Source organism: Gymnodraco acuticeps, unplaced genomic scaffold (assembly GCF_902827175.1).
Source record: "Gymnodraco acuticeps unplaced genomic scaffold, fGymAcu1.1, whole genome shotgun sequence".
In the NCBI taxonomy this organism is placed as follows: Eukaryota; Metazoa; Chordata; class Actinopteri; order Perciformes; family Bathydraconidae; genus Gymnodraco; species Gymnodraco acuticeps.
In genome coordinates this window covers 463320-535408 of record NW_022990484.1, presented here as the reverse complement: position 1 = coordinate 535408, position 72089 = coordinate 463320, and the positions used below count along the sequence as shown (strand labels likewise).

The window sequence follows — 72089 nt, the reverse complement described above, 5'->3', positions numbered from 1 at the left end:
GATAACATGAATGATATCCAATTCTCCACAGTTTCAAACAAAGATCTACCTTCAGGGAGAGTGAGCATCAGGGCTAGCTGTTACAGGTCCATGAGAAAGCATGAAAAGCCTCACGATCTCAGAGTCGGGAGGAAAATAAAAAGTGTTAATCGGTTCAAAGCCTCAATCAGGTTCATGTTCTGGGGTTTTGATGTGGCAAGAGTAGGTAACCTGTGATTTAGGATTCAAATAAGCCCAGCTAGCTGACGTGTTGCAACTATGGTTGCAACAGATTACATAGTGACAATACATGTGCTCACATCAACTGGTAGCTAGCTATGTGTGTGTAGCATGAAGGGGCTACAGATTTATTTTCGTTTTGTAACCCTCTCGTGTAAAATGATAAATACATTAGCTAAACCCAAACTTGGCTTTCATCAAAGATTCTTAATGAGAGGTTGAAAACCGTCTCTGCTTTCATGGAAACCCCAGAAACTGGTTGTGACGTCTGCTGTTCTTTACTGAATGGTTAGTATAATCCATGTAGGGTCCAATTATTTGTATTGGCCAGTGTTAGGTAAGTTCTGGTTTTGTACCCTACATCTATGTTAAGCTGTTCAATGTTCTACTAACACTATTTTATGTAGTTATAATATAAGATAATACATTGAGAGAGCTGAGAAAGGCTATACAAGCGTATCTGTTTGAATGTCCTTAAATTACAGTATTCCAAACAGCAGAACTTCTGTGTATGTGATGTGACACAGAAGATGTGTTTTTCTTACCACTGCTACGCTGACGACACCCAATTAATTCTGTCCTTTCCCCGCTCAGAGACCCAGGTCGTCGCACGCATCTCTGCTTGTCTAGCTGACATCTCTCAGTGGATGTCTGCTCACCACCTCAAGCTCAACCTTGACAAGACTGAGCTGCTCTTCCTCCCGGGAAAAGATTGTCCAACTCTTGACCTGACAATCAACATCGGCACCTCAGTTGTTTCCCCGACTCAGACTGCAAGGAATCTGGGTGTGACCCTAGATAACAACCTGTCCTTCACTGCAAACATCGCTGCTACAACCCGTTGCTGCAGATACACGCTTTACAACATCAGGAAGATACGTCCCCAGCTGTTTCAGAAAGCGACTCAGGTTCTGGTCCAGGCTCTCGTCATCTCACGCCTAGACTACTGCAACTCCCTCCTGGCTGGTCTACCTGCATGTGCCATCCGACCTCTGCAGCTCATCCAGAATGCAGCGGCTCGTCTGGTTTTCAACCTTCCTAAATTCTCCCACACCACTCCGCTCCTCCGCTCCCTTCACTGGCTTCCGGTAACTGCTAGAATCCACTTCAAGACACTGGTACTTGCTTACCGTGCTGCGAATGGATCTGGCCCTTCCTACATCCAGGACATGGTTAAAACCGTACACCCCAGCGCGTGCACTACGCTCTGCATCAGCCAAACGACTCGTTGCGCCCTCGCTGCGAGGGGGACCCAAGTTCCCATCGGCGAAAACACGTGGGTTTGCTGTCCTGGCTCCAAGATGGTGGAATGAGCTCCCCATTGACATCAGGACGGCAGATAGCTTGCACATCTTCCGGCGCAAACTGAAAACTCATCTCTTTCGACTCCACTTCGAGCGTTAGAACGATTAACGAAGCACTTTTATACTAATAAAGGACTGGATTACCTAAAGCCAGTTGAGTAGCACTTGAAATGTTTGGCTCTATGAAACCTGATATACTTATATGATTCTGTTTTCTTCAAGGTTGTGTCTTCCTGGTCGAATGTACTTATTGTAAGTCGCTTTGGATAAAAGCGTCAGCTAAATGCAATGTAATGTAATGTAATGTAATGTAATGACTGACAACCTGACATGGTTTAGCCTTTTCCCACACCTATTACTTGCCTGATCAGCCTGCTCTCAGCTTTCTCATTTGTCTGTGTTGTATTGAAGCAGTGTCCTAAATGTAAAATGACTGACATTTTGTTGTAAGAACTGTTCACCTGTGGAGATTGCAGTGGCAAAGTGTTCCTGTGTAGCTGGAACAGCACTCTGTAACCACAATGTTGCACTGCTGTTCCAGACCACACACTACTCCACACTCAACCTGGCTGCTATATCCCCTGTCCTCAGCTGCACTGAAACAGAGCAGCGATGGCACAAGCCACGAACCATGGTAAGTACAGTATGTGTTCACAACCGATCCACGGTTTAATGAGTATTTCCTTTGTGCCAAGAGCTGATTTAGTATGTTGCATCAACGACCTTTTCAATTATTTTGACAATTCTTTTGTGTAATTAATAGGGTGTGAAACCAGGCAGAGTGAGTGACATGGTGTTCACTTCCACTAAGCCAAAGCAGTTTACAGTTGCTGACGGTGTAAGGTAATATCTATTGTCCTAAGTAATTGTATGTAGCCTGCTACAACTTTGTGATTGTTGTCTGAGTGTAAAATTGTTCTTAAAGTCCTAATTATCATATAAACATGTTCAAAGGAGTACACGTTACAAGGCCGTGCGGGGGGAGCTGCCAGACCCAGATGTCCTCAAAGTCAGCGAGGCATACAAGGACTTCTCAGCAGACATCGCACCACGAAAAAAAAAAACGAATAGCTCACTACTCAACTCAACGACTAACACTCTTTCAGAGGATATGTTGGAAATGCACACATTATATATATTTTTTGCATCTACTTTCTGGATATTGTACATCTGTTCATCTGTTATATAAACTAGCATTACTTAAATATGCAGAGACTCATTGAAATGTTTAAATATGTATTTTCCCCCCCGATATAACATCAACCTATGTTTTGTAAAAGTTTATTAAATTAATCTGTAAAATGTTATCATATTGTGGATTTATTAAATTATGTATTTTCCTTTGTTATTTATGTGTGCGTTTGTTTTGAGGATATAATTCATTAGTACCTAAACATAGTATGGTATAACTGCTTTTTGTAATGAAATACACAATTGGTTTGGGAGCAAGAAATCTTTTAATCGTTGTTGCCCAGGCTTGCCGAAATGAATGGAAACTTATCTCCCGATTACAACATTGTGTAACTTGCTGCTGTTAAATACCGTCAAACTATGTGCTTTAGGTGCAATATATACTTTATATACATATGCCATCTTTAATAACTGTAATATATATACCGGGCTGCTAAAGCCTAAGAACTGCTACAGGATTTGATTTGTAGATTTGATTTGTTTTTATCTGTATTTTTGAAAATTATGTAACTTTTTATCTTTTTTTTAGCATATTGTTTATTATATTATAACTTAGTACTTTTTTTTAGCATATTGTTTATTATATTATAACTTAGTACTTTTTAACGCATGTAAGATATTCAACACTAAGCTGTCTGTGTCTCTTTCCTGCTGCCTGTAACGCTGCACATTTCCCCTCTGTGGGACTAAAGGTATTCTGATTCTGATAACGGGACGAATTTGTACAAAGGGGCACACAGCAATGTAGTGCCGACTTTCTTACACGCTGGAAGGCCAATCGCTTTTCTTTACCCCGAAATCCGCTCATTCTTGCTCTCGGTGTGACATAACAAACTGTCAAGCTGTCAAAAAACTCTGTACTCAAACCGGAAGTACTCAGCCGTCGGAAGTTGATAGACGCCATCTTGTGCACAGATTTTTTTTTATTGAGAAGCAAACGAAGCATATCTGAAAGTACAAGCCTGGACGGCAAAACTTTATACCCAGTATATTGCCATACATATGATGATGGATTATCAGTAACAATTTATACGTTACACAAAGACATTGGATTAACCTTGAGCGGCGTTTTTATTCCGTTGAACACAACTTTTGATCACAAATCAAAAAAGGTAAAACTTAATTATTGTAATATTTTTTAAACCGGATGTTGTTTACTTTCTCTTTTCTGGCTGATAGCTCCAGGAATTCGGGGTCGTACAGTGATGACATTACATGTGTGGAATCTGTGGAGTCTCAGCTTTAATTGGATATCTTGTATGTGCAGTTACGATATGTAATAAGGGCATTTCTACCGTGAGTGCTGTGCAAAAGTCCGTTAGCATTAGTTAGCATTTTTTCGCTCCATGCTAATTCAAAGGCTTGGTATTACTCTTGTGTGTCTTTTAGCTAAAAATGGTTCACATTGTCAGTTAGCTGAGTTTCTTACCGTTAAAAGGGTATGGAACATTAATAGTTTCATAAATGTTAAGAAGCCCTGAGACCTGGGGCCCTTCTCACTTCTCTTATTTTTCATTTCCTCGCTCCTCGGTCTCGGTCTCACCGGAAGTTGATTTGTCTGCGCCATCTTGAGTAGCGTCGCAATGGCCTTATTTTTGCCGGAGGAGCGAGGAGGAGCTATAACCGAGGAACCACCAGACCATCCTTCGATGAAATCCTCAGACACTCGCCCCGCCCCCTTACTGTGTATCGCTCACTGATTGGACGAGGCAGTGCATGCACTGATTTAATTTCAAACCTTTATTTAGACAGATAAATCCCATTGAGATCATTGATCTCTTTTTCAAGGGAGACCTGCTCAAGTAGTTCCACATGAAACATAACATAAATAGAACAACAAAAGGACATCATACAGCATCATTTACATAATTATCCACATAAACAGGTACCAATAGAGGCTTTGCATATGACGTCACGGTCAGCGCAACGGCCATTCTGGAGTACCAAAACAGACACCGTAATAAGTCATACCTGTTCAATGTTTGTTTTTTACCGGACATACAATGGTTAACTTCTGTGCCATTGTTGGCTGCGGCAACAGAGGTGATCGAAACAGGGGGCCGAAGTCATTTTACAGGCTGCCGGCGGTTATTATAACACACCAGGGTGAAGCAACACATGAACTTTCGGGAGGATCTCAAACCATCCAACCACAACTATACTCGCGTTTGTGGGGATCATTTCACATCAGGTAAGTGTCTGGTTTTACATACAAACATTCAAAATGAACATATAACCCACGTACTAAGACATGGATCTTAACAAGGAAATAGGAATCCTGGAGTCTGTCATCGATCGACATATCAGATTGTGGAGTATCTACAAAGTAAAGTCATCCCTTGGTCATCTTCACACCAGTCTGTCAATCCCCTGCAGTGCTTCGTTTAACTGTAATTTAAAGTAATTCCTCCCCCTACTGGCCATTTGATTATATGTAAACAGTAAAGGCTGTACAGTCCCTGGCACCTTTTCAGAGGCTTTTGGTTCCCTCAATTATTTGTCATAATCCAATGTCTTGACACCAGCATTTTAAATATATCTAAAGTCTGACTTGTGCTGTCAAAAGAGGTCACATTTGTATTAATTAACAGTTCACCCAGGATATAACTGACCTACAAGTGGCACTTTTTGACAAAAATCATCCTGACTGGGCACCGTCTGTCAAATTGGGCCACGAGAAAATTACAGCAACTTCCCCTGCTACACATGCCAGTTATAAACGCGCCAGAAAAAGGTCATCCATTGCACTACTTGATCTCTACAGCATGGTATCTGACACACCAGTCCTAATTACTTCTTCATCCATTTTTGGATCTCTGTTGGGTTTTCTTTTAAAACCTTAAACCCCCCCTTGGGCTTGGTCCCTCCCCTCTCCCTCTGCGGATCTAAGGTCCGGTAGAGGGGGATGGGGCACAGAGTCGCTCATCCAGGCGGGGGAGTGCATCTGACGAAGAGATAGGTTGTTGTGCTCTCTATCTCTGTTTTCTTATCCTACATTTTTCACCCTGGACTAGAGGGAAAGCATTCTTGGACGCCTTTTCAGCTCTGTTTCTTACTATATTCTTCCTACCTCGTTTACCTTGAACTATTCTAGGAGAGTGTGTTGACGTTGACTCGTTGGGCCTTTCCTTCTGTACTTGTTTGTTCCCCAGTTCTTTCCTTTAACTGAATCTAGGAGAGGGCATTTAGGGCTCTCTACTTCCTTCTTTTGATTAGTTTAGTTTTTCACCCCCTTTCCCTTGAACTAATTTACACGGGAGAGTGCATTTACGTAGTCACGTTGTGCCTCTCGGCGTATAATTTGACTTTCTGTCTCTTTGGAGAGTGCTAGTACGTTGGATACGTTGGGCTTTTTCACTGTTGTCCCTCTTCACTAGTATCCCATGTCCCCTCTTTATAATTTGGGTCTTCATAATTTCCACCCTATTCTAAGGGGAAGCATGATGGTGCCTTTTCTTTTCAATTTCTTGCTTTGTGTTTCTTCACCTCTTACTCATTTAATATTTAGGAGAGTGCATTTACGTAGTCACGTTCTGCCTCTCTTCCTCTGTTTCTGGCTGTTCTTTTCATACCCTTGTTTCTCAGAGAAGAGAATAAATACTATTCTAAAAGGAGCTGACACATGGTGTCTCTTCACTTGTACACTTGAGGGGTCAGAGTTCATATGGTGAGGGATTCCATGAGCGATATGCGCCGGCCTGTGCCTTTACCTTGGACTTCTAATAGAACTGCTCGGGTCTTGATAGATTGAGTGGGGAAGTTCATGAGATCTTTCTAGAGGGTTATCAAGAATAACTTTTATCCAATGACCTTTTCCCTCTCTGTCTGTGTCTGTGTATTCTCTTGTTCCGATTAACCCAGCCAAATCTTTTTTCTTGTTTTGTATCTATATCTACGCCGGGATCCGGAGTCGAGGCTGATCCTCTTGCTGTAGTCCTGTGTCTTGGATCCTCTATCCCGAGTTCTGGATTAAGTCGTGGACGTTTCGGGTCTTGGCTGAACCTGTCTCTGCGGTCCTGCCTTGGGTCTCGCCATGCTGCTTCCCTGATGGCTTCCTCAGGATTGTAGCTGACATCCTCGTGGATTCATCTTCTTATTACAGACACATGCATTTCCTAACATTCGGTCTATATGCTGTAAAATGTATTATCTCTTCAATTTACACACGGCATCTATTGCACGTCTGTCTGTCCTGGGAGAGGGATCCCTTCTCTGTTGCTCTCCCTGAGGTTTCTCCCATTTTTTCCCCTTAAACTGTGGGTTTTCTGTGGAAGTGTTTCCTTGTACGATGTGAGGGTCTAAGGACAGAGGGTGTCGTTTTTCTCATACTGATATTCTGAACAATCTGTGTTGTTGTATTTGCTGTAAAGTGTCTCTACTGTAGACTAATTTTATTATATGTACAGCACTTTGGCTCGACCAAAAATCGTTTATAAATGTGCTATATAAATAAAACTTGATTTGATTTGAGTCCTGGGAGCCACTGGGGAAGAAGAAGGACTGATTAAACCAGAGACTGGCACTGCAACTCAGACTGATTAAGCTTGGGTAAATACATTTTGGAGGGGGCCTGGGAATACGCTTATCCGGTCTACATGTGTTTTGTAGACTTGGAGAAGGCGTATGACCGAGTTCCCAGGGAGTTACTGTGGGAGGTGCTGCGGGAGTATGGGGTGAGGGGGTCTCTACTCAGGGCCATCCAATCTCTGTACTCCCAAAGCGAGAGCTGTGTCCGGGTCCTCGGCAGTAAGTCGGACCCATTTCCGGTGAGGGTTGGCCTCCGCCAGGGCTGCGCTTTGTCACCAATCCTGTTTGTAATATACATGGATCGGATTTCGAGGCGTAGTCATGGGGGAGGGGGTCTGCAGTTCGGTGGACTAAGGATTGCACCACTGCTTTTTGCAGATGATGTGGTTCTAATGGCTTCATCGGTCTGCGACCTTCAGCACTCACTGGATCGGTTCGCAACCGAGTGTGAAGCGGCTGGGATGAGGATCAGCACCTCCAAATCTGAGGCCATGGTTCTCAGCAGGAAACCGATGGACTGTCCACTTCAAGTAGGGAATGAGTCCTTACCCCAAGTGAAGGAGTTCAAGTATCTCGGGGTCTTGTTCTCGAGTGAGGGAACAATGGAGCGTGAGATGGGCCGGAGAATCGGAGCAGCGGGAGCGGTACTGCAGTCGCTTTACCGCACCGTTGTGACGAAAAGGGAGCTGAGCCAGAAGGCAAAGCTCTCTGTCTACCGGGCCATTTTCGTTCCTACCCTCACCTATGGTCATGAAGGATGGGTCATGACCGAAAGAACGAGATCGCGGATACAAGCGGCCGAGATGGGTTTTCTCCGCAGGGTGGCTGGTGTCTCCCTTAGGGATAAGGTGAGAAGTTCGGTCATCAGGGAGGGACTCGGAGTTGAGCCGCTCCTCCTTCGCGTCGAAAGGAGCCAGTTGAGGTGGTTCGGGCACCTAGTTAGGATGCCACCTGGGCGCCTCCCTAGGGAGGTGTTCCAGGCACGTCCAGCTGGGAAGAGACCAAGGGGTAGACCTAGGACCAGGTGGAGGGATTATATCTCTTCGCTGGCCTGGGAGCGCCTTGGGATCCCCCAGTCAGAGCTGGTTGATGTCGCCAGGGAAAAGAAAGTTTGGGGCTCTCTGCTGGAACTGCTACCCCCGCGACCCGACCACGGATAAGCGGAAGAAGATGGATGGATGGATGGATAAATACATTTTGAAAAAAACAATTGAAAGGGCAAAGTATTATATTTATTACAGGTTTCCAATGTACCCAGTGAAAAACAAGTACATGCTTCTTTAACTGTAAGCTGCAGAGATCACCTCACATAACAGAGATAGATTAACATTGTGTTCATATTACAGTTTTTTTCAATGCTAAAACACATTTTTTGAAAGCAGGGCTTATTTTCTCAAAACACTAAACACAATTCACAAAACCATACACACAAAGTGCAACACACCTCATATATACTGCAGACTTAAGCACTGCACCCAGAACTACAGAAACACTTACCAAAACCAAACTTTTGCACCAAATGGCACACACTTCATTCATAGTACAAGACATTTTGTAAAACCAACTACACACCATCGTGCTCAAGCACACTGTTTTATGGCGTTTGATATAGAGAATTCTGCAAATAAAGATTGTTCAAGTCTCCAAAATATGTGCAGAAACACAAATATACCGTTGTTATACTTTTACTTTTCAAAAAGTGGAAAGTTGAATTGCAAATTGGGTACAGAGCTGAACATGTGTTTAGAGTTTTGGATATTTGAGCTGAGGTTTTGCTCTTTGAGTGTCAGTTTAAATAATGATGATTTTTGTGTCATTTTAGTGTGCACAACTTGTTTTGATTGTTATACTTACATTACATTGCATTTAGCTGACGCTTTTATCCAAAGCGACTTACAATAAGTGCGTTCGACCAACAAAATACAACCTTGAAGAAAACAGAATCATATAAGTACATCAGGTTTCATAGAGCCAAACATTTCAAGTGCTACTCAACTGGCTTTAGATAAGCCAGTCCTTTATTAGTATATAAGTGCTTTGTTAATAGTTATATCGCTCGAAGTGGAGTCGAAAGAGATGAGTTTTCAGTCTGCGCCGGAAGGTGTGTAAGCTATCTGCTGTCCTGATGTCAATGGGGAGCTCATTCCACCATTTTGGAGCCAGGATAGCAAACCCACGTGTTTTTGCTGATGGGAACTTGGGTCCCCCTCGCAGTGCCGGTGCAGCGAGCTGTTTGGCTGATGCAGAGCGGAGTGCACGTGCTGGGGTGTACAGTTTAACCATGTCCTGGATGTAGGAAGGGCCAGATCCATTCGCAGTATGGTACGCAAGTACCAGTGTCTTGAAGTGGATTCTAGCAGATACCGGAAGCCAGTGACGGGAGCGGAGGAGCGGTGTGGTGTGGGAGAATTTAGGAAGGTTGAAGACCAAACGAGCCGCTGCATTCTGGATGAGCTGCAGAGGTCGGATGGCACATGCAGGTAGACCAGCCAGGAGGGAGTTGCAGTAGTCTAGGCGTGAGATGACAAGAGCCTGGACCAGAACCTGCATCGCTTTCTGTGTCAGCTGGGGACGTATCCTGATGTTGTAAAGCGTGTATCTGCAGCAACGGGTTGTAGCAGCGATATTTGCAGTGAAGGACAGTTTGTTATCTAGGGTCACACCCAGATTCCTTACAGTCTGAGTCGGGGAAACAACAGAGGTGCCGTGTACTTACATGTTCTTTATATAGATTTGATGTAAAAGAAACAAGTTCAATCAAATAAATATATACACTGTCATTCAGATTGATTAGTACTTCTGTTTCTTTTGAGAGGGGACGCCTTTTCCTGGGTAACTGTCTTGGCATCACGTATCCGTATAGATGTTTCTATGTAGAAAAGGAGAGATGCAACATGGGTACATGTTGATCCCAAACCAGCCTTGCAGTTGCAGTTAGCTGTGATGACTGCACCATCCTTCTTCATCAATACCCATGGACATGTTGGTGGCAGCCCAATACTGAGAATGTAATACCGGAAAAATAAAATACAAAAATATTATTGGATTGTTGACTATTTAGAACCACCTTGTCATATGTTAGGTAGCACATAACAGAAGCTGACAACCAAGAATAGGTTCACAACTTTTGGAATGTAAATATATTGCAATATATAATAAAGCTTTATTTATAAAGCCCTTTTCATAAAGCATGTGTAGCTCAAAGTGCTTTACAATCACAAGTTAAAGATAAACCACGAGAAATTCCCCTCAGATCAGATGTTAAGACCTTTACAGGTACATAGCAACAACATGGATGTGAACTCTTGATGTGCCTAGAGTCCTTTGTACGCCTTCATTTCCTCCATGGTGTACAATGGAATAGGCGAAAAAACCAGGTAGTTCACGATATCACAGTAGGAAAGTGAAGGCCATGAATTTATATCAGTGCTGTAATCCTTAACGGGAATCAAATAAGGGTCCACCGAACCAATCGACGCACATGTTTCTCTGTAAACGGTCTTATCCTCCGGGTTTAGTGATTCGTAGTAGCCTTTCATTTTCGCCATTTTTTAACGCTGCCGCCAGTAGAGTGGTACTCCAAGATGTCTGACGCGAAATCCCGTGACGTCATTAGGAAGCCTCTATAGCTTCCGATTGAGTAGCATCCAACCGAGCTTTAAAAACATTTAGTGGCACCAGATTATTCAGTTTCCATTTAATTTGCAGACTATTCCAAGACAGAGGAGCTGCGCATCTAAAAGCTTTCTTCCCTAAGACAGTCCTAGCAGTTGGCACATTTAATAAAACCACAGCATTCGATCTCAGGCAGTAGCCACTTACAATTTTCCGTGAGATCAGGGAGCAGATATAAGATGGAAGTTTCCCTAACATGGCTTTGTATATAAAAATGTACCAGTGACTGAGCCTCCGTACAGTTAGTGAAAGCAAACCAGCCCTTGCATACAGGGTACAGTGATGGGTTAATGCTTTACAGTTTGTCACAAATCTCAGTGCACTGTGATACGCAGCATCTAACTTGACCAGGCAATTGGCAGGTGCATTCATATACATCAAATCACCATAGTCCAGCACAGGTAAAAAGGCCACAGTGACTATCCTTTTCCTGGCCTCAAGCGAGAAACAGGACTTGTTCCTGTAGAAGAAACCTAGCCTAACCCTCAGCTTTTTAAGCAGGTTATTGACATGAAGTTTAAAAGTGAGACAATCATCAAGCCAGATACCAAGGTATTTGTAACAGGTAGGTAACCACTTCAAGTTTTATTCCTTGCGTAGTTACAACATCTAAAACAGGCTCTGGTGTCTTTTTAGCTTTAGAAAAGAGCATTACCTTGGTTTTCTCAACATTTAAAAGAAGCTTTAGTTCAGAGAGCTGAGTCTGAATAATGTTAAAAACATCCTGTAATTTAACACCAGCCTCCTTAATGGAGGGACCTGCACAGTACATCACGGTATCATCCGCATACAAATGTAAAGTAGCTTCATCCACATTTTCACCTAAACGTCATCACAAACGGACGTCACTTCACGTGACGCTCCGGAGGAAAGGACGTCCTGGGCTGCTTCTCAGGTCGACTATTTTCATTTCCTCGCTCCTCGGTCCTCGGTCTCACCGGAAGTTGATTTGCCTGCGCCATCTTGAGTACCGTCCCATGGCTCTTATTTCTGCCGGAGGACCGAGGATCGAGGAGCGAGGAGCGATAATGGAGGAGCGATAACCGAGGAACCACCAGACCATCCTCCGATGAAATCATCAGATACTCACCCCGCCCCCTTACTGTGCATCGCTCACTGATTGGACGAGGCAGTGCATGCACTGATCTGATGCTTCTTGACATGAGAGCAATACCCCAGCGGAGTGAAGAAAATACATGAACCTCACGGGACTCACTCCTCAGTTTATACCGTGTTTTGTTTCAATTAATGTATCATTTAGTTACAAATATGTGATCTGAACAAAAGTGGTCAAAAATCATTATTGGAAACATTTTCAGGATCGCTTTTTTCGTTTTACAGTTTAATTTATTGTCATTTCCATTCAGTCAGTCATTAAGTGCTATTACAATGTTAATGTGCTACATATCCACACAAACACACAAAGAGTGCAATCCAATGAATGTTAATCTAACTGGGTTTTGATAGATAACATATCTCTTTTTCTTCTCTCAATTATTTTATTTCTATTGTGCACTCTAATCAATATTAATCTAACTATTGTTCGTTTATACATTTTAAGAATGGCGTTTATCTTTTTTGAGAATGACTTCTTATTTTATTTCATGTATGTGGATCTACAACAGATGATACTAATGTGTGTGTCAGTAAATGTGTACTAACAGAGGCGGGGGTGTTTGTGGAAATAACGGGTACAGAGCTGGCTGCTGCCAGACGAACAGCTGTGCAGCGTCATCACAAACGGACGTCGCTTCACGTGACGCTCCGGAGGAAAGGACGTCCCATTGCTCTTAAAACTCATTTCCCTGCTTCTCGTGGTTTCCTTGCGTCTCTCCATGCTTCCCTGGTGGGAGGGACTAGTCACAGGGAAACGACGCAGGTGAGGGACGCAAGGAATCCATTTAACCGAAGTGAGAAGGGCCCCTAGTCTCGTAAAAAACGGTGGGTTTAAGAGGTTAAACCAACTCTGTGTCAAAGGTTTACATCAATCCAAAATGTGCTTTCACAGCAAACGTATCAGTGCAATTAGCAAACAGACATTAATTAAAAAAGCACTGAACCTATCGGGAGAACATGTCTGCAACTCTAGCGACACTGAGTTGTTTGGTGCCTGTGATGTGTTCACGGGATACGATATTCTTACGCAAGGCGACGTAACTTTGAAGAGAAGAAATGGCACACCCATTCTTCGACAATGCAAACAAATGCAACTTTTTCGAATCAATACACTTTGGTTTCTGTTGCTATAGTCTGGTTAGGTAGCAAACAGATTGTGCTCTATAAATCAATGTTTTAGCATTTACATTGATCTTGTATTGTAATGTAACACACAATTTAGACTTAAATAAACATGATTTAATAAACCTCACATAAAAAGAAGCAGTATAAAGTTCTGATATCTCTTTGAACCTTAGAAAAACGTTTAATGCAAATTTGTGCACATAAAACACACACATACAGTACAGCGCATACATAAAGTATCATAAAGTATAAATGCTTTTAATGTTGGCCTACATCAGTATGTCAACACACCGTTGTACATCCCGTTCATCGTACCTCATAATAAACCGGTCCATAACAGACCGAATGCAAACTGACAGCCGCGTTGGCCAAAGCTGAATCCACAACAACAGATAGTCTTCTGCACCTGCTCATTGCAAAAACCGAATATGACTAAATCAACTGATAAGCACATTTTGTAGAGTGATAAGAGCATTTGAGGCTGGTGTGTGTCCTACACAAAAATACAGCAGATACAAGCTTTCCGGTTCATTTTGATGATATAAGTAGAAAGCTCTGTGCAAGTCTGAGCTCAAGCATGACGTCCAATCCTAGCTTTTTGGGTATTTACTCCTCCTGCGGGGAAGGATTTAATCCATAGTAGCTTTTCCTCCTCCTTAACATTAACGTAGATACAAGAAGACATAGAAAGCTTTTAAATGCACCCATGCTCTCAGGGCAGAACACTTAAGGAATGTCAGTTTGTGAACATATCAAATACAAAATACTGATTTTTATTTTAAAGAAACGGGGGGACTGGTATATGGCATATAAAGTGTCAGGCAAACTCTGGTACACCAGCAGTTAATCTTATCTAACGCCACACCCAAAAAACAATGCAAAGAAAACACGGCATATAAAACAAAATGTCAAATTAAAATATAAAAAACATGATAGAATGGAAACCATATCATATAATATATCAAGTATTCATAATATACAACAATACAAATCAAAGCTAAAAAGGAATGTAGTTCTGGAAAAATACCACTAGAGGTCAGCAAATAGTCATGCTCAGATATCCAGTTATACACTTGAAATATTTATCTTCTGCTTGTGGACGAACACTTGAAACACGCACAGACCTCCACTTCTTTCCCCCAGTTTCCCCTGCTTTCAGTTCCACGTAGCAGCAGCAGTAGTGGTGGTAAACACGTCGTCGTTACATTCTTGAAATGAAGTCTCACCGTATAAATGACAGCTTTTTTTAATCTAACACTGACTGACTGTATGTGCACAGTGGCCTCCAATGTCTCACTGAATCTGCGGTGATGACACCAATACTGCATCTGGAGAAAAAAAACCCACATATTGAAACTGACTCATGCAGTCATAAGAGGAATTTGATCCAATTCAAAAAGAGTTTTTGAAGTTGTTATCCATCTCTGGTGGTTAAAGTGTCTCTGTGTTATCAGATTTGGAAAATAGTTCATCTGTCCAGCTGTGGATCCTTTCCCAGCATCGTTTGTTTGACCTTCAGCATCTTGAATGTCTGGGCTCAGTCTCTGGACAGGCACTCCTCCTCCGTGATGCCCTGGGCCTTGAGCTCCTCCAGAACGTTGTCCAGGTGTCCGGGGTCGGGGTAGCCGTGGCCCGTTAGGTTGGAGCCGAACTCCGTCTTGTGGTGCACCTCGTTCCAGATGACTGTGTCTGACTCGCCCGTGGTGCTCGATGTACCCACAGAGAAAATGAGCCGGCGGTCCCACGCTACCAGGAGAAGCCTCAACACCTGGACGAAGAGATAAAGAAAGGCAGTGTTACGGTTTGAAAGGCATGTTTTTCTTTGGAAAATTGCCAAAAGTACACAATTCTCTTATTCCTAAAAAGTGCATTTTACTTGCACCATTGAGTCACTTTCACTATTTTACTGTACTGTATTACTTCCTTACTATTGTAGATATTGTGCATGTGACAATAAAGCCTATGAATCATTTGAATCTCAAAATGTGTAACAGTCGGAAATTGTTAAAAAAATTATAATTGTGGTCCAATTTTCAAATGTACGATGGTCTCGATGAATTATGTACGAAAAATGCTTCCTGTCATAAAAAATAAACAAACAGCCTTAAAATAGTGAATAGAGAGGTTGTATTAGAGATTTTAAATGTGAATAGTTCAATATTGGAAAACCTTATGGCACCTGGTAAAGTGGAATAAATATAGATTACATTATTCACAATTTGTTAAATAAATTGACAAGTATATTCAACTTGTGTGTTATAGTTTATAACTTTGTCATACTGAACATCAGACATCTTTGAGTTCTCACTACTTCTAGCCACAAGTGTGCTGTTTCCACGAATAGAGGAGTTCTCATTTACCCTGCGTCCCTTCTCGCTGTCAGGGAGGTAGCAGTGTCTGGGGAACCCGCGGGCAGTGAAGGGTTTGCCTGGATTCGGGTGCTCGGGGCCCTAAAAAGCAAAAGCGAAGTTCATCACATGTTCCTGAACCAATACCAAGTCACCATTCAGAAGCTAATGTCATGTTAGCATGAGTAATTCTCTACCTGGATGCCAGGAGGGATGTTGTAAATTATCCGGATGGTTTTGCAGTCCGGGTGGCCGGGTAGCGAGTGGGGGATGACGTGGTACTCCATCTTGCCCGGGGGCTGGTTGCCGGTCTTGACTCCGTAGATGGTCTTACATGTGGGACACTGCAAGCTGCCGTCCTTGTTGCCATTGTTGTACATCGCAACGAGGCATTGGAGGTGGTACTGGTGACCGCACTGAGCCAGGCGGCCCACCGACTCGGCCCGGGAGATGCCCCCCACCCCGGGGCCTTTGTAGCCCGAGGGTCCGGCCAGGGCCTCCATGCAGATGGTACAGTCCTGAGGGGGGGGAAGACGAGTACGATAAATGACTTGTCAAATCTGATATAGACAGATTTATACATGTGTTTTAATGTTTAGTCAATGAAAATACAACTGCAATAAGGAGAACTCACTTCCTCTGGGGGATTGCGGACTTTCTGAAGGTACCTCTTCACCACCTCCTCAGGGGTCTTTCCTATGATATGGAAACACAGAGTGTGATGATGTATTCATTGCCAAAATGCACACGATGGATATGAAACATGTAAAAAAAAGCGATAGCACAAGCAGTCTATATCATCAAACCCACCTTTTCGAGCCTGCTTCTTGGTGGTCTTGCGGCAGCAGTGGCCCAGGCCTGGGATGGGCTTGATGTCACTCTTGCTGACGGGTGGAGGATGAAGCACTAGCTTGGGAGGGCGGGTCAGGCAGACAGGAAGTCCTGCAGCGCTCATAAGGATGCCTGTAATGCCTGGGTACAGCCAGCAGAGGGGGCATGTTAGACACTGGATTCAAGATCCAAGATTTAAAGGCTGTATGTACAAAAGCTACAGCACAGGAACAGAAAAGCTAAAGTCCCAGGCTCATCCAACAGTGCAACACAAATTGTGCTTTTTCCAGTGCATGATGAGCTCTTTATGTAGATATTTATGTGTCAACCATACATGTGACATATTCTTAGTGGATTTACTAGTTACATTTGGGGCTTAATATCATTAGCTGTGGCAGTACATCACAAGTTAAAAAACATACAAACATTTCTTTAAAGAGCTGAGAAGTCCAAAACCTTTAACTTTAAAATGCCTTAGCTTAATTTTAGACCGATTTAAATATAATGAGGAAAAATAAATGATATGTACCTGCTAGTGCAGGGTGTACCGGGCTTGATCCGTTCAGGTTCTTTACAGGAACAGTTGGCACTCTGAAACACAAGAAAACAAACGTATATTATTTTACAGGTCATACTGAAAGCAGACATGCAACTGGTCCAGTAACCTCAGCCCTGATTTAAGACTGTACAATCTGATGAGTCATGTAAACAGGTGGAAGGACACACAGCATATGCTAGCTTCTAGTCCACCCCATATCATCAGTCTAAGGATCTTTTGCTGAGTCATGTAAAGAAACCAACAGACAATGGTCATCACATCTTTACATAGGGTACTTTAACTTCCATTTAGGACTTCCTGCTACGAAAGACACACAGCAGTGGTCAAATGAGTTATTTTGCTATTTGCTATCGTTGGGTACAACTGATCAAGAACCCTGGAGCAGCAATAGAATACAAACGAGGATGCTCTTTTTATCAAGACGAATGAAGGCACTCTGATTTTAAAATGGTAAGGCAAAACTAATTGAAGCAGCTTTGATTTCATAAAGAAATTGGCTTGCTTTAAAGAAAAAGCAGAAGGATAAACTCCTAATAGGGACCTGTAAGTGACACTTCCTCAAGTATAGTACTTAAATGCTATTTTGACACTTCTTCTTTACGTGAGTATTTAGAATTTATGCTAACCTACTACATTTTAGAGGCGAATTGTACTAATTAAAAGGTTATGACATGTTATTGTGGATAATAAAACGTCACTACTTCTTCTCAAGTGACATTTTTGATTCAAGATTTGTAATGGAGTATCTTAAGAACATAGTTAGTAGCCAATTTCTAATTTTACTTTATTTTTATTTATTTATTTATAGAAGGACCATGCATACAAAAACATTAATCTCAGCAAAGAGAAGAGATGCAATATGCCAGATTATAGATAATAGCTAATTTCCATCTGTGGTCCTCAGACAGGTTCATAACAATCAATAAACAAATAATAACATTGCATGATCTCTATCAGTCAAACAATTTTAAAACCTGATTTAAGTACAGCTCAATAAATTAATACATAGTACACTTGAAATACACTTGCATGATCTCGGTCACTCAAATAATTACAAAGCCTGATTTAAATTCAGGTTACGAACATAACACTTAGTACACTTCAAATACACTTAAATAAAATATCTACGATATAGTATGACAATACAGTTCAAAAAAATAAAAATATAAAAATAACTCAGATTACAGTGTAATTAATGACTGGTTGCTTAATATCTTTTTTTTTGCACCATAGGAAAACGAGTTAAAATCAGATGATCTGAGTATTTCTGCCACAACTGCTTACTCAGAACGCCCACAGTTTTGAGTGGCTTACCGAATAACGTATTTTATGCAACTGAAAAAAAATCGCTATCAGTGTATGTGTACTATACTAAGAATATTTTAACCGCTTTACCTAGCTGTCAGACCGCTCTTTCTTACTATAGCCGTAATATACTTATTTGCTCTCTACAAACCCACAAATGATCATTAATAAAAACAGTAATGTCAAAGGTTTACCTTTGTCTCAATTGGTAAGTGTTGTTGTGTGACTTGGGTGAAACCGAAACACCAAAGTAGATAATACACTGCCTGTGATAAAGTATGAGAGTGACTCAAACAACCCCAACTAATATTATCTCTAAATAAAATGTTGAATACATGTTTTTCAGAAAGCCTTAAACATCACCTGGTTTCAATCAAATAATCCCTCTCAAGCCCTGCTGTGCTCCATCCCTGCTCATTAACGAGAAAACACATGTGTAAAAAAACATGACGCAGCTACAATTATTATGTATCAGTCAGAAGTGTGTACTCACGGTCTGACAATTTTGATAATAGTCATTTTTCCAGCTTGAACGCCCCAACTCAAGATTACCACTTGTTGCAGTATTTGACTCGCTCAGGCACTCTCTTTTAAATCTCCTGTTCGAATGGTGAGTACGCCTGTTTCTGTCTCTCACTCTTCCTCTGCTTGTGTGACGGAGTCAGGATTCCCTCCTGCCTTTATAGGGCTAATCCCTCTATTCCTGTTGACTAAACTCCAGGCTCTGTCACAGGAGGGATTACCTGTCGGCCACCATGTCACACTGCCAGGCTTTCAGACACGGCACATACAACTCGTTCATGGGACAGCCCACAATCTATTCTTAATCTACTTTACGTCATTACTGTTACTTTATTTTGGGCATTTCATCTTTCTTCTTGATTTATGAAATAGGTAGAATAAATGATGAGCATGCATTTCAAACAAGAATAAAAAAATGCCTCATCCTTTTTTCCTCCCCGTCCTTTTATCCTATCCTAGAAGAGTAAAATAAGATGATACACTGGAAACAAATTGAAATGTTGACTTAAATAAATGTATTATGTAAAGAAAATACACATAACTGTATTAGGTTAGTTGAATGCAATAATATTAAGTTTAAATTCAGAATTTTAGGTTCAACTTATTGCTTTCAACTACCTGTTGACATTATACATTTGAATAAAGTCAATATTTAATTTCTTCAGTGTACGATGCACACCTGTTGGTGGTAAATTAATTCAACAAAACAGTTCTGATTAAAACGTAAAAAAACAATAGACAAAAAAGTATTCAGAGTTTTTTAAGGAAGCATATTTCAAAATTCACGCTTTGACATATTATTTGGCATTTGATCAATAGTCATAGGTTCAGGTTATTTATGGTGACCCGAAGGTAGATTTAGGTGGCAGATAAAAAATGATCATAATCTAATATAAGATATCCTAACCATAACCCTAACCTTGGTCAAACATAAGGACATATAGGCTTAGAAGTTAAAGTTTAGCCTTTAAGGTGACACCTTTTGTTCTGGTATAAACAAACACAGACACAGCGCCCAGTGTTTTCACTGGCCGGAAGATGTCCTTAAAGATGATGCAACAATGACGTAGCAAAAAGTACAGTCAGGACTCATTGAACTGTACACTTCCTGTTCCTGGCAACCTGCTTACATTGTACTAATAACAGCTGTAGTATTAGCTTCCTGTGTGCGTGCCAAACGTGACTTACAAAGTCAATAAGAGGTGCTGCCTGACTGGGTCAAGCCTGAGCGTTAATTAACCAACATCTGTGTGTTGGGCAGGCAAGTGTAAGCAATATGATGAAAATAGACTCAAGGGAAATGATGGAAAAGTAGAGAAAGGATGGGAAAGAAGAGGTGTGTCGATTGGCCACCTATCTTTAATCCTCTTATCTCGCTGCAGCCTGGGTCCTCACTGCTTGTGATATAAAGCTGCAGCATATGGCAACATACAAACACATGCATGTAAACACGCTCACATGCTTGTAGACATCGAACCCAGTGCAGTGAGAGGAGAGAGGATCATTCTTTCACACACAGTGACGTCACGAGCTACCGACAATGCAACACGCACCATATATATATATATAAATACGCAATTTTCCTGGAGGTGCTAATATCCTGGAGGTGCTCATATAAACAGCTAGCTAACGTAGCAAGGCAGAGCGCACTAGGTTTTTTTTCTGAATTAACGACCTAAGAAATCGCTGCATGTCTTCGGATTACATCTCTGGACTTGAGGGGTGTGCTCTAGGTCGTTACCAGCGTAAACTAGAGCTGTGTGGGTTGTCGGATTGCCCTTACAGACTGCGTCGATTTTGGCTGCATCTACGTCTAATTTCTGGAAACACCAGGGGGGTATACTACGAAGCAGGATTTTCGCTTAGCTGGCTAAATTCAGGGAAAACTCCGGCTTTCCGGTCCTACGAAGCTGGTTCTCTTTTTAGCAGGCTAGATCTCCATGGTAACTTATGCTTAGCGGCTAACCTGGTCGGACCAGGTTAGGTTGCAGGCTAAGAGCTCAACTCAGTGAAAGCACTGCCTGCTGACCAATCAGAGCTCAGTGTGCGGAGTTTAAAGCGATCAAGTCATATTACAGGAGAAAGGAAATACAGAAAAACTGCCGTCGCAGGAAAGACGGCCGGCAAAAATCACCGGCTGTGTGAACGTGAACATTAATAGAATATCACCTCCCATCTTCAGAGCAATCTGACTATTATAACATTAGCGTTAAGAACACTTACCACATATCTACCACAACATAAGTAACCGGATCAGAGTAACATTAAGTACAGTCCGCGGCATATCACTTAATGTAGCCTATCATATATTTTCTTATCTGAGTCAGCTGAGCCGTATCTGGCCGTGCAACACTCACAGTGTCACATACTGTATGCAGAAGTATTATTTTAAGCAACACATTAAGTTGACGAAACACTCGAGACAAATGTAATTAAAGTCAAATCGTGTTTTAGACGGGGCAGTGATATCATAACCCTGTTAATGTACGCATTCAAACACTTTTTCTTTTGCCAGCTGTATTCACCTTGCGTGCAACTATGTGGCTTTTATCCTGAATAAAGTGTTTAAGTCATGGATGTTTAAAGTTTAACTTCTTCATTTTTGACTAGTATTACAGTTCACTTTTCATTCAGGAAGTATGACGCTGCGCTGTCAGTGCGCTTCTCCATGTTTGTGATTGGTCGAATGCTCCAAATACCACCCCTTTCATGTGAACGCACACCTAACTAGATAGGAAACGGCTGGCTTGAGCGATCCACTTGATAACAAGCGTCGTAGTACAGTTTAGCGAGAGCGCGTATGTTTTGGATTAGGCCAACCGGCTAACTCAAACATATCCAGGTTAGGTTGAACCAGCTTCGTAGTATAGGCCCCAGGTGAATACCCCACTTGTCACAATAATATTATCATGCCATTGCATATATGTGGTATTTTAGAGTTGACTAGATATTGATTAAGGCAATAGACTATAATATTCAGTACAGGAAGCTTAGCAACACCTAAACGGTGTACGGCTAAACCCTTGGCCTGCTTGCACCTCGCGTAAAACGGCGGATACCGGAAGTACGGTGTCACCCTCGGCCCAATACCCGTATGTGTGTGTGAAAGAATAGCAGCAGAGTTTCCGTTAGCCGGTAATTACCGGACTTTGACCAAAATAATTTCCCCTTATCACAATACCACATCAGTTGCGCCACTTATGTGACAGACAAAAGAGTATATGACAGACAAGAATAGTCAATTCTAATGTCTAACACTTAATGTGGAGAAAGAGATGTCCTGTATGGGTTGATTGTGCGTTGATCTGTTGGTAATGCCTCGGGGTTCCGGTGGGCATGTAAACAAATGCATAATGCTGCGCTATACTTTGCGGCCTCACCCGGTTGCATAGCGACGCTTATTGTTTAGGTGTCTTTTAATAAGCAGGTAGTCATATCATTAGCTAGAACTAGCTGGATCTGATCGATATGGACATAAACGCGAGTGAAGTCTAATCTGACGGGAGAGAGAGAGAGAGAGAGAGAGAGAGAGAGAGAGATCAGCTGCTGCTGACGAGTCGACACGCAGCTCTGCATGATCACCTGCAGCGGTGAGCGGACAAAACACACACTTCAGGTTAGAATATCACACTTAGCTATTTTAATTACCTCTCAAACTACCTAAACTAGTTATAGGTATACGTTTATTTGTACTGTCGGGTCACTCATTACTGGATCAGCGAGCTGCATGAGACGGATATTGACGGGCTGTCAGGAGAGGGAGAGAGCGCTCCGTTTATTATTTCTGTATTATTATAAGTTACTGTACACTTTTGAATGATGTAGTTAGTTTAATATCGAATCATATCAATTTGTTTTAAAGCTTAATAAATTACAAAGAAGACCTTTGACCGGCACTTTTCTCATTTTGTCCGGAAGATTTATTTTAAACGGACATGTTGACCAGCAAAAAAAACTGCATAGCAGGACACTTTAGTCGCTGTGGTATTCTGTGTCACCTTCAGAAAACACTTCAATTTGAAACCATCTAACTCATTAGTCATAATATGTAGTATTCTAGCTTATTACGGTTACTTATCTACGTAGGACAAATTGGCTAGAGACTGTTTTTATATTTAACCACTCTCTCGAAAGATATCCATAGTCTTTTGTCTGGTAAGTTAACTACTAACCATTATTAGACCAATGAATGTTGCTAATTGTGTGCCCTGGCCAAAAGTCCAATTCAGTTGGGTACATTTTCTAACATAATAGTCATTGTTTTTTCAGGCATAATGTTGGTTGAATTTTGCAATATAATATTTATTTTAATGTATTGTCACATACTGTGCTAACCCTAACCAACTTAGTTTTCTAGAAAGTCAGTCTGAACCCCACCCCCACTCACTAACACTAACCCTAACTGGGGGAATTTTAACTTATTGCTGATATTGCTGAAGTTTGGAAAGAATCAAGCTGGCCTATTTGTATGCTTTGCTTGCATAGTTTACATCTCAGAAATACATGTTTTGTAAGCTATATTTCTAGCTGGGAACTGTCAGCTGTTAGAAGTAGAGGGCGATAAAACCACTTTTTTATAATAATAATAATAATAATAATAAGTAATAGCAACAACTACAAAATATGAATACTAATGATAACAATTAACAACTTTAGGCATTTGGGTGCATCCCTATTGACCACATTTCCAACAGGTTCATTCAGACCTGCAGAGGGAATTTCTTGGAAATGAATAATATAAAATCTCAGGTCAATTTCCAGTAAGGTGGTTTTTGAGTGGGTGTGTTTTGTCCTGTTCTGAGGTTGCATTGCGTGTGATGACCTTTTTGTTAAGCTCTGCGAGGTTCAATGTGAGGAGAACCAATTATCCCGGCGGCAGTGTAAGTTATGCGTGAGAGTATAACATTCTTGCATGGTATATTTGAGACAAATGCATAACAAGTTAAATCTAGAGCACCCAAGAAACATCTCTTTCAGTGAGACTTCAATGATTGTCATAAAAAGAATGGCTATATTTGGAATCCGGTGACATTTTGATTTGCTCAAAACAAGATGTCAGAACAGAACCAGCAGCAAAACAGAAAGAAATAGTAAAATAATGAAGTTTGTCCAAAACGCTTCTGGGAAACCCGGTTTACAATGCTGACCACAGATGTCTTGCTAATCAGCGCCCTCTGGCATTGACACCAGGATACTGTGGCTTCCTTTATTTCATTCATTAACACCAATAAGATGCATATTCGCTTCCAAACTCGTTGTGATATCAGCAAGTCACGGTTGTACGAACACGTCTGAAACTTACATTTCAAGTGGACAGAGATGAACGGGTCTTAAAGTGTGTGTCAATTGGATATTTCGCTAAGGATAACAACAATAACACAAATAACGCAATATGATGCATCTATTACCAACACTTCATTCCAGATGAATAAAATCTCCCTTTAAGCACTTTATTATTATTACTATGAAGTCAAATTATTATAAATATCTCAAAAGACTCCAGACCACAGATAGAAATATCAAGAATTCCATAACAATGGAGACATCCCAGATGTTACGGACCTCTTCCAGATGTGATCTTGTAAATAAAATCGCAGTATTAATTTCGATCAGGAAATGTTTTAGATTTCAAAATGTATGCAGCAAAGCTATCCAGATAACTCAGTAAACCTGTTCCCGGTCAATACTGATGGCTACGATTAGCCACTAAAGTGCTGACACACACATAACCACAAAGCATTCCGAGCCTTTTTTAGATTTTGTGAGGCCTCGGGGAACAAATTGTTTGCATGAAAACCATAAAATAACTATGCATATTACGTGAATGCATGGGAGTGTTTGCTTGTAAAACAAACCCATCATTAAGAGCTTGCATGACAAATGTCTGGAAGGTGAAATGCTTGTAAGAGCCCGGCTTGTACAGTGTGAATGTTCCTCATTGTTTTTCCTGGAAATGAACTACCCCGATTGGACTTTGTTACCAAGATGAAAGGCTCATGAATGCTAATGAGCACTGATTTCAGACACTGTTTAATGAGGGCTTCAAACTAATTAGAAAGTCCTGTCTAAATTCATTGTCTTACACTTCTGGTTTAGTTAGACTCATTTAGTTTCATGTATGTGGATGAGGGACGTAGCCTCTGTTGAGATGTCATTTCCGTCTTTTGCTGTTGTGTCTGTCTTTTTAAGTTATAAATGTGATTCCTATATTGAACACGTTAGACAGTTGTTAGGGTTTCCCACACATAGACTATACTTGGGCGGGCCGCCCAGGTATATTAACGGCCGCCCAAGTATATTTCGCGACCCATTTAGGTTTTTAAAAAAAATGTTTTTAATATTCTTTTTTTTTTATTCGTCCGTGACCACGACGCCATCTGCGATCGATTAACTTGTAGACAATGATCCCTCGCTCCCTTGCTCTGATCTCGTCTCCTTCTGGCCTGTTAAGTGGCCTGCCTCACACAGGGTGACTGGCTGTCCACATGATGTGGCCTGCCGACATGGCCACTGTCATACAGATCATAAATCAAAGCCCTTGATTGGTCTCTGTGTGTCTTTCAAGCTCGGGATAACCTCAGCTCAGGTGAGGTAAAGCACTCTCTGAGTGTTTAGATAGTTAACTTAGTCTAAGTTCTCAGTGGGTCTCAAACGGTGTGGTCACCATTTATGTAAACACATATTTCCATTTGAGAGGGTAGTGATTGGTCTAATGCAGTGCTTCTCAAAGTGTGGTCGTGGACCACTGGTGGTCCGTGAGCGCCCCCTAGTGGTCCGTGAGTATATTGGTAACATTTCACATTTGAAATAAATAAATACATTTCAGTTTCCCGCACTCTCGCGGGAATATCTCTGCAATGGAGCGAGGTTAAGTTTCACTTTCGATTGCATGATATAGCCCAGCGCAACACCTTCATCACACATGTTGCCACTTGTTTGTACCATTTTCAGGCGATTTGTAATCTGTTCTAGAACAACGATGTGTCTTTTGATATTTGTGGAGTTAGGTGGTCCGCGAGTGTTTTTTTATTGGTTAAGTGGTCCTTGGAATGAAAAAGTTTGAGAAACACTGTTCTAATGGATAGTGAGGTGGGCTGAAGATTGGAAGGCTGTGAGTTCAAATCCCGCCAGGAACACCACCACTGAGTAAGGCACTTAGCCCTTAGTTACTCCAGGGAGAATGTCCCTGTAATCGGTCATTATAAGTCGCTTTGGATAAAAGCGTCAGCTAAATGAAATGTAATGTGATTAGTTAAATATGCATGAATAAATAAATAAAAAGTTAACTAGGTGAAAAAAGGTAAGATACACTTTTAAAACTTGTTGAGAGAAAACTAGTCTTTGCTGCTGCCTCAAAGAGGAGCAGGGGGGAGAGGCTGATTCAGGAGCACAGACACACTCACAACTATAAATGAACCAAAAATTAATTAATAAACAAGTTTCAGTGTTTTTTTCATATTGGAAATGGTATGTTATTGGTTATGGCCATGATTTTATGATTATTTAAATGTATACAGTTCTGTTTAATATAGGTGTTCCCATAGATCTAGTCTCTTTATTTTCCCCTCAAAATGCACCAGATTGATGCATTTAACTCCAAAATAAAAAATAAAATCTTACCGGGGGGGCATGCCCCTGGACCCCCCCTAGAGGATTTGAGGTCGACCCCCACTAAAAATCACATGGATAGGTTCCTAAATACATTAATTTTTTTAAATAGTAAATCATTTCCATATGTTCATGTGTGGGTAGTAGATTTAAACTATAGGGCTATCATTATGGGCCCTGCCTGTACCTGTACCTGTACCTGTTCGCTCTGCCATCGCGTGAAGTGTCTGCTAACAAGCGACCAACAGAAAGGTTAATGTTAATGTTGTTGCACGTCACCTCAACCCCCCCCCCCCCCCCGCTACCACCACCCCCCAAAGTATATTTCAGATCTGTGGGAAACACTGGCAGTTAATGGACCAGCACCAGAGGCGTTCCCATACACACAGGCGTTGGAGCTGTTCTTCATGAAATCCCAGAAGGATGAAGTGCTCTGACAAACAGTGCCATCTTTGCGCAAAATGATATACCGGAATGAAAAGTCAATAAATAAACATGTTGTTAAAAATTTTTTTTTTTTTTTTTTTCGCCCAATGTTAGACATTTTTTGATGGGTGCTTTTTGTAGGAATATAAAGCTTTCTTTACTATACTCCATTGGAAGTACATACATGGTATCACCAGAGGTGTCTTTTCCTTGGACGATGGATCATTTTTACTGTAAATTAATGTTACTACTACAGTTTTTGTGTACTCACCCAGAGGCGATAAGGGCACGTGACTGAGCCATGGCGATTCGCTGCAGTGCAGGTCGGCTCAGCCCGGCGAGGCTGGACCGGGGGGGCAGGGGGGCTGCGCAGGCAGCGGCACCAGATGAAGACACCGGGCCCAGGACGCGGGCCGAAGGCGAGGGCGTGCAGGTGGAGGCGGCCGTGGAGATGAGAGGTGGACCTAGGGAGGGCACTGTAGGGGCGGAGCTCAAAATAGAGAAGGAGGACGAGGTGGAAGGGTGAGGGGTTGAGGTGGCAGAAGATGAGAGTGTGATGGAGGGCGGGGGAGGAGGAGGAGGAGGAGGAGGGGGGAGAGGTGGAGGAGGGGGGCGGGTGGAGTGGAGGGAGAGGGCGGCGGTGGCTGAGCCGAGGAGGGAAAGAGAGTGGGTGAAGCCTCCTCCGTAACCGAAACTGGCACTGCCATAACCACCGCCACCAACCGTCCCTACACCTCCTGCTCCACCCATACCACCTAGAGTGTAGCCACCTGTCGCACCAATTATGGACGTCCTGTGGGGGGAGAAGGACCGCGACAGGGAAGGAGGTCGAGGGAGAGTGAGTGAGTACGACCCTCCTTGGACAGGGTAGCTCATTTTGGGACTAGGTGGCTTGGTCTGTGGAGGTCTCCGCCCAAGAGTGTGAGCAGACATGGCGCCCGCTTTGACACTCAGCACCAGCATGCACTGCTGACAGGCGCAGGGCTGTCCTAAAGAGGTGATGGCGGAGGCAGGGAGCGCCCCACTGGGGTACGCGCTCCCATTTCCAGTCCCACTGTTGCTCATGCGGATCCCCATGCCCACTCCGGATACATCCACCCCAAGCAGTCCTCCATGGCTGGGCATGGCCATGGGCCCCCAGGCATGGTGGGATTTGGGTAAGGGCCCGGCAACCAGCGGGTACGCCAAGTCTGAGCGTCGCTGGATGCGTCGGCAGCGTTGCGTCTGCCCGTTGATTTGGGTCATGCTTTCGAAGTCAATGAGGTAGCAGAAACCCAGCGGCGCCAGGTCCAGCCAGGGCTGCTGGCGGTCGCGCGCGGCCTGGATGGCGATGCCCACCTCCGTGTCGTACGCCGTCCAACTGCCAGCGTCGTTCTCCCACTCCCACAACCAGCCCTGGCCAGGCGCCGAGGTGGGGTCGTAGAAGCTACGTCGTACCGGTCGAAGGGTACCTGGGGCAAAATGAGGGGGTCAGAACAAAGGATAAGATTTAAGCAACGTATAAAGTTTTTGACAATTGGAATAGCATAATTGGATATTTCAATGTGATAAATGTGTAACTAACTATTAGGTTTGCTCATCTTTCTTGAACTACTTTCATGATGCTTGGTGATGAGAAGTAGTTGCAATAGGAAGTGGCCTTTTTCACTGTGGACAAGAAGATTGGAACCTTAACAAATTCAACATGTCTGTGTTTGCTTGCTAAGAATTTGGGCAAACAGGTTGCCCCTAGTAACAGCACATGGTGTGCTGAATTCTGATTGGCTGGCAGCCTTGATCCGACCCAAAGCTGGCTGTGTTTGCTTTCCCATGGTGTCCAGAGAAACTCTAGAGTGGACATACTGTAAAGCCTTTACAAATCAAATCCTGCGTCTGAAACATAAAGGACCGCAAAGATTTCTCGAAGATGGGAGAGCTTGGATCTAAAAACGAGATAGGAAACCTTTTTGGGATGGCAAGGCAGTTTTGCAGTGCATTTTACTGTACACATATCATAGCCCTAACACATTTGACTGTATAGTTAAGCATTTCAAATACATATAACATCAAAAATATAGCGCAAAGCCCACTGGGAAAATAATGTAACTCACAGTGAAACAATTAGATATAACACTTCACTGGAATGTGTACCATGTGTACCATTGACATTTAACCAGACAACAAAGGCACTCATTCATAAGATCTGCTCCCATCGACCCCATTTTATCAATGACCTCAGACTCCTGAAATTCTTCCCCACCCTTGTCCCCCGTCTCTCCTCCTCCACCCTGTCTCCTATTTAGACTAGGGCACAATGCCTGACTCCCCTTAGTTGAGCTTCTGCTGGGTTTGGAAAACAAACTTCACAAAGGATTTTGTCAGCTAATGTTGAGAGAGAGGGGAGATGTTGGGTTGTGTGCCAAAGTTAGACATCTGAGAACTGACAATTCCCTGCTTTGCCTTACTGCTGTGCTTGCTTCTCTTTTATGCCCATATTCTGCCATTAAAGACAGTGATCGCCTTAAAAAAATAATAATCAGTGTCTGTGGCAATGACTGGACATTTTAGCTCCTACTCTGGCCTAGGTGACATATCCAAACTCACACAGGTCCTACCAGAATGGCTCTCTTCACACCTCAAACACACAGAGAATGTCTTTTAAATGTAAAATAACATAGGAAACTAGGGTTCTATCAATCTAAAATAAAACAATAATGACTAGATGTTATTGCTGCAGGAAAAATAAGCCGCACTTTGCAGCAAAACAGCCCCACCAGGGCATCAACTTCTGGAGCAGAATCAACATATGGGCTTGCAAAGATGAGGTAGACACACATAAGCAATAAAAAGGCCTCTACCTCAGGCCCATGCAGCTCCACCGTCACACCCTCCGCCCCTGTGGCTCTCCTCTCTGCTTCTCACCTGTGTCTTGTCGGAACTGGTGCATGGAATGCAAATCGATGATGTAAGGCGAGAGGCGAGAGTCCACCTGGCCGAGGACAACACTACCACACCGCGGGTCGCTCCGGATGACTGCCTCGATGTGATGACAGACAGCCGGGCTGTAGGGCCGCCAGCGACCGTGCTCGTTCAGCCATTCCCATACCACTACGGCGGATGCTAGTAACATCCTACTCCTGCAAAGGGAGAAAAATAACACTGACAATAAGCAGGCATAAAGCTAAACGCGGGGTCGGTGGGCATTTAAAGACACCCTGCTGACGCTCCGCCGTGCATCCCTGCGCACAGCGGCGCTGCATCCATCTTGGACAGTTTGCAACCCAGATGTGTCTATGGATATAAATGTATATTTTTAGCATGACACTGATGCAAACTGTACCTTCCATGTTTGTAGTTTCGGTTATGCAGCAATGGTAGGTCCTTTTATCACACGGCGAATGTACAGAGAGTTTCAGGGCACAAAAAGCCTAGCAGGATGGTTGCATTTTACTCCCTATGCAGATGAGTGACGTCTACTGAAATCATTTCTCCGGCACAATCAAGTTAGGGTGAGAGGAGAAAATGTAACTTGGATGCTCACGGTGGTGCGGCACTCGTGAAGTAGGTTACAGTGACAGACTTGCTCTGTTCGTGCAGTGCAAGGTTGCACATTTGTTTTACAAAATCTGTGCTGTCTGTGAGGGAGGAAGAGATTCTTGAAAGCAAATAGCTGACATATTTACCGGGTAAGATCGGCTCCAGTCAGTTCGTTCCTTTGGAGAACAGTTTTGATGCTTTATTAAAAAATGATCTGTCTGTCACTGGGCGAATGTCTTCAGTCTCAGTAAAATCCCGTATTTCTGGTTACATAATTGCTTTGATAATGTGTCACTACAGTTGTGTTTACTTTGACTCGGGCTTACTCATTGGTTCATGCCTAATGTCTCGACAGAAAGGCTCTTACCCACCACTGAACATAATTTTGCCGGTGAAAAATAAATGTTTGGCACTCGCGTGGGTGAACCCTCCCACACTCACCTCTCCTCGAAGTCCTCAAACATCCAATCAGATTTGAGCAAGTGCTCCGTCTGGCCAATCACAAATGTGTCTCGTAGACCTTGTTCACTGTATCACAAATATGAACTGCGTGTTGAAAATATGTATTGTGAGTTTGTTTTAATGGGAGGTTGAAGCACATTTAAACTTTCCTTTTCCCATCATGTTAGATATTTAGTAGGAAAGAATCTTCCATAAAATGAGTGGAGATGCCGGGGATTGAACCCGGGACCTCATACATGCGAAGCATGCGCTCTACCACTGAGCTACATCCCCATTGGCTAACTACTGACCAGTAAGATAGTATATATTGTTCTATAAGGGATGGTTATGTATATTTACTATTTTTGCATTTATGGTGCGTAACAACAACACTGTTTATCGACTACTCTTCAATATATTCAATAAACAGAGAAGTAAGTCGAATATTTGAATGTAGGTCAATGGGGTTGAGTTTTTAGTAGCCTTTCCCTGGATCTAGTTCCTTTTCAAGGTGTATTAACCGACCTAATGGTATAGTTTTTGCTGTCCTACTATCAATGTAGCCTATATGACTTTCATGATTTACTTTTGATAGACAGCAATAATTTAACTACTCAATACAGTAATCATTTGAAGCTGCAAGTAAGTGTCGTTTTATATTGTTGATATTTAGCATTCTCAATTAATCATTAAAAACTCAGTCCAAAATATGTTTTATCACTTGCAACTCTGTGCTTATCTGAGAAGTTGGAGCCATTTTTTTTTTGTTGCTAAAAAAGTAACCATTTGATAAAAAAAACGTCTGTGGATCGTTAAATCAATTAATTGTCAAATACAGTGTTCCAAGAAAGAGTCTTAAATCAATCGTCTTGAGGTCCATGGGTTTCTTGGTAAATACCATAAAGGCTTTTTTAGATTCAGAACAACACAAACAGTCAAAATTATGGGTTTCTGTTTTTAATTTTTTTGAAAATCAGGAAAAAACATTTAAAGCAATACAAAAAGCATAAACAAATACACAGCATGCTATTGGCTGACACAATAATACAACGTTTCAGACTAGTTTTACTTTATAAAAAGGTAAACTTTTATACTATCTGATGCCTCAAAAGTAAGTCACATCAGGACAATGTATACAATATCTTTTTAGGTGGAATGTATTGGTTTTGAGCTATTAAACACTTGTGTGGATGTTTTTAGAGGGAACCAAGAGATGTTCCCTAGTAAAAAAGAGAACCTATATGTTGGGTAATAAAATGTATAGAAAATATATTTAACCAGATAATTATGGGACATTACTAAGGACAATTTCCCAAGCCTCTCTTGTATTAAATGTTTTAAATTATGTTCTCACAGTGCAGTGATATCACGGTTCTTACCCTCACCTCCCTCTTCCTCAGACCAGATTGCACTTCCAGAGAACTGCTTTAGATCTACCAACAATCCAGCCCCTCCACTTGCTTCCCCTTTACCTTCCCCATCATCCCCTTTCTCCTCTATCTCTCCCTTTGCCGTTGACTGACCCGTTAGCCTGGCTGGCTCCTCTGCTTCAGAACTCTCCACACTTGAGTTATCATCTGAGGTGTCACCATCTTTTTCCTTCGCCATACTACGCTGCTCCTCGTCATTTTCCTCCTCGTCCTCCTCATCTCCCTCGCTGTCACTCTCCTGGCTACCACCGTCCTCCACCTGTCCCTCCTCAACTTGGACTTCCTGCATTTCTTCTCCGTCATCATCACGTTGAGGCCACAGTTGGACCCCAAAACGTGTCCCCAGAGCTAACGCTGTCCCTCTCACACGATCCCTGACCCCTCCATCCTTATACACCATGCGTCGCACAGTATATTCTCCATTGGCGTCCCTGTTCAACTTCTTGTACAAGAGGACCAGCAATACTATTAAGCATAATAGGCAGAAAAAAAGGATCAGCACAGTCGGGGTGGACGTTTTGTAGGTGACTTCAGCCATGCCTGAAGGGAACAGAGAGAGAGAGAGAGAATGGTCAAGCATGGGATTAATTAATATCTATAAATGTTTTTCTATGCAGTGTCACTGTCTCTTGGGTTAGAAGATATAGTTAAAAAAAAGATTTTTCTTGTCTCTAACGTCACTCTCTTGTAGCTGAAGTAACTAGTTAGTATATATAACATGTATACTTGAAACAGATGGCAACAGCTTGCTTTGCTCTGTGCACAGACTTGAAAAAATTATGGCCAATAAAAAATACAACATTGTTGTTTTTACATTTCAGTTTTTGCGCAGCCAGCTAGCCTGTAGCAGTATGAAGCTACAGCAGCTTCATACTGCTACAGGCTAGCTGGCTGTAGCTTCATAGGGGTACAGACATGCCCGGCGCCGTGGGAGGGCCAGGGAGGACCAGGCCCTCCCATTTGACATTCCTGCCCTCCCCCAATAAACACGTTTTTTATTATTTATAAAAATTAAAAAATATATAAATTTTATTTTTTTAATTATAAATAAACTGAACTTTTATGCTACAATGTATGTGATGTCAGAACAAAAACAAAAAATCGCAGGCTACGTCAAATAAATGCATGTGTCTGTTGTGATTTGTGATTCGTCCCCATTTAGACCAATCACAGCGTCACACTCTCCCGCCTATTCTGGATTTGTTTATTGTGCATTCTGTAGACTCCCATTTCTGTTTGAATTACAAAATGGACATACAAAATTGGCTTAAAAGGTCTAAGGATTTATTCAAACGAAATAGCGATGAAAGAACTGCAGCCGATGGTGCTGCTGGCGACCCTGCACCTGCCGTTGCAGCAGCACGCCTTAATGTCACAAGCTTGACTTCGGCAAACCCCGGGGCTGAGTTAGCGATGATCTTGGGGTTAATAAACCCAAGCAGGTGAGGCTGGATCGTTATCCAGGGAGATTGTTTTCAGGAAAGAAGCACACTTTTGCCGCTGCATGGTACACAACAGACCATGGCTTGAAGATTCGTTAAAAGCAGACGCAGCCTTTTGTTTCCCCTGTAGACAGTTTAAAGTCAATACGTCTTCATCTGATGTGGCTTTTACTGTCAAAGGTTTTTGCGACTGGAAACACGCATTACAGACTGATAAAGGACTGCTTAAGCATGCCGCATCAAAAGAACACATTTCATGTGAGAGTTTGTGGAGAGAGAGAGACAAATACGCGAGGAAACACGGAGCCGTTATTACGTGTCAGCTGTCGTTGATATTATAGCTTTTTTAGCTGTCAACCAACTCCCTCTCAGATGTGACTCGATTCACTCCACAGCATGTCCGAGTGCAGTGCATAGGAACATAAACCATGCCCAAGGCGGGCTAAACAGTTCATCGTCTCCGTCTCTACTATTTCTCTCCGAGTGCAGCGATGAGGAAGCTGCCATCCGTAACCAGTGTGCCTTGCTCGTGATTTACCAGTGTCTGTGCTGCCACGCACACAATGTTTCAAAGTGGTTGCTATGTTGCCCTTTATTTGTGTATGTTTGCGATAAGTGTGCGTCTTTACGCAATGCTGTTGGCCTTGCTGTTTGATATATATTGTGCCGCAGGCCCGCAGCACGTGACGGTTTTGTGTGCCCTCCCATGCAAATCATATGCCCTCCCTTTAGATTTGTTCTGGCGCCGGGTCTGGGTACAGAGTGTGAGTGTGAAGCTACACTGAACAAAAATATAAACGCAACACTTTTGTTTTTGCTCCCATTTTTCATGATTAGACAGCATGATTATTGCACAGGTGTGCCTTAGGCTGGCCACAATAAAAGGCCACTCTGAAACGTGCAGTTTTGCTTTATTGGGGGGTCTGGGGGGGTCCGAAAACCAGTCAGTATCTGGTGTGAGGGGTAGGGTTAGGGTTAGGGTAATGTTGTGAATCGAGTGGCCTGTGTTCGTCGTCCATAACATACGCCTGCCCATACCATAACCCCACCATGGGCCACTCGATTCACAACATTACCCTAACCCTAACCCTACCCCTCACACCAGATACTGACTGGTTTTCGGACCCCCCCAGACCCCCCCAATAAAGCAAAAATGCACGTTTCAGAGTGGCCTTTTATTGTGGCCAGCCTAAGGCACACCTGTGCAATAATCATGCTGTCTAATCAGCATCTTGATATGCCACACCTGTGAGGTGGGATGGATTATCTCAGCAAAGGAGAAGTGCTCACTATCACAGATTTTTTCAGATTTGTGAACAATATTTGAGAGAAATGGTTATTTTGTGTATATAGAAAATGTTTTAGATCTTTGAGTTCATCTCATGAAAAATGGGAGCAAAAACAAAAGTGTTGCGTTTATATTTTTGTTCAGTGTATATCCCAAAAGGTAAAATCAATCTTTAAGTTAATTCGATTTGTTGGTTGTTGTTAAATTCTAGCATACATTTAGATGTAGTGTTCATATAAAAACAATTAAGGGTATTTAAGGGTATTATTTAAGGGTATTTGGCTGTTGGCTGATGCCAGCCAATGCAGATTTCAGGCAACAATAAGTAAGTTATCACACTTTATTCTGACAAAATTTAGGAACAATAGATTTTGAAAAATACTGTACCTCCTTATACTTTTCTTTCTGGAGTAGAAAAATCCTTCTGGCTTGGGGAATTTTGCAGTCAAACTCCTTTTGTGTCAAAGCAGTTGTTAATGGTTCATCAGAAGGAGAACCATTTGTAAAAGAATATTCAAGGTCTAGAAAAAAGAAAAGTAGAACCTTAGAACAACTTAACCTACAAGATTCTCCATCCAGTTCATTTTAATTGATCAAATTGAAGAAAAAAAAACAGATTACCAAGAATTGCCAAAAGCTCTGCTTAAAAAATACACTCTGAGGTGGTACTATATTTTGGCAGCTGCTCAATTTGAACAAAAAGTACTTTTCTTTTCAGAACTGACATCAAATCTCGATACAATTATAAAAACATATGTACAATCCATGTTGGCTGAAAAGTCACCAATGGTTAACATGTGCAATATGAACCCACCCTGGAGATGTGACAGGAAGTATTGTCTTTATCTTGTTTGACTGTGTATGAGAAGTCGTACTGCGTTGTCTCGGCTGAGAGGAAGCTGGCAGACCGCTCGCAGCGTTGCTGGTTTCCTGTCAAAGATTATTGAGCAGCATCAGTCAGTCTGCCGTGAAAGGAAACTTTTTTTAATCATGGTATAAAGATCCGAAACAAAGTGTTGCAACATCTCGTTTAAACAAAAAATAATAAGTATACTGATGTGAAATAAGTGCAATTAACATAAAAGCTTCAATGAATGAGGAAATTGAGATTGGCGGTAAATGAATGCCTTCATCACTTTCATTAAACAACCACTTAAAATAATAAAATATAAGTATCTAAACCAAGACATAAGTATATATAAAGTACAATTAAAGACGGAGACATGAGACATTCCTATAAAAAGGAAATAAATTAGAAAACATGCAGCTAAAAAAAAGATCTGGTCAAAATCTGAAAAAGGAAGGAAATAAACAATTTTACACTTACCCAGGTTGTGAGCAGAAGATTAAGTTTGTGCAGCCAGTACAATGGTAGGAAACTGACTTGTGCAACTTAATGTTCTTTTGTACTGTGTGACAGCATGTGTGTTAGTAGGTGTGTGGAGGTGACAGCGAGAAAAAGAGAGAGAGGGGGTGATGCATGAAATGTGGTGGAGAATGCTTGCTGCAGTCCTTTGAGTAGGTGGAGGCTGAAGGGGATGTGAACACAGATTATAGAAAAAAATTAAGCAGAGTGTGGTGGAAAGCACAGATAAGAACATGTAAAGAAAAAGAGGAAGACAAAGATATTTTAATTGTTCCCCTGTAAAGTTGCTATTTTCAATTCGCAGCACAGGTGCAGGTTACATTATATCGAGTGAAGTTTAAGAAAGGTCAAGTCATTCCAGTTTACCATCAGGAAATGTACATGATAGTCATTTCCTGTGACACATTCTTATCTTGGACAATCATTTGTCAGTGTATTGCCAATAATAACACTTCAACTCCACAAAGGATAGATAGGGTCAAGATGATATTTGAAAATAAAAAATAAAGTTCAACTTTTCACCTTTTGACATTACACTGAAAAAGGGTCTCAAATTGTTACATGAGTCCAAGACAACCATAGAAACTAAAGCATGATCCTAAAAATGATTCGATTGCAAAAATATGAAGGTTATTATCATACACTACCAATTTTAGACCTACTAAAGTACTGCGCACAACTTAGAAATGTGAAACAAGCCACATCCTGTTTTCAGCCCCTACACGTACAGTCATTTCACACTGTATCACCCTACATGAGAACATCTAACAGATCAATCATAATGTGTTATCAACTATTTTGCCATTTTAAGGCTAATTAAGATGCCTTATCTTGATTTTCTTTTCACTTTACCCATTGTTTGGTGTCTTCTTGTCTTTAAAAAATAGTTTTGCTTTCATATCTATAATTTTGCAAAGAAAATGGTGGTTTGATTATAATAGGTTCAGACAATTTCCAATAGTGTTTGTACAATACATACGAAACCAATATACACTGAACAAAAATATAAATGCAACACTTTTGTTTTTGCTCCCATTTTTCATGAGATGAACTCAAAGATCTAAAACATTTTCTATATACACAAAATAACAATTTCTCTAAAATATTGTTCACAAATCTGTAAAAATCTGTGATAGTGAGCACTTCTCCTTTGCCGAGATAATCCATCCCACCTCACAGGTGTGGCATATCAAGATGCTGATTAGACAGCATGATTATTGCACAGGTGTGCCTTAGGCTGGCCACAATAAAAGGCCACTCTGAAACATGTAGTTTTGCTTTATTGGGGGGGTCCGAAAACCAGTCAGTATCTGGTGTGACCACCATTTGCCTCACGCAGTGCAACACATCTCCTTCGCATAGAGTTGATCAGGTTGTTGATTGTGGCCTGTGGAATGTTGGTCCACTCCTCTTCAATGGCTGTGCCAAGTTGCTGGATATTGGCAGGAACTGGAACACGCTGTCGTATACGCCGATCCAGAGCATCCCAAACATGCTCAATGGGTGACATGTCCGGTGAGTATGCTGGCCATGCAAGAACTGGGATGTTTTCAGCCTCCAGGAATTGTGTACAGATCCTTGCAACATGGGGCCGTGCATTATCATGCTGCAACATGAGGTGATGGTCGTGGATGAATGGCACAACAATGGGCCTCAGGATCTCGTCACGGTATCTCTGTGCATTCACAATGCCATCAATAAAATGCACCTGTGTTCGTCGTCCATAACATACGCCTGCCCATACCATAACCCCACCACCACCATGGGCCACTCGATTCACAACATTGACATCAGAAAACCGCTCACCCACACGACGCCACACACGCTGTCTGCCATCTGCCCTGAACAGTGAATTCATCCGTGAAGAGAACACCTCTCCAACGTGCCAGACGCCATCGAATGTGAGCATTTGCCCACTCAAGTCAGTTACGACGACGAACCGGAGTCAGGTCGAGAGCTCGAGACCCCGATGAGGACGACGAGCATGCAGATGAGCTTCCCTGAGACGGTTTCTGACAGTTTGTGCAGAAATTCTTTGGTTATGCAAACCGATTGTTGCAGCAGCTGTCCGAGTGGCTGGTCTCAGACGATCTTGGATGTGAACATGCTGGATGTGGAGGTCCTGGGCTGGTGTGGTTACACGTGGTCTGCGGTTGTGAGGCCGGTTGGATGTACTGCCAAATTCTCTGAAACGCCTTTGGAGACGGCTTATGGTAGAGAAATGAACATTCAATTCACGGGCAACAGCTCTGGTGGACATTCCTGCTGTCAGCATGAGAGAAATGGTTATTTTGTGTATATAGAAAATGTTTTAGATCTTTGAGTTCATCTCATGAAAAATGCGAGCAAAAACAAAAGTGTTGCATTTATATTTTTGTTCAGTGTATATGGCTGCGACTCTCACACTTCAACAGGTTTTGAGACGTGAGTGATTGTTCAGTTGCATTACCGCCAAAATCTGGATTGCAGTGTCACCATTGTTCACAAAACCACCATCAAACACTGTATGCCTTATGGTGGCTTGGTGCTCGAGAGAACTCACTTTGCATCGCTGCTGAGTTGATTTCCGTTCTGTCAGACCTGCTCTATCATGCTTTTAGTTGACCTTAAGTTGTTCCATACTGCCAGTCTTTCATGCATCAGGTCTGTGATGTGATATTGTGTTCTTCTTTCTTGGTTGATCACACTCAGTTTGATTGTTGTTTAGATGCCCAACTCTTGATTACTGGACTTAAACTCCCACTGTACATTTTACATTCATATTCTATTTCATTTTGAACAATCCTTTCTTGCACAATAATATCCTGCATTATATCTGTTACTGGACCTTTGTATTTCCACTTGTATATTTTCCACATGTACATATTTCTTATTTTATATTCTTTAACTTTTTGAATTTGTAATGCTATTTTATTTCTATTTCTGAAATATGTTGGACTGTTTATTTATTGTCTTAATTTCTCTTATGTAGATTGCCTTGTGTTTTTGATGCTGCTTCAACGCAAACATTTCCCAAATTGGGATCAATAAAGTAAAGATCTATCTATCTAAGGATTTGCAACATATAATCGAGTATCAGACTAGAAGTAGAAACAACCCACAATGCTTTGTGCAGGGGATATGATCAACAGGGTCCAAGGTTGGTAAGCAGTCTGTCTTTCCTAAATCTACTGATAGCATCAACGTGTTTGTATCTGGGCTTCTACTGTCAACTTTGGGACCTCGATATCATTTTTACCTAGGATATTCAAAAGGGCCTTATCATTATTTCCCCCTGTACTTAAACGTCTTGATTTGGCTACTTAATTTTTCTACCGTAACACAGTGACATCACCATGTAAGACTTGCGCTTCTATTGGCTAGAGTTTCAACACTTTGCACGTGATGGGGCGGGACATCTCTATGTTTGGACTGATCACAACAGAGCTGGCCAGATCCAATCAGTTCAGACTAGGCTCTGGTTTCGGACAGAGGGTGAAAAGAGGTAGGCAGTATGAGAAAAATAAAGACATTTTATAAAAACATCACACAGTAGAGGCACAAAATACAAATATTAACCTGAATATTAGCATTACAGGGTCCATTTGATGTGCCACTTATGGACACTGATTACATTTATAACACATCAAAGGGTTATTTTTAAAGTATCATAAATTCAGATGACGATTAACAACAAAACAATATCAAATGTGTGAAATCTGTAGGGTGTTGAATCCTTCGTACAGCAATGCGTTTTGGGTGTGTGCATGTGTTGTTTTGAGTAGCAAACACATCACTTCACCTAAAATCCCACATGTATGTGATCTAAATCAGAACCTTTCTTGTTGCAAATAAAGAGCCATTCCGTTAATACAAAGGAAGAATTCATGTTTATTGAGTTTTCACAATGTTGTCTCATTAATCTGCTACTGGTTTTACAGTTGGTGTTAAGAGGTCAGTGCACAAAGAAATATAAATCCCTTAATAACAAAGGGAAAAGCTTGACGTGGAATGTACCATTGCTACACATAACCGACTCGTGGAGAAGTAAAAAGGACGCCTGTAAATATAATGGCAAAAAAACACAAAACTAAAAAAAAAAAAAAATGTAAAAAGATCGCTCCATCTTTTAACACCTATATAAATGCAATATCAAACTTTAAAAAAAAATATCACTGTGTCACTTCCTCTCTTTTGTAGCTGCAACGCTGAGAAATCTAAAATGTTTTAGTAAGATTGCACTGCAAGTAGTTTTAGGTCCTTTTAGCTTACATTTCTGAAAGAAAGTGACACCAGAGATCATGGTTCTTTAGGTGGCAAAAGATGGTGCAGCTCAAAGAAAAAAGGGGAGGCAAGTATTTCTGCGTATTTATCTCAATAAATATCTTGCGCTGGGATATCTCGGACATCTCTTCAATACTGCAACTCTCTCCGGATAACATGAGGTACAAAAACACAAGTGTTACCTTATCATCGACTGCAAAGACTACACAGAATTACAATACACGTAACTATTCAACTACGCTCTCCTCAGCTATCAGTCACATAATTCTCACTGTCAAGGTCATGATTTGTGTACCAAGAGATTTTCCTACATACACATGGCGTAAAACAAAGCACAAGTCACACGATGAACTAACAATCGGGGGGTTTGAAAGGACATCACAGTTTAGCAGCTTTAACTACCTGGTTACATAGCCCTAATGCTAACATGTGTGGGTGCTTGAAAGAAAGAAAATCATATTAGAGGTACTTAATCGCCTTGCTATAGAATGTCAGCCTTCATTCACTTTTTTAAAAAAATGCTTAATTTCTCTAGTTTATGCATTATTTGGAGGCATTAGTGCCATTGTTATGCCTTCAAAGCTCTTCAAAATTAGTGTGTGGGTTTTGCAAAGCTCAAAGTTGCACTATAAATACCACCAAAAAGCTGCAACAATACTCCTTCATATGAAAAACAAAACATATCACTCTATGCAGATGACACCCCGCTTGAATCCACAGTCTGGATATCAGAAATTGTCGTCTGGGTTTTCTTCACAATAATTGACCTGGTTGTAAAGCCACTGTGATTCATAGACAAGTCGCTAATCGACACTACATTCTTCCACTCGCACAGCTTGAGTTACTGTTGATTATAGTAAGGCTATGGATCTAGTAATAGTGCCCGTCGAATGTAGTGGTGCTCCGCCTTGCTCATACATCCCCATCCTCGATGCGAGCTAGCTGCCTCTCCAGCAACTCGATTCTCTGGCTCTGAGCGAGGACGACAGCCCGCAACGCCTTCATCTCTGCTAACAACTCGTTCAGCAAATCCTCCTGAAAGAAAGGAGGGAAAAGGTCAGCAATCTACTTTCAAAGTGAACACATTATGCTCATTTTCAGGTACATAGTTGTACTTTGTGCCGCAACTGTGGCATGTTTCCATGCTTTAATGTTCAAAAAGGCTCTGTTGTGATGGGCAACTGCTTAAGAGATGCGTCGGAAATATCTTGGCCCTTAGAATATCACGTACAATGTGTTGGAGCACGAGCCAATAGAAGCGCCAGTAAACAAAGGTGTCCAATGGCGGTGTTTCAAGCAGGGAGGAGGGTGTAGGGTGTGGGAGAGAAACTCCCTCTGGAGGAAACTTTGGGGTGTGAGCCCTTGCAGACCACTTAGATGCACAACAAAAACTATACAACACACTACAGGAAAAGGAAAGCCACAAAAAGCATGATAGGGCCCACTTTAATTTGCACAGCCTTTTTTAACCAAGAAAAACAACTCAATCTTGACTATATCTAGTCTGAAATCGCAATATCAATATTATATCAATAAACTGGCCGGCTCTAATGACTCTCTCCACTCACCTCTCTCTTCGGTCTCTCTGCATTTCCATCCGTCTCTCTCGTGTTTACTCGTGGCACCTCTTCTTCCGCAGAGTGCGATGTGGGAGCGGCTGCATTCGAAGGCGTGGCGTTCCCAGAGTCCTGCGGGGCCAGCTTGGGTTTGCTTTTGAGGATTTCTCTGTGCTTGGATTGAGGAGCTGCGTACCCGCCGCTCAGAGAGACCAACAGGGGCGAGGCATCCTGCCCAGCGATCCACTCATCAGCCAGGAGAGCCGGCTCTGACCCAGCTGTGTCCGGGTAGAGGTCTCCCTGAAACAGATCTGACTGGGAGGCAAGATGGAGACAGAACATTGTTTTCATTATACAGTTATGGATCGACTTCGCAGGCATTTTCTTATCCAAGCAACATAAATGGATCCTTTTTTGATAGGTTTGACTTTTTAAAAGCTTACCTTTCGTGGTACAGTCATAGAAATGGGTTCCACTTTCCTTTCATGCAGTTTGTAGAACCTAAAGAGAACCAGGAAATGTCAGGGTAAGGCTGGTGTATACAATATTTTCTTTTTATATAAACAAACACCATGAGAAGACCCAACCTCAGAAACATGTCACTGAATGCTTTAATACTTATTGATGATAACGCTGGCACTTCAGCCCAATTATTCCTACAATCCATTACATCATTTCTACACGGATCAGTAACTTCCTTAAAAAGCTGGGCTCTGTAGTTTTAACAAACACAACTCAAGCTTTATTAATATTGAATTATTTGGGGAATATTTTCAGCTACAGACTAATAGACATTTGGTATAACATGTAGTATATATAGTTAATATTTTATGGGCAATGGAAGAACGTTGTGTTTTTGTAATAGATTGTTGACAACAATTCGTTCTATGGCACGTATGGATAAGTTATGAGAGGGTTCGGCTATACTGACAATAGAAAGTAGGATTAAGGATTAAGGATGGACTAAATTGACAATGATTACAAAATATCTATCACTTAGCCCTTTAAAACTATGTTAAACTAATTAGAAACATTTTTTTTAAAAGCATGACTGGACATATTTACCTGGCAATTTCACACTTGTTGACATCGACACCTCTTTTGCTAAGAAATCCGGCACCTCTCTGAGGCTCCTTGCTGCTGTATAAACTGAGGAAGTGAACATACGGGGACTCGTCTGTCACTTCAAAATACCGGATGGTGCAGTCCCCCTGAAAGCCAGAAGACCATGTGATCAAGACGACTGAACCCAAAATGAAGTAAATCAGTGTTTTCTGTAAATCTGTACCTTTCCACACAGGTACACCATGTTGGTATCAGGGTCATAAAAGGGTAGAAGAACTCCATTACTTGTATCCATCTCCTGTACTGCCATTGGCTCAGACAGATCTTTCTGTACAGAGACAAAAACAAAATAAATATTGATTAAACACTACTTGTACACAAAATATACATTCAACCCACCTCACAAAAAACCTTTGCTATGGTAAGTTAAGGTTAGATCTTAGAAAGTATACATTCACAACAAGTCTGTTTAAAACTAAAAAAAATAGGTGCCCATTGAAACACTTGTTGCTTGCTGAAGATACAACCTGTTCTTAACGCACCTCCAGTGTAAGAGTTGTGGGACAATACTGCTCTTGTAACGCAAACATGTATTCCAAATCTGATCTGAATCCAAGACGCAGCTTAAAAAGGTAGCAGTGGTCCGTAGATATCTGGCAAAGCTAGTGTTAGCAATAAATCCCTCTTTGTGTTACCTTCCCTTAAGCTCAACACAGAAACACTGTCCAGGGAAACACAAACGATGTACTGGAAAGGTCGTAACTCACTGAAGCCTCACATTAACTGAGATAAAGAAGAAGAATTGGGAGGGATGAAACCTTTTTTTAATGGTCACACATGCAGAGCACACAGCACACACAGTGACATGTGTTCTCTGCTTTTAACCCATCCTAGTACCAGGAGTCTACTAGGAGCAGTGGGCAGCTATTGTACAGCGCCCGGGGAGCAATGGGAGTGAGGGGGGATGTCCGGTGCCTTGCTCAAGGGCACCACGGCAGGGCAGGAGGTGAACTGGGACCTCTCCAAGTAGCAGTGCACAAACTACATGTCCATCAACCGGCACACCCTTATTTTGTCTTGATAAATAAACAAACTCTACTTTGCACTGCAGAATCGTTCAATATGAACAACATGTATTGCACTTACCGGATCCCACAATGCCATCTGTCTCTCACTCATCCGGCTGAAGCCTGTGGTCAGGATCTTCCCATCAGAGAGGAACACTGCTCTCATTGGCCTGGTGCCATCATGGACCTTCTCTTTCACCTAGGCAAACAATGAGATGGTACATTCCCTATGTGGAAGCTTCATACCATAGAAAGACCCAGCAAAGAAGCACTATAGGACTGTTTTAGTGTCATCACCTTGAGGACGGTGCCGCGTCGCGGGTCGATGACTCGCAGAGCCTTGTCCTTGCAGACGGTGCACACAGCGCTGCCGTCCTTGTTCCAGCAGACACTGTAAATCATATCTGGGTGGGCATCACTCAGCTGGTACACAAGCTCGCCTGTGCCCACGTTCCACACACAGATCACATTATCGCAGCCTGCAGAGAGGAAGACACAACATCCATTAGAGCTTTAAAGCAGACAAAGTATAAGTGTATTTCCCCATGGTCTCTATTTGAGTGTTCTTTAAGACTACCTCCAGAACACGCACATTCTGTTCTGATTGGTCACTGTTTATTATGGCAGTCAGGGAATGACAGTAAAGGAGCGTAGCCTCACTTTCTATTTATATAAATTACACTGTTAGTGTGTCGTGAAAACTAAATGGAAGTCCTGACTCCTATTTAAAAACAGCCCAGCTACTGAATACTGGCTTGGGGCATTTCTCCATGGACAATTTTAAAGTGTCAACATGGACCCTAGAAAAAGAAACCTCCCTTTTCATAATATGGATATTTTAAGAGAATAAATACTAAATAAAGGAACAGAAAGGAGATTGCTGCCTCGGCTATATACTGAGTTTAAAAACTGATGTATGTGGAGCAATGCCATTAAGAGCTATATATCATGATGAGTAATAAGCAATAGTTTTAAAGGACAACTTAAAGAATGGTTGAGCAACAAACCGACCGCTAAATGCACTTTAACACAGGGGTATCTCCTCTTGCACCTTATATGTCGTAGCTGCTACATTGTACTGCCATGTGGTAAATGCTTGTATGCTGCTCATGCTCTTCCTGCATGTCATGTATTTATTTTTGTTTTGAATATAAATGTCATGTTCTTATATGTTGTATGTGACGGGACTACGGATGGAAATGAGCTCAAAGCTAAAATCCGGCTCATTTACACTTGTGAGCATTATTTTGTTTTAAAGTGTTCATCAATGTGCGCTGTCCCGGTTCAAATAAACCATTACATGAAAAAGAAATGAGCAGTGTGTGTTTTGGGATACATATGCCGACACATAAAACAATCAAACATATCTTTGCAGCAAAGTGTAATTATTTTTCAAGTTTATCACACCTTTCTCTCTCCGTTATACTTCCATTACATGTTATGGATTGCTAATTGGCTAAATCGATTTCCTGGCTTGTATAAGGCAGTATTATTAAAATCTATCACTGAACACCAACACAGTAAGATAAGAGCTGTTCTTTAATACACACTATTTACAAAGAAGAAGAGTATCTGGATAATGTGTAGTGTTTACGACATGGATACAAAAACAAGTAAAGTTTGCAACCATGTCGTAGTTTTTGTTAAATGTTGTTAAAAAGTGAGCATCAATGCTTGTTGAATGACAACGAGTTGAATGTAATAAAGAAACTCCTTTGATATGGTCTGCCAGCACACACCCTTCTTTTAGTTTTCTATGTAAATGTATGTAAAACACATTATAAACCACATTGGGCTTTTTGCATGATGGTACACTTTAATTCATGCTCCCTACAGTGAGTAATGCCAACAAGGTATATTTCAGCAGTCACAGACAATCTAAGCAGTCTTTTAAAAAGCCATTACAGGGCACCAGGATGTGATGAATGGCGTTACCTGCAGTCATGAGGATGTTGAAGGCAGTTGGGTGCCAAGCCAGGATTCCCACTCTTTTACTGTGTCCTTCGAGGGTCACAATGGCCTCAGTCATGGGGCTCGTCAGGCCTCCGTCTGGTATCTGCCACACCTTCAAACCACCAGACACAGCAGACGTATGAATGCGATTCATTCAGGTGCACGAGGGCTACTGATGTGTTTGTGATGCATTGACATATAATAGGTTTTTGGTCAAATTAAACACCCTTAAGGCAGAGCAAGGAAAAAAAAGTTTAATTGATCCGAACTACTCTCATGGAGTTTGAGGTCAGTTAGCGTTTGTAACCCATTCACAAATATGGAGGAATATAGGAAAAGTGTTTTTCCTTGTTCTGGAATAGTTTAACATTTTAAAATCTATCTTATTAGCTTCCTTGCTAAGACTTAGATGTTACGTTTGATACCACTTATGCCCGTTTGGTTAATATGAAGCTACAGCAACGAAACCATTTCTTATGTTACCTTATATGGTAAAACCAAATGCTTCTAAAAAGCATTGTCTAACACTACTGTACCATTTCTTCATATGTGCTGTTTTCTGTTTTTCTCAAGCGCTTCAAGGCCACAGAGCTGATTTGGCAGACTATGTTGAAACTACTCCTCTTCACACAAAGCTTGAACTTCCATAATCTGATAACCGTTATACTTTCTACAGCTCAAGGACACAGGTGTCTAATAACAATATGAGACATCCGTGTGAAAGCAGATTTCTGAGGCGTTCCGCCATGCTACACAAAACTCTGTCTGCCCGCCCTATCTTGTATAAACTTTGCTATTCTGTGACTATTGCGCACACTCCTGCAGACTATCCTATACTCTGAGACCTGTGCCTTCGAGGCGTCTCGAATAAAGAACCAGAAAGACAACTCTGTTTGTTTCACCAGTTTATTGATTGATCATTCTAATTGTATATCTCCACAGTATTGACTAGGTAAAAGATTTCCATAACATAGCTTAGCATAAAGACTAGGGGGAAAAGATAGTGTAGAGGCTAAGCCAACGCTTTATGCCTCTGAGGATCCGCTTTGTTGGTGTAATTGACGCACACCTTGTTTGCTGCCGAATAAAAGTCAGAAACAAAGTTTCCAGTTCGAAACAGTCCATTAATTTCCCTTTTTACTGGTTTCTTCCCATCATTCACCACACGATATTACGGTTTACGCAATACCTTTTCTGTTTGTTTGTAATCCCGTGTGTGTGTGTTCTCCGTGTGTAGTGTGTGTGTGTGTGTGTGTGTGTTCTCCGTGTGTAGTGTGTGTGTGTGTTCTCCGTGTGTGGTCAAAAACTGTATGGCCTTCCGGCGGAACCCCTCACCAACAAACATAGGTTCCTACCTTTATACCCAGTGTTAATTGGCTCCTACAGATAGCTTGACTAGTTCACCACATAATCCCTTGTAAAACAACAACACATTGTCATTGTATCAACATTTGAGTAAAATAAATAAAATATGACCTGTTAGTAGTTATACACATACCACTTTCGTCTCATTAGTATGCATAGAAAGTGACAGGTCACACCTCTCCCTACTTATTAAGCCCCGCCCACTTCCGGCTAAACCCCGCCCACTTCCGGCTAAGCCCCGCCCACTTCCACCGGAAGTCCCGCCCACTTCCACCGGAAGTCCCGCCCCATAAGCCCCGCCCCTTCCACCGGAAGTCCCGCCCCCACTTCCGGTTTTTCAAAATAAAATTAAAAAATATTTTAAAAATGATAAAAATAAAAATGCTGCCCCTACCGGTCACCCCCACTTCCGGTTTTTCAAAAATAAAATTAAAAAATATTTTAAAAATGATAAAAATAAAAATGCTGCCACTACCGGTCGCCCCCCGCTTCCGGTTTTCAAAATAAAATAACATGAAATGTAACAACCATATATTTTAAAAGTAATGTCTCAGCTCTAAAGAGCAAGGTCCCGCCACCTAACCACTTCCTGTGCCCCTGTATACAGCAGTATTGACTGTAACTTACAAATACTTGCAAATAACATGAAATATACAACCATATATTTTAAAAGTAATGTCTCAACTCTAAAGAGCAAGGCCCCGCCACCTAACCACTTCCTGTGCCCCTGTATACAGCAGTATTGACTGTAACTTACAAATACTTGCAAATAACAAGAAATATACAACCATATATTTTTAAAAGTACTGTCAATCTCACTAACTCTCTCTCGCTCTCTGCTATTCTCTGCCGTGAAAAGTTTGGTGAACAGTCAAGACAGGTGTGGGAACCATAAAACCCCCAGACATCCTCTGCGGGACAAATGGTGGGGCGATGGGGAGGACACACACACACACACACACACACACACACACACACACACACCACTCACCCCCTCTTCCGTTCAGGATGTTTCTTTTCAAGTTTTTGTGAAACTGCTAAAGAAGTATTTGTTTTGCAAAAGAGGTTATTTTCAAAGATCTTATTTAGGTTTTAATAGTGATACCTAAGGGTATTCTCTTTCAGTATATGGATTTGTGAACTAATGTGTAATTACTTTTATTAACTATAATTGCACAGGATCATTCTAAGAAGAGTGAGAGGGCTAATGAGCCAGCACCATACCTCCTCTATGCATTTTCTTGACCTGTATCTGATCATGAAAAACTTGACTCTTTTTAAAAAAGTTATTTTTTCATCTATCATTTTCAACCATGCAACAAGAGATCAAATTTAAGAATAAGTAATAGTTTGTCACGATTTTACGGGAAATAGTCAGTGCGCAATGTCACATCTTAAAGACAGCTTTAACTGGATAAATGGTTAGTCTTTTTTTCAAAACATACCGTACGTTCTGCATGTTAGTATATTTGGTCAATCGATTAGACCCTACTGCCCTAGACGCATGCCCTCAATAGGGAAGTCACGCTTTGGGAAGAGGTGTTTCATTTCACAGATCCACCTTGATTTGTTGTTGTGAGGGGTGAAGGAAGAGGGACGGGGGAGGAAAATTCAGAGGATGAAAAAGCAGAAAACATAACTTGTTTTTGTAAAACGGTCAGCACGTCAGTTTCAAGAAAGACGTTTGCATACATAAAAAAGTGTATCTTACAGTTCCTTTTGTGAGAGAATTACACACAAATCTGCAGAGTGTCACTAAAAGTTGTAACACAGGGACTGACATTCTGTATGGGGTTTCACACGGACACAAAGTCTACTTCATTATCTACTTTGTCAGCTTTTATACACAAAAGTGTATCTTTCAGTAACTTTCTCAGAGAATTTAAGCATAAATCTGTCAAAGATTCTTAACGAAATCTACTTCATTATCTACTTTGTCAGCTTTTATACACAAAAGTGTATCTTTCAGTAACTTTCTCAGAGAATTTAAGCATAAATCTGTCAAAGATTCTTAACGAAATCTACTTCATTATCTACTTTTCAGCTTTTATACACAAAAGTGTATCCTTCAGTAACTTTCTCAGAGAATTTAAGCACGTCAGTTTCAAGAAAGACGACAATAATTAGTAGTTAGACATTTTGGAGAAATGTTCTCTGTCGTTCTTAATGCAAAAACAAATCATCTCTACTCCCTTTGGGTGAAGTCCAGGAATGTTCTCGGGGGGAGTGGACACTTGCTGTTACATGGCATAAAGCTTCTGCAGTGTGCCAATAAATGTATAGTTTCCCTAAAGCTCCATACATTTACACATATTGACTAATGACTCAGCACATGAGGGGTAAATACAAAACAAATCTAAATATCACCAATTATTCCAGAATGTGACTAGAATAGAGTCTAGAGAATGGACCCAGGCTTTGTCTTCAGCCATCAACTAAATAGGGGCGTGCTTTTTTTTTTTGAATCACCAGTATGTTACTCACCATTGAAGACAGTGTTGAGGGGGCAAGCAAAGTGTACTCAGCGGCAGATTGCATGGAAGCAGAAAGGCCTGGCTCAGACACCATGTATCCAAAGGTTGACGGGGAACTTCCAACCAGTTCCATCACCTGTTTAGCTTGAGGGAATTTAAACACCATTCAAAATATGGATTACAGAAAAACAATATATGTAGTAAATCGGGTAATCATTAATAAGGGGAAAATGTGCAAGTCTAACCTGAGTCTGGCATGAGCACTTGATCAATAAGGTGGATGACAATGTCCTTCTTGAGCACCATCTTGATGCCATTGACTGTTAAACTCTCGCCATCACAGCCTTGAAATCAAAGTAACGCTTCTAAAAACATATATTTTAGAAAAGTAATGTTAGTCATGTCAAGTTATCAAGACTGCTGTGTTTCATCGAAACAGTGTACAGAGCAGAAAGGGGAACATTTGTCGCCACATTAACATACCGACTCCTCTATCAGTTTTTGCATACATAAAAAGTGTATCTTACAGTTCCTTTTGTGAGAGAATTACACACAAATCTGCAGAGTGTCACTAAAAAGTTTTACACAGGGACTGACATTCTGTATGAGGGTTTCACACCTGAGCTGCTGGGGGGAGGGCGTTGAAAAGGGGGTGAGTATGTTTGGCTCTCTGGTGTGTTAAGAGTCACAGTCTTAAAGAAAAATCTGGTCAGAAAAAGTACTTAACTTTCTACCAGTTGTAAATTGTCTTACATATAAAAAAAGTAAGAGACTTACTGTTTCCTTTGTGAGAGAATTACACATAAATCTGCAGAGTGTCTGTAAAAAGTCTCAAAATCACAAACTGCAGACGCCTCAAGGAGAGACTTGAAAAGATCCATGCCGAGTGGGGGGAGAAGAAGAAGACTAATAACCAGCAGTTGACTGAAGCCAGGGACTTTTTTCTTTAAAGTAAAATAAAAATGGGAAACTACTATGCAAAACGCTCTGTATATATTGATCAGAATGTAGTCAATACCCTTTTAATAAGTGTGGTGATGAGGACGATTGAAAACAGAACGAGTAGTGACCCCTGTGTAAACAGAATGGCTGAAGTTTGTAAACTAGAAGACATTTTGGCTATCGTGCGTTCTGGCAGTACTATCCCCGGTCATTGGGAAACGATTGTAAACGAAACATTTAAAGTGGTCCTGGAATCTTCATTTTCCGAAACATTCTGTAACATTATCTCAGAAATGAAACAAACATCAAAAGTGTATCATGTGCTATCAGTGTATGCTCTGTTTGTAGATGTAATGCATCTCTGTGCAGAAAGCAGCATACACATGAATATTCTGACTGAAGTGAAAAAAACTCCATCACGATATCTCCAGTCATATGGGGAATTCTAAGCTGGAGACGGTCCTGCGGATGTTGCAATCAGTATAACTATTTGATTTTTGGGTGTGAAAAATAAAAAAGTGTTTTTTACATTTAAAAACTGTTGTCTTCATTATAGCAAGGGGGAGCGTGTCTCATACATGTGTATTACAGTCCTTCTTTTTGTGTTTTTCAGTGTTTTTCTGTGTGTCTGTGTGACAAAGCACAAATCATTTCAAACAAACCCTGAATCAAATTTAGAGAGGACCATTAAGAGTCAGAATCTTAATGAAATCTACAGACACAAAGTACTTCATTATCTACTTTTCAGCTTTTATACACAAAAGTGTATCTTTCAGTATATTTTTGAGAGAATTTAAGCATAAATCTGCCAAATGTTTCAAAAACAGCCTTGTTTCACTGAAATAGCCTCAAAATCACAAACTGCCATTAAGAGTCAGATGCTTTTACGGAATCTAATAAAACAGAGTATTTTCTACAGATGACTCCTCCCACTCAACGCAATAAGTACCATCCCATTCAGCAAATCATATAAAACTAAGGACCCCCACTAAGACGACCGTTGAAAGTAGCCATGAATCTGAGAAAAACCAAGTCTGATATAGCCTCCCCTTATTATCACCAGGATAACGGATATGGGCTTAATGACTGGATGTTACAAAGTAAGGGGGAGGATGTTCCCGAAGAAGAGCCCTCCTCTATATCATATCCATGTAAGGTCTTTAGGACAAAAGAGGACCACGATAACATGACATATGAAGAATATCTTTCTTTAAAAGAGGGTATTATAGATAACCTTGATAGAAACAGTATATCTCATACCACTCGCCAAGATCGCAAACGACAATTAGCAGAAAAGAAAAGAAAAAGTAAAGAAAAACGAAGAAAAATGAAAAGGAGAAGAAAAATGAAAAGCAAACGCAGAATGCGAATGAAAAGAAAAGGACGGAAAACCAAAAAGACAAAACGAAGGAAGGTGAAAAGAAAAAGGAACAAAGTGAAGAAATGTAATGGTGTTGTTGAGTCATTACCGGATCATAATAATCTTATAGATCATCTACCGCTAACCGACTGCTGCGAATGTGTTGAACAAATACCAAACGCAATGGCAGAGCTTTGCTTCAATATAATGAGAGAAAAAGCACGATACTGTGGAATTGCCCAAATTGGTGACAGTGCCAGAACATGCATTAAAAGACTGTTGGAGGATTTCTATTCTAGTATCGGTTTTCATTACATCGAAGGATATGCCAAAACGTGTGACGACATAGACAAAGCTTTTGAAGACAATTATATGGTACCTGTCCTTACAGCTAAACAAATCCTACGCCAGGTATTCAACAGACCACAAGAAGCACAAGAAGCCCCAGAAAGGATTACATTCAGAGCTAATAACGGTGAAACCGAAGAAGAAGCAAAGCAGATTATAATCGTTGCGGGTGAAAGGATAGAGAATTTGCATGTGATGTTAATGCATTTATCTGATATAAAAAATGCATTTGTTTACTTCCAAGAGACCCCTAAACATCTACTTTGGCAATGTGAATTGAACGATAAACCGATCACTGTCAATGAAACGCGGAGAGAAGCAGCAGTGCAAATCGTTAAGTCTATTACCTTGTATGCACTACGGCATTAACTTGGTAAAATGTAATGTGTTTTTATGAAAGTGTGTTGAATGTTGTGTTTTCAATTAAACAACCATTACAAAATGAAAATGTGTTTTATTTTTTTTGCTCTCATATATAGTAATAGTATTGTAAACGAAACATTTATAATAAATCTTCGACAGGCTGCCACACAGCCTGCAGTCCGTCACCCCGACCCTCAGTATGTGCACTAAAGAATGGGCAAAGATTACGGCTTTTTCGGTTTTCTAACCACCATTAGGGGTCTAAAAAGAGTTGGTTTTACTGAGGCACCATTTTTTGCACGTAATGGATGTCCTGTGGTGCTGGTCAGTCAGAGTTGAATAGACCTGCGTCAGGGGTTCACACCAAAAGCCATAAAGGAGTCTTTTGTCATTGATGAGCGAGGTCATCTCTCTCCTCCACTGGCCAATAAACTTTCACATTCTCCACTTTTTTATGATTTTGTTTAGCTCACGGACCCCAAACAAAAGTGCAAAGAATTGAATTAATCACAGGGAAATGAATAAAGGATTAATTTGCATTGATTTTTGCTCCACCACAAATGGAGTCATTTTCTTGACCATAAGGACCTGAGATGTGCACCAACCTGGTGACCAAATACAAGAAGCATCTGACCTATGTGCTGTCCAACAAGGGTTTCTCCACCAAGTACTAAGACATGTTTTGCAAGGGGATCAAATACTTATTTCCTCCACTATATTTGACTCTTCATTTGCTGTAACAAATATGCATTTCCTCTCTGGGGGACGAATAAGGGTATTCTGATAATTCCTCATACATACTCCTTTAAACCATTTTTTAAAAGTTAAGACATTCAATGGTAACCTTGTTAACAGAAGTGGCAATAACAGAGTGATATTGACTTTTAGTGATTTATTTATTATGCACTTTTTTCCTGCAGGTGTGGCTTGAGGAAGGAACACAGCGGCGGAGGAAAATGCCACAATGTCAATGGGGGTACATGAGCCAACCACCTTAGGTATAAAGGCAGGGTTGGGCTTCAGCAACACTCTCGTTTGCCCCGGGGCAAACTGAGTGCACGAAGGATGTACAGGCAATAAGGCTGTAAAACTCCTGAGCTCTGTGAAGTGTTTTCACTTATCTTTTTTATGTCTTGAGTATATTGTATGTTGCATTATTGGAGAAGCTTAGGACCCAGGGTTAGGGCTAGGATTTTCATTGCCTAAACAACGCTGTTGTGCATACAGTATGTCAATACAACTTGGTATGTTGAATTGAAACTTGTGTCCAACAGTATAATCAACCAGTGCTGCTATAAACTGCCATCACGTCTCCCCCTGCCACGGAGCTTATAGCAGCACTGGTTGATTATACTGTTGGACACAAGTTTCAATTCAACATACCAAGTTGTATTGACATACTGTATGCACAACAGCGTTGTTTAGGCAATGAAAATCCTAGCCCTAACCCTGGGTCCTAAGCTTCTCCAATAATGCAACATACAATATACTCAAGACATAAAAAAGATAAGTGAAAACACTTCACAGAGCTCAGGAGTTTTACAGCCTTATTGCCTGTACATCCTTCGTGCACTCAGTTTGCCCCGGGGCAAACGAGAGTGTTGCTGAAGCCCAACCCTGCCTTTATACCTAAGGTGGTTGGCTCATGTACCCCCATTGACATTGTGGCATTTTCCTCCGCCGCTGTGTTCCTTCCTCAAGCCACACCTGCAGGAAAAAAGTGCATAATAAATAAATCACTAAAAGTCAATATCACTCTGTTATTGCCACTTCTGTTAACAAGGTTACCATTGAATGTCTTAACTTTTAAAAAATGGTTTAAAGGAGTATGTATGAGGAATTATCAGAATACCCTTATTCGTCCCCCAGAGAGGAAATGCATATTTGTTACAGCATATGAAGAGTCAAATATAGTGGAGGAAATAAGTATTTGATCCCCTTGCAAAACATGTCTTAGTACTTGGTGGAGAAACCCTTGTTGGACAGCACATAGGTCAGATGCTTCTTGTATTTGGTCACCAGGTTGGTGCACATCTCAGGTCCTTATGGTCAAGAAAATGACTCCATTTGTGGTGGAGCAAAAATCAATGCAAATTAATCCTTTATTCATTTCCCTGTGATTAATTCAATTCTTTGCACTTTTGTTTGGGGTCCGTGAGCTAAACAAAATCATAAAAAAGTGGAGAATGTGAAAGTTTATTGGCCAGTGGAGGAGAGAGATGACCTCGCTCATCAATGACAAAAGACTCCTTTATGGCTTTTGGTGTGAACCCCTGACGCAGGTCTATTCAACTCTGACTGACCAGCACCACAGGACATCCATTACGTGCAAAAAATGGTGCCTCAGTAAAACCAACTCTTTTTAGACCCCTAATGGTGGTTAGAAAACCGAAAAAGCCGTAATCTTTGCCCATTCTTTAGTGCACATACTGAGGGTCGGGGTGACGGACTGCAGGCTGTGTGGCAGCCTGTCGAAGATTTATTATAAATGTTTCGTTTACAATACTATTACTATATATGAGAGCAAAAAAATAAAACACATTTTCATTTTGTAATGGTTGTTTAATTGAAAACACAACATTCAACACACTTTCATAAAAACACATTACATTTTACCAAGTTAATGCCGTAGTGCATACAAGGTAATAGACTTAACGATTTGCACTGCTGCTTCTCTCCGCGTTTCATTGACAGTGATCGGTTTATCGTTCAATTCACATTGCCAAAGTAGATGTTTAGGGGTCTCTTGGAAGTAAACAAATGCATTTTTTATATCAGATAAATGCATTAACATCACATGCAAATTCTCTATCCTTTCACCCGCAACGATTATAATCTGCTTTGCTTCTTCTTCGGTTTCACCGTTATTAGCTCTGAATGTAATCCTTTCTGGGGCTTCTTGTGCTTCTTGTGGTCTGTTGAATACCTGGCGTAGGATTTGTTTAGCTGTAAGGACAGGTACCATATAATTGTCTTCAAAAGCTTTGTCTATGTCGTCACACGTTTTGGCATATCCTTCGATGTAATGAAAACCGATACTAGAATAGAAATCCTCCAACAGTCTTTTAATGCATGTTCTGGCACTGTCACCAATTTGGGCAATTCCACAGTATCGTGCTTTTTCTCTCATTATATTGAAGCAAAGCTCTGCCATTGCTTTTGGTATTTGTTCAACACATTCGCAGCAGTCGGTTAGCGGTAGATGATCTATAAGATTATTATGATCCGGTAATGACTCAACAACACCATTACATTTCTTCACTTTGTTCCTTTTTCTTTTCACCTTCCTTCGTTTTGTCTTTTTGGTTTTCCGTCCTTTTCTTTTCATTCGCATTCTGCGTTTGCTTTTCATTTTTCTTCTCCTTTTCATTTTTCTTCGTTTTTCTTTACTTTTTCTTTTCTTTTCTGCTAATTGTCGTTTGCGATCTTGGCGAGTGGTATGAGATATACTGTTTCTATCAAGGTTATCTATAATACCCTCTTTTAAAGAAAGATATTCTTCATATGTCATGTTATCGTGGTCCTCTTTTGTCCTAAAGACCTTACATGGATATGATATAGAGGAGGGCTCTTCTTCGGGAACATCCTCCCCCTTACTTTGTAACATCCAGTCATTAAGCCCATATCCGTTATCCTGGTGATAATAAGGGGAGGCTATATCAGACTTGGTTTTTCTCAGATTCATGGCTACTTTCAACGGTCGTCTTAGTGGGGGTCCTTAGTTTTATATGATTTGCTGAATGGGATGGTACTTATTGCGTTGAGTGGGAGGAGTCATCTGTAGAAAATACTCTGTTTTATTAGATTCCGTAAAAGCATCTGACTCTTAATGGCAGTTTGTGATTTTGAGGCTATTTCAGTGAAACAAGGCTGTTTTTGAAACATTTGGCAGATTTATGCTTAAATTCTCTCAAAAATATACTGAAAGATACACTTTTGTGTATAAAAGCTGAAAAGTAGATAATGAAGTACTTTGTGTCTGTAGATTTCATTAAGATTCTGACTCTTAATGGTCCTCTCTAAATTTGATTCAGGGTTTGTTTGAAATGATTTGTGCTTTGTCACACAGACACACAGAAAAACACTGAAAAACACAAAAAGAAGGACTGTAATACACATGTATGAGACACGCTCCCCCTTGCTATAATGAAGACAACAGTTTTTAAATGTAAAAAACACTTTTTTATTTTTCACACCCAAAAATCAAATAGTTATACTGATTGCAACATCCGCAGGACCGTCTCCAGCTTAGAATTCCCCATATGACTGGAGATATCGTGATGGAGTTTTTTCACTTCAGTCAGAATATTCATGTGTATGCTGCTTTCTGCACAGAGATGCATTACATCTACAAACAGAGCATACACTGATAGCACATGATACACTTTTGATGTTTGTTTCATTTCTGAGATAATGTTACAGAATGTTTCGGAAAATGAAGATTCCAGGACCACTTTAAATGTTTCGTTTACAATCGTTTCCCAATGACCGGGGATAGTACTGCCAGAACGCACGATAGCCAAAATGTCTTCTAGTTTACAAACTTCAGCCATTCTGTTTACACAGGGGTCACTACTCGTTCTGTTTTCAATCGTCCTCATCACCACACTTATTAAAAGGGTATTGACTACATTCTGATCAATATATACAGAGCGTTTTGCATAGTAGTTTCCCATTTTTATTTTACTTTAAAGAAAAAAGTCCCTGGCTTCAGTCAACTGCTGGTTATTAGTCTTCTTCTTCTCCCCCCACTCGGCATGGATCTTTTCAAGTCTCTCCTTGAGGCGTCTGCAGTTTGTGATTTTGAGACTTTTTACAGACACTCTGCAGATTTATGTGTAATTCTCTCACAAAGGAAACAGTAAGTCTCTTACTTTTTTTATATGTAAGACAATTTACAACTGGTAGAAAGTTAAGTACTTTTTCTGACCAGATTTTTCTTTAAGACTGTGACTCTTAACACACCAGAGAGCCAAACATACTCACCCCCTTTTCAACGCCCTCCCCCCCAGCAGCTCAGGTGTGAAACCCTCATACAGAATGTCAGTCCCTGTGTAAAACTTTTTAGTGACACTCTGCAGATTTGTGTGTAATTCTCTCACAAAAGGAACTGTAAGATACACTTTTTATGTATGCAAAAACTGATAGAGGAGTCGGTATGTTAATGTGGCGACAAATGTTCCCCTTTCTGCTCTGTACACTGTTTCGATGAAACACAGCAGTCTTGATAACTTGACATGACTAACATTACTTTTCTAAAATATATGTTTTTAGAAGCGTTACTTTGATTTCAAGGCTGTGATGGCGAGAGTTTAACAGTCAATGGCATCAAGATGGTGCTCAAGAAGGACATTGTCATCCACCTTATTGATCAAGTGCTCATGCCAGACTCAGGTTAGACTTGCACATTTTCCCCTTATTAATGATTACCCCGATTTACTACATATATTGTTTTTCTGTAATCCATATTTTGAATGGTGTTTAAATTCCCTCAAGCTAAACAGGTGATGGAACTGGTTGGAAGTTCCCCGTCAACCTTTGGATACATGGTGTCTGAGCCAGGCCTTTCTGCTTCCATGCAATCTGCCGCTGAGTACACTTTGCTTGCCCCCTCAACACTGTCTTCAATGGTGAGTAACATACTGGTGATTCAAAAAAAAAAAGCACGCCCCTATTTAGTTGATGGCTGAAGACAAAGCCTGGGTCCATTCTCTAGACTCTATTCTAGTCACATTCTGGAATAATTGGTGATATTTAGATTTGTTTTGTATTTACCCCTCATGTGCTGAGTCATTAGTCAATATGTGTAAATGTATGGAGCTTTAGGGAAACTATACATTTATTGGCACACTGCAGAAGCTTTATGCCATGTAACAGCAAGTGTCCACTCCCCCCGAGAACATTCCTGGACTTCACCCAAAGGGAGTAGAGATGATTTGTTTTTGCATTAAGAACGACAGAGAACATTTCTCCAAAATGTCTAACTACTAATTATTGTCGTCTTTCTTGAAACTGACGTGCTTAAATTCTCTGAGAAAGTTACTGAAGGATACACTTTTGTGTATAAAAGCTGAAAAGTAGATAATGAAGTAGATTTCGTTAAGAATCTTTGACAGATTTATGCTTAAATTCTCTGAGAAAGTTACTGAAAGATACACTTTTGTGTATAAAAGCTGACAAAGTAGATAATGAAGTAGATTTCGTTAAGAATCTTTGACAGATTTATGCTTAAATTCTCTGAGAAAGTTACTGAAAGATACACTTTTGTGTATAAAAGCTGACAAAGTAGATAATGAAGTAGACTTTGTGTCCGTGTGAAACCCCATACAGAATGTCAGTCCCTGTGTTACAACTTTTTAGTGACACTCTGCAGATTTGTGTGTAATTCTCTCACAAAAGGAACTGTAAGATACACTTTTTTATGTATGCAAACGTCTTTCTTGAAACTGACGTGCTGACCGTTTTACAAAAACAAGTTATGTTTTCTGCTTTTTCATCCTCTGAATTTTCCTCCCCCGTCCCTCTTCCTTCACCCCTCACAACAACAAATCAAGGTGGATCTGTGAAATGAAACACCTCTTCCCAAAGCGTGACTTCCCTATTGAGGGCATGCGTCTAGGGCAGTAGGGTCTAATCGATTGACCAAATATACTAACATGCAGAACGTACGGTATGTTTTGAAAAAAAGACTAACCATTTATCCAGTTAAAGCTGTCTTTAAGATGTGACATTGCGCACTGACTATTTCCCGTAAAATCGTGACAAACTATTACTTATTCTTAAATTTGATCTCTTGTTGCATGGTTGAAAATGATAGATGAAAAATAACTTTTTTAAAAAGAGTCAAGTTTTTCATGATCAGATACAGGTCAAGAAAATGCATAGAGGAGGTATGGTGCTGGCTCATTAGCCCTCTCACTCTTCTTAGAATGATCCTGTGCAATTATAGTTAATAAAAGTAATTACACATTAGTTCACAAATCCATATACTGAAAGAGAATACCCTTAGGTATCACTATTAAAACCTAAATAAGATCTTTTGAAAATAACCTCTTTTGCAAAACAAATACTTCTTTAGCAGTTTCACAAAAACTTGAAAAGAAACATCCTGAACGGAAGAGGGGGTGAGTGGTGTGTGTGTGTGTGTGTGTGTGTGTGTGTGTGTGTGTGTGTCCTCCCCATCGCCCCACCATTTGTCCCGCAGAGGATGTCTGGGGGTTTTATGGTTCCCACACCTGTCTTGACTGTTCACCAAACTTTTCACGGCAGAGAATAGCAGAGAGCGAGAGAGAGTTAGTGAGATTGACAGTACTTTTAAAAATATATGGTTGTATATTTCTTGTTATTTGCAAGTATTTGTAAGTTACAGTCAATACTGCTGTATACAGGGGCACAGGAAGTGGTTAGGTGGCGGGGCCTTGCTCTTTAGAGTTGAGACATTACTTTTAAAATATATGGTTGTATATTTCATGTTATTTGCAAGTATTTGTAAGTTACAGTCAATACTGCTGTATACAGGGGCACAGGAAGTGGTTAGGTGGCGGGACCTTGCTCTTTAGAGCTGAGACATTACTTTTAAAATATATGGTTGTTACATTTCATGTTATTTTATTTTGAAAACCGGAAGCGGGGGCGACCGGTAGGGGCAGCATTTTTATTTTTATCATTTTTAAAATATTTTTTAATTTTATTTTTGAAAAACCGGAAGTGGGGGTGACCGGTAGGGGCAGCATTTTTATTTTTATCATTTTTAAAATATTTTTTAATTTTATTTTGAAAAACCGGAAGTGGGGGCGGGACTTCCGGTGGAAGGGGCGGGGCTTATGGGGCGGGACTTCCGGTGGAAGTGGGCGGGACTTCCGGTGGAAGTGGGCGGGGCTTAGCCGGAAGTGGGCGGGGTTTAGCCGGAAGTGGGCGGGGCTTAATAAGTAGGGAGAGGTGTGACCTGTCACTTTCTATGCATACTAATGAGACGAAAGTGGTATGTGTATAACTACTCCTGTTATTCATTAAGCTTTACAGGTGATTAGCCAAAGTAATGCTAGCTGTTGCGACCTGCTTCTTGCATTTGTTCCGAGCTAAGCTAACCCTCTTGTAGCTTTAAGTTCATATTTCGTGCACAAACGAGTGGCATTGAAGTCACTCTTGGCAAACTATTTCAGGTTCACTTAAAGGTCACCTTATATGCACAATCCACTTTCTCATGTCTTTTATACATGAATATGTGTCCTCTCTGTCTTAAGAGATTCTGAAAGTTTCAGGAAAAAAGATTCTCTCTCTTTTTCACAATTGTATTGTTACCAGAATGAAACATGGCTTTGAAACAGACTAAGACTTTTTACAAGACCTAGTTGACACATCTGTGGTCAGGGTGGTCTTTGTCATATGTGACAGCAATAACTGATTAAGGGCCACAAAGCCACCATCACACAGGCTTGCCAAGTGTTGACCTACCTTCACGGTGCAATCCTCTGAGGCACTTGCGATGATGTTGTCGTCATGAGGAGACCACTGGATGTCCAGCACCGGGGCTAAATGTCCACACACTGTAGGACTGGACTGATCGATTCGGCCTGCCTGTGGGAGAAATCAAAAAGTTAAGATCTGAGACAGTTGGCTAGAGAAACTTTAACATATTACGATACAATATACTTTATTGTCCCCGTAAGGACATTTGTTCTGGACTCCGTTATTACAGGAGGATAACATTTGTCCATCAATTGCCTTTGAACTGTGAAAGCGCTGTATGTGCATTCCAGGACTAAGCATCAAAGACTTGCTGACATTTTGCTTTTAGTAGCAGAATGGAAAATAGGAAACAAGATACAGGCGTTTAAAATGTATTGATCGACTGTTTTTTATAATGCTGAATGTAATGCAACCTTGCTGATGGGAACAACGAGGAAGGCCCCTCCTCCGCCGGATTCGATGATAACGGCGATGAATTTGGGGTTGACCGCACAGAGGGAGGTGTCCCACGTCACTCGGGACACTCTGATATCGTCGATGCAGTGCTCAGCTTTCCACGCTTGGGCGAAGACATGGCGGAACTTGCTCTGCCGGACCACACCTCGTCGGAAAGACATGTCTCTGTGGAGAACATTTAAAACCCCATCACAAGTGAATAATGTGGCACATTAAGATGAAAACAGTGGTACCTAATCTTCTTTAAACTGTTGGTTGAACAAATCAAGTTATTTTATGATGTCAACTATGGCTATTGTAAATGAACTACCTGTGCCAAAGTTAACACATAAGCTGTGTTGACTTTGTAATACATTCTTTTGATAGTTAACATTTTAATGCCTTATATGCACATTTTCAGGCACTGCTGCAGGTTTCTTCAATGTGCCACATTAATGGTATGAAACCTTATTTTATTTTAATTATGGTTTCACCTACAACCACACAATACTTTCTGTAAACATCAAGGATGCCTGAAGACGAGTTAAATATTAACATTTGAAGCAAAAAAGCTAGAAACAAGAAAAGATAACCTTAACTTGGAGCATTTATTGCTGCTATTCTGAACATTACATTTTAATGTGTTATTTGATATGTTTCACTTTAAGTTTTGTATATTTGTAAGATGATTTATAGTAGTTGTACTTTTGGTGTAAATCAATAGATATGTTTTGTTGTCCCATATGTTAGGAGCTTAAGTAAAAATATAACTATATACACCTCTTTAATTATGGCTTTAGTCATTTCAATTCCTCAAAAGTGGAACAAATTAACTTTGTTAAAGCTTTCGTTATCTGTCCAGCTAATTCAGATTATTGAACACTCAGATAAGTTATTCAGGAAATCCACAACCTCTTTATTTTGTCAGCTAGAAATAATAGGGGGTGTCAAAACAGCAGGCAAATTATTTTATGATAGGAGCCAGTTCTGAAAAAGTACAGTCAGGCTCCATTGGACAAAAGGGCATGATCCGCCTGCAACCAAAACACAGGGGTTGGGCAGTCCGAGCTGCTGGGATCCAGTAACTCCATCTGCCATATACCTAATGTTTCACAGTTGTCAAAGCAAATTGTCTTAAAGCAGGTATGCAGGCTGTCGTCCATTATTCCCCACTAGTTTTAGCGGCGATAAAACTGCTTCACATCCATGCAGCTCGTGCAGTAGACCCCACGACACTACTATTAGTAACGGTTGTTTTAATTCCCTGCTGTACCGTTACAAATGATCCAGTATTTAACACCGTTTATATTGGGGTTTCTATTGTTGTCTCCACACAACGCGAAAACATGTAGCCAAGAGTAACTACAGGCAACAAAGGACGTACAGCAATTCATCACAGACATTTCAAGACATTTTTCTCGAACACAATAGCATACCTGGCTTTCGACCTGTACTAATGGGGAAAAAAAGATCACCAAAGATTCGGGCGTGACAGGATGAGGCCAATAAAATAATCCTCCGCCAGCAGCAGTAACTTAATCCTCTCCCGTGTCCAGGCAGGCGTTCACGTCGATTGCGCAGACCTAAAACAAAATACGTCCACTAGTAGTACATTCGCATTCTTATTGTTACCGCTGTCGCAGCTATTCTCATGTTGATTTGTCATTAACTGCGCATGTCTGGTGTAGTAAAAGCCTAACCGGATAGCGCATGTCCCGGGCTAATATGTAGCTAATGTAAATGGTGTACAGCGACGAGGAACGCAGACAAGCTGATGGTGATGCGGTGGGAAGCGATGCAGACGGTGTTCCCCCTTTACAAACGATGTTGGATTCAGCAGAAAGGCAGAATCCCGTACACTTCCGCTCATGGGAGGATATATCAAAGACACGCAGAGAGTCAAGAGCGATATCTTCCGCCTAAATCCAGATTGGCACTGACCGGATGTATACGACGTGGTATACGCACTTGGGAAAACTGTTTAAACTGGAGAATGTTAAATATTAGACAGTTTAATGTATACATGTTCAAACGTAATGAATAATTAATATGGCTGTGTCCAGTCTAACCATTCCGCGCATGCGTGGGGAAGAAAGCCCCTGTTTTTTTTCAATGAATAAACCGGTTTTGGAAGACTTTTGTAAAGTTCTGATCGTTAACATGGATGTTAAACTGAAAAACAAATGTTTTAAAACAAGCTTCCGTATTGACAGGAATGTTTAAAATGGAAAGAAAAGTAGGGACATTAAGGGACAACATGCAACAAAGGGCACTTGGTCGGATTCGAAGTTCGAACCCGTACCGCTGTTAAGCATTCAGCCATTGGGTGTCCGGGCCAAAGTTAACCGTTTTTTATTTATTTAATAAGTTACTAAAACACATCCCAACAAATATTAAGAAATAAAATAAAAGCAGAGTTAGGCTGCATAGCCTACATATTGCATTTATTACCCCAAACTGTTCCCCAAAATGTTCTGTATCTTGGGCCAAATTAACTAAAATAAAAATGGAAAATTGTAACAAAGTCATTGACACAAAGTATTTTACTAAATCAAACACCAACAATGGTATTTTATGTTTTTGTATTACTTTATAGCGGGTGGGGAACCTTTTCCCTCTCCATTTCAATTTTTACAACATCCTCCGAGGGCCATACAAATTATTGAACTCAACCTCTGCTTAAAAATACTAAAATCACAGCCCATTCATTTCGCCTTTCTTTCATGCTGTTGTGGCGGTGTGGTGCTCATGTAGAATGCTTGGTTTGCTGACAACGCCACCTGGGGGAGTTTCGCCCCCAGGAAATTACTAAAAACTAAAGTTATACAATTTAATAAAAGGCAATCAGGTTCGTTTGAACACCACAGGCAGAGACAGTATAAAGGATATTACAACAATTGTTATTTTATTGGTACATAATTATATTCCTAATAGTACACAATATAACAGGGTTTCCCACACATAGACTATACTTGGGCGGGCCGCCCAGGTATATTAACGGCCGCCCAAGTATATTTCGCGACCCATTTAGTTTTGTTTTGTTTTTTTTCTAAAAATTTTTTTTAATATATATATTTTTTATTCGTCCGTGACCACGACGCCATCTGCGATCGATTAACTTGTAGACAATGATCCCTCGCTCCCTTGCTCTGATCTCGCCTCCTTCTGGCCTGTTAAGTGGCCTGCCTCACACAGGGTGACTGGCTGTCCACATGATGCGGCCTGCCGACATGGCCAGTCATACAGATCATAAATCAAAGCCCTTGATTGGTCTCTGTGTGTCATTCAAGCTCGGGATAACCTCAGCTCAGGTGAGGTAAAGGACTCTGAGTGTTTAGATAGTTAACTTAGTCTAAGTTCTCAGTGGGTCTCAAACGGTGTGGTCACCATTTATGTAAACACATATTTCCATTTGAGAGGGTAGTGATTGGTCTAATGGATAGTGAGGTGGGCTGAAGATCGGAAGGCTGTGAGTTCAAATCCCGCCAGGAACACCACCACTAGTGTGCCCTTGAGTAAGGCACTTAGCCCTTAGTTACTCCAGGGAGAATGTCCCTGTAATCGGTCATTATAAGTCGCTTTGGATAAAAGCGTCCGCTAAATGAAATGTAATGTGATTAGTAAAATATGCATGAATAAATAAATAAAAAGTTAACTAGGTGAAAAAAGGCAAGATACACTTTTAAAACTTGTTGAGAGAAAACTAGGCTTTGCTGCTGCCTCAAAGAGGAGCAGGGGGAGAGGATGGAGAGGGGGGAGAGGATGGAGAGGGGGGAGACAGGAGAGGCTGATTCAGGAGCACAGTCACACTCACGAATGAACCAAAACTAAATTAATAAACAAGTTTCAGTGTTTTTTTCATATTGGAAATGGTATGTTATTGGTTATGGCCTTGATTTTATGATTATTGAAATGTATACAGTTCTGTTAAATATAGGTGTTTCCATAGATCTAGTATCTTTATTTCCCCCTCAAAATGCACCAGATTGATGCATTTAACTCCAAAATAAAAAATAAAATCTTACCGGGGGGGCATGCCCCTGGACCCCCCTAGAGGATTTGAGGTCGACCCCCACTAAAAATCACATGGATAGGTTCCTAAATACATTAATAAATACATTTATTTTTTTAAATAGTAACCCATTTCCATATGTTCATGTGTGGGTAGTAGATTTAAACTATAGGGCTATCATTATGGACCCTGCCTGTACCTGTTCGCTCTGCCATCGCGTGAAGGGTCTGCTAACAAGCGACCAACAGAAAGGTTAATGTTGTTGCACGTCACCTCAACCCCCCCCGCTACCACCACCCCCCAAAGTATATTTCAGATCTGTGGGAAACACTGTATAATGTTATAAAAGTTCTCCAGGGAGGAGGGAGAAGGACAGTGCTGGGGCTTACCACGGCGGCAATTAACAAAACGGGGAGGAAGGGGTCAAATCAAAATCACCCGTGACACTGCACACCAAACAAAACGGACACGTGAAGAACACCACCACCAGGGATTGGGTTTGCCGCCTCGAGCCCACAGCACCTGTCCGGCACAAGAGAAACAGTTAAAAAATCAGTAAGATTATAAAACTTGGTTGGAGATGAATAAACAAAGGAAAACAACTAAAATAAACCAAATCTAAATAACCGTAAACAACAAAGACTTGAGTAACTAATTAAACCAAACGTTAACAAAAGAAAATAAACAAAATCACACAATAACAAAATACTATGAATGTACTCAAAACATGAGATGCACAAAACAGCTAATCAAAAGAAATCAACTAAACAATAAGTGTCCTTGCAATTCCGCGACCTCAAAACGGCCCTGGTGACAGTCCAACACGGAGTAGTCAGGGCCTGTCAATTATATGACGCCACAGCTCGGTGCGAGAGCTCGCCGAGCCAAAACAGCAGGAAGGGGGGGGGGAAGAGTGGTTACGGCGTCCCAACTTTTACAGCTAGGCGCTGCCACAGAGCCCACCAGGAAGGGAGAATGTTTATGGCACCCCAGCCTGTGCGGCCAGTTGCAGCCAACAATCCCACGGCCAAATCCCACAATAGTTGCAACACTGCAAGACCGGGAACCTCAAACGCACCGGGCGTCAGCTGTCTGGTAAGAGAGTGTGATGCGCGAGCTGCCACGCCAAACAATCCACGCGGCCACAAAGGAGAAGCGGAGGGGGAGGGAGCAGATTTGTCTCCTCCACTTAAATAGCAGGTGCGCAAAATAGCAGGTGCGCTGGCATGGTGCCAAGCAGCGTCACAGAGGGAGGAGACGTGACGTCCGGTCACATCTACCCCCCACTTTTGCATCGTCGACCCGACGGTGAATATGAGAAGGCTAATACTAGCACCAAGGCCTGAAAACGGCAGATTGGGAATTAGACACGGGGGCCCAAAGTGGACTCGCTACGTTGTCCTGAGGGCCTGTAGACCGAGGAAGATGGTGGACATTTGAGTGGTGGCCAGCCGTAGGGCGAACAGTTCGACGCACCGCCTGATGGTTAGTACTGGGCTGATCGGTTGGGGACACTGAAAGACCTGGGAGGAGGCAACCTGCAGGGTGAGGCGCCTCCTGAACAGGCCTGGCCTGCAAAGGGGTTGCAACAGAGGTACAAGAAGCACCTGGAGCTACTGCGGGTAGTGAAGAGTGAGTCTCCGAAACCAACAGCCAAAGGTCGCTATCGGCAGAGGAGTGATCTGTTAAGACAGTCGACACGGGTGGAGGTGGAGGCCTGGGTGGAGAAGCGGTGGCCTCAGGACGAACCACAGCCTTCAACATGTCCCGGTGGACATTTCGGACTCGTTGTATAGGTCATTCACTGGGGCCACCGTATAGACTGTTCCTTCACCAGATGGCGCCTTCACGACCTGGTGGACCACAGAGCTCCAGAGATCCTGGATTGTATGCCGCCCTCTAACCCCATGGTTCCTCAGATAAACCATTTGGCCAACTGGGAGATGTGCCTCTCGGACTCGCTGGTCATGCCGCTCTTTCCGGCGGCCAGCAGCAGCCAACAACCGTTCACGAGCACCCTCGAAAGCAATTCTGAGTCTGGCTTGATGTTCGACCACCCAGTCCTGTACCCCGCCAAGTACCGGCTCCTGGACTCGACCCAGGAGAAAGTCTATAGGAAGCTGAGGTTCCTGTCCAAACATCAGATAGAACGGTGTTTCACCAGTGCCCTGATGAGGCGTAGTGTTGTAACAGAACAGCACCTGAGGCAAACAGGAAGCCCAATCATGTTTGCGAGATGCTGGTAAGGTGCGAAGGAGTTTATGGAGGGTTCTATTGAACCGTTCGCATTGCCCGTTACCCGCAGGATGGTAGGGGGTAGTACGGGATTTAGCAACACCGTACAAAGAACAAAGTTGCTGGATCAAAGAACCCTCGAAGCTCCTTCCCTGGTCCGAATGAAGACGGCTTGGGACCCCAAACTTATAAAACCATTCATAGGTCAGGACTTGGGCCACAGTGGAGGCCCGTTGGTCCCGAGTGGGGACAGCTACTGTGAATTTGCTGAACACGTCAGTCATGACAAGGACGTTCTCCAGCCCGTTCCGGGAGGGTTCCAACAAGGTGAAATCTATTGCCCAGATTTCATTAGGTCGTGAGGCAAGCAAGTGGCCCATAAAGCTATGGGGCACATGCCCCGAGTCTTTTGCCACTTGGCAACGTTCACACTCCTGGACCCAGCTCTTGATATTCGAGGACATTCCCGGCCAATAGCATCATTGTCTGACTAACTCCGTAGTCCTTTCCATTCCTTGGTGGCCATGCTCTTGGTGTAACTGCTTCAATGTTTCCTGCTTGAGAACAGCAGGCAAAATGAGCTGAAGATATTCTTCACCTCCATCAGGGCGGAACACTCGTCGGAAAAGGACTCCGTCGTTCTCCACAAGGCGGTCCCATTGACGTAAAAGCGCCATGACTGGACGGCGAAGCTGCTGCCTCTCCGCCGAGGTAGGCTGAACCTTACGTCGCCAAAACACCAACACCTCTTCGAGGAGTGGGTCATCTTCCTGCCAGGCACGAAGATCGGTTGCCGAGTGGGTTGGAAGAACCGAGACCGAAGACTGAGTTTCAGGCACCACAAGACCTGAGGATGGGTTTTGGTGAAGGTTGGCAGGGAGCAAAGTACCAGGCACATACTGCCGTGAAAGTGCGTCAGCATTCCCATTGCTGCGACCAGAGCGGTATTTGACAACAAAGTCAAAAGACGCAAGCTGGGCCGCCCACCGTTGCTCCGTGGCGCCCAGTTTGGCAGACTGGATGTAACTCAACGGGTTGTTGTCGGTGTAAACAGTACACTTATGCCCCAGTAGGTACTCTCGAAACTTCTCGGTCATGGCCCACTTGAGCCCAAGGAATTCCAGCTTCATGGAACTATAGTTTGACATGTTGCGCTCAGTGGGCCGAAGACCCCTGCTGGCATAAGCCACCGGTCTCACAACCCTGTCCTTCTCCTGGGAAAGGACAGCCCCAAGGCCACTATGACTGGCATCAATCTCCAAGATGAAGGGGCGTGAAAAGTCTGCATAAGCCAGCAATGGAGCTGAGACCAACTTGGATTTCAGGGACTCAAAACTTTCCTCACACTGAGGTGTCCATGCCGCATCCAACAGTTGATTTGATCTCCTCTTTGACTTGGTGCCTGCCAGCTCTGCCACTAACTGATGCAGAGGTCCTGCCAACTTTGCAAAACCCTCTACAAAGCGACGGTAATAGCTGGCAAAACCTAAGAAGGAGCGCAGCTCTGAAACATGACGAGGGCATTTCCAATTTGCCACTGCCTCAATCTTCCTAGGGTCTGTGGAGACACCCTGGCTGGAGATGACATGGCCCAAGTATCCAACCTCCTGTTTGAGGAAGACACATTTCTGAAGGTTGGCCTTTAGGCCCTCTTTCTCAAGCCGACCAAGCACTGTTTCCAATCTTTGCAGATGTTGTTCAACAGAGGATGAGAAGACGATGATGTCATCAAGATAGAGCAGTAGCGACTGGCCCTGTTGGTCGCCAAACATCCTCTGCATCAGCCGCTGGAAGGTGCTAGGGGCATTGCATAACCCGAAGGGCATGCGGTTGAACTCAAAGAGGCCAAAAGGTGTACAGAAAGCGGTCTTGGGCCGGTCCTGCTCTGCCATAGGAACCTGATTGTAACCACTGGCTAGGTCAAGGGTGGAGAACCAGCACGCCCCAGAAAGTGCATCCAAGGTTTCCTCAATGCGAGGCAAGGGGAAGGCATCTTTCCTGGTCTTGCTGTTGAGGAGGCGGTAGTCAACACACAAGCGCAAGCTCCCATCCCTTTTCCTCACCAGAACAATTGGTGATGCATAGGGGCTGCAGCTCTCCCTAATGACTTGGGACTCCAAGAGTTGGTTAATGTGGGCCTTCACTGCTTCGTACTCCGATGGAGGGATGCGGCGGTGCCTCTGTCGGACAGGCACATCATCAAGTACGGGGATGTCATGCGAAATGAGAGTTGTACAGCCCAAGTCTCCATCATGGGCTGAGAAGACAGATTGGTACCTGAACAACAAAGACTTTACGCCTGTCTTTTCCCGCTCAGTCAATGAAGACATGTCCAATGTATCTAACCTATCGTGCACTGAGGGGGCAGCTGTCTGAGAGGAAACAGCTGCAAAGGATGACCCCGCCTCAGTCACACCTGCGGGAAGGCTGACAACCTGGGCAGCACTCAAGACACCAAGATCAGTACGTGGGTAAAGCAGAACTTCGGTCGTCCCCACATTGACCACAGGGACGTATGCTGTACCCCGGACAACCTGTACGAGGCATGGTGAGGCGAGCAGCCCAGCTGGTAAGCCCGACTCTGGGGGCTCGAACAGAGCACTTTGACCAGAAAGCTGTTCAGGACAGGTACTAGCAACCAGCTTCATCACCCCTCAAGGTATGCGCACTGCATGCTTTCCCCGGTCCCTCGCAATGCCAGTGAGTTTCCCTGGAACCTGAGCGGGAGACTGGTGGACCTCCTGTAGAGCTGCGATGACAGCAACAGGTGCCTGTGACACGATGGGTGTGTCAAAAAGAGAAGAGCCAAAGGCCCCGAAGAGCTCTCGATAGCAGCGACGAATCACATTCATCCCCAGGATTCCAGGGACAGGAGACACAGCACCAGGGGGGTCCGTAACGATGAGGATCCCACAACGGGACATCACTTTACCACACAGCTCTACATCAAGTTCCAAGTAGCCAATGTATGGAATGGCTAAGCCGTTAGCTGCTCGCAGCTGTAGCCAGTGACAAGAGCGAAGGCGATCAAAGCCCCAAGGTGCAAACTTCTCCAAAAAGAAACTCTCAGTGACTGTGGACACCATGGAACCAGTGTCCACCAAGCACGGGACAGTTACACCTCCGATCATAACATTAATGTTTGGACAAGAGCTAATTAAGTCAGCTGCGGTACCTTCTAGTGAACCTGTAGACTCCCCAACTGAGCTGTGGCTCGGCAGCTCAGTGGGTTTCAGTTTTCTGACCGGTAGGAGGGATGGGCTGGCAGAGAAGCACTGGAGTTAACGCCAGCAACAGAATTACTACGATGTCGGGGGGGGAGCCCGCACACCATCACACTCCCGAGCAAGATGTCCAGGCTGCTGGCACCTTCGGCATATTAAAAAGGACCACTACTAGAAGTTTGGCCTTGGAAGCGAGGCATCTGCAGGGAGGCTACAGTCTGGGTAAGTGTGTTCAGCTGCTCCTGTTGACGTTTCATAAGATCCATCAACTCACTCAACCCTGGCCCAGGTGGATTGACCTGAGGGGGGGGTTGAAAGTGAACCTGGGGGGGTTGGAAGCGACCCTGCACTCCATACTGAAGACCATAAGCTGATGGCAGAGAGGAGCTACGCCCTCTAGTACCCCCTGGAAGACCCTCCCTTTCCCACCTAATAGCCTCGCCACGAAGTTCCAACAAGGTGGCTGTAGGCTGGCGACGAACAAGCTGTTTAAGCTCCCGGCGGAGAGAACTGTCCAGAACATGCTCAATAAACTGATCCCGAAGGAGAACATCTGCATTGGGCATCCCATGAGGTGCATGCTGCTCAACCTGAGCCATTAAAGCCATGAGGGCTAAGGAGAACTCCTGAAGGGTCTCACCTTCAAGTTGGTGCCGAGAAATTAAAGCTTGTTGTAAGGTGACATAAGACTGAGCACAACCATAAAGCTCCCTTAAGAT

The 72089-nt window shown here is 42.0% G+C and overlaps 3 protein-coding genes and 1 non-coding gene across 10 annotated transcripts; all 4 read right to left on the bottom strand.

Moving 5' to 3' along the window:
- Positions 1–13318: 13318 nt before the first annotated feature.
- Positions 13319–30967, bottom strand: dtx4a (deltex 4, E3 ubiquitin ligase a). Of its 5 annotated transcripts, none has more exons than XM_034226405.1 (9): positions 30419–30967; positions 29658–29872; positions 27028–28207; positions 16866–16927; positions 16316–16477; positions 16140–16201; positions 15703–16023; positions 15518–15607; positions 13319–14925 (listed from the first exon to the last, which is right to left on the bottom strand). In XM_034226405.1, exons 2-9 carry the CDS (start codon positions 29863–29865, stop codon positions 14695–14697), a joined length of 2316 nt encoding a protein of 771 aa, XP_034082296.1. In that variant the 5' UTR covers positions 29866–29872; positions 30419–30967; the 3' UTR covers positions 13319–14694. The 5 variants fall into 5 exon arrangements, with proteins under 5 accessions (XP_034082296.1, XP_034082295.1, XP_034082298.1 ...); XM_034226404.1 differs by having other exon boundaries at positions 30076–30965; XM_034226407.1 differs by lacking the exon at positions 30419–30967 and adding an exon at positions 28321–28403 and having other exon boundaries at positions 29658–29874.
- trnaa-cgc lies at positions 30936–31007 on the bottom strand. The gene has a single exon. It is a non-coding gene; the product is annotated as a tRNA-Ala (tRNA).
- Positions 31008–31654: 647 nt separating this feature from the next.
- si:ch211-119e14.1 (nucleoplasmin-like protein ANO39) lies at positions 31655–36340 on the bottom strand. Of its 3 annotated transcripts, none has more exons than XR_004570020.1 (4): positions 36201–36340; positions 35688–35835; positions 35261–35394; positions 31655–32683 (listed from the first exon to the last, which is right to left on the bottom strand). XR_004570020.1 is itself a non-coding variant. In XM_034226313.1 (4 exons), the coding sequence occupies exon 4, from the start codon at positions 32679–32681 to the stop codon at positions 32064–32066; it is 618 nt and encodes a 205-aa protein (XP_034082204.1). In that variant the 5' UTR covers positions 32682–32683; positions 35261–35394; positions 35688–35803; positions 36201–36340; the 3' UTR covers positions 31655–32063. The 3 variants fall into 3 exon arrangements, 2 of the variants coding, with proteins under 2 accessions (XP_034082204.1, XP_034082205.1); XM_034226313.1 differs by having other exon boundaries at positions 35688–35803; XM_034226314.1 differs by lacking the exons at positions 35688–35835; positions 36201–36340 and adding an exon at positions 35495–35677.
- Positions 36341–40085: 3745 nt separating this feature from the next.
- Positions 40086–63784, bottom strand: coro1b (coronin, actin binding protein, 1B). Its single transcript, XM_034226312.1, has 11 exons — positions 63336–63784; positions 61878–62085; positions 61450–61572; positions 46126–46255; positions 44488–44669; positions 44270–44389; positions 43347–43451; positions 43124–43269; positions 42502–42559; positions 42071–42373; positions 40086–41537 (listed from the first exon to the last, which is right to left on the bottom strand). The coding sequence occupies exons 2-11, from the start codon at positions 62079–62081 to the stop codon at positions 41415–41417; spliced, it is 1494 nt and encodes a 497-aa protein (XP_034082203.1). The 5' UTR covers positions 62082–62085; positions 63336–63784; the 3' UTR covers positions 40086–41414.
- Positions 63785–72089: the final 8305 nt, after the last annotated feature.

Bases quoted from the DNA above. Each gene is read 5' to 3' on its own strand.
- dtx4a (XM_034226405.1), bottom strand. From the start codon at position 29,865: ATGTTACTAGCATCCGCCGTAGTGGTATGGGAATGGCTGAACGAGCAC. The intron at 16,928-27,027 runs GTGAGTACACAA...CTTGTGTTTCAG, and splicing joins CGTGCCCTTATCGCCTCTGG to AGTGCCAACTGTTCCTGTAA. The intron at 15,608-15,702 runs GTAGAGAATTAC...TTTGCTTTTTAG, and splicing joins ACATCCCTCCTGGCATCCAG to GGCCCCGAGCACCCGAATCC.
- coro1b (XM_034226312.1), bottom strand. From the start codon at position 62,081: ATGTCTTTCCGACGAGGTGTGGTCCGGCAGAGCAAGTTCCGCCATGTC. The intron at 44,670-46,125 runs GTAACGCCATTC...TCCTCTCTGCAG, and splicing joins CAACATCCTCATGACTGCAG to GCTGCGATAATGTGATCTGT. The intron at 41,538-42,070 runs GTGAGTGGAGAG...CCTTTCTTTCAG, and splicing joins CAGAGAGACCGAAGAGAGAG to GAGGATTTGCTGAACGAGTT.
- si:ch211-119e14.1 (XM_034226313.1), bottom strand. From the start codon at position 32,681: ATGGCTGAAGTCACCTACAAAACGTCCACCCCGACTGTGCTGATCCTT.